The 72,089-nt window shown below is 35.0% G+C and overlaps 3 protein-coding genes and 1 pseudogene across 9 annotated transcripts; 1 reads left to right on the forward strand and 3 right to left on the reverse strand.

Moving 5' to 3' along the window:
* Positions 1 to 403: 403 nt before the first annotated feature.
* Positions 404 to 7,629, reverse strand: LOC100814838 (uncharacterized). The gene is made up of 3 exons (XM_003553279.3): positions 6,007 to 7,629; positions 4,149 to 5,914; positions 404 to 3,869 (listed from the first exon to the last, which is right to left on the reverse strand). The coding sequence occupies exons 1-3, from the start codon at positions 7,627 to 7,629 to the stop codon at positions 404 to 406; spliced, it is 6,855 nt and encodes a 2,284-aa protein (XP_003553327.2).
* A 351-nt stretch (positions 7,630 to 7,980) lies between these two features.
* LOC102665367 (uncharacterized) lies at positions 7,981 to 9,279 on the reverse strand. Its single transcript, XM_006605126.1, has one exon. It carries the CDS (start codon positions 9,277 to 9,279, stop codon positions 7,981 to 7,983), a length of 1,299 nt encoding a protein of 432 aa, XP_006605189.1.
* Positions 9,280 to 15,047: 5,768 nt separating this feature from the next.
* LOC113000428 (glucose-1-phosphate adenylyltransferase large subunit 1-like) lies at positions 15,048 to 21,691 on the reverse strand (annotated as a pseudogene).
* A 6,713-nt stretch (positions 21,692 to 28,404) lies between these two features.
* Positions 28,405 to 48,396, forward strand: LOC100785965 (general negative regulator of transcription subunit 3). Of its 7 annotated transcripts, none has more exons than XR_005889870.1 (18): positions 28,405 to 28,711; positions 28,823 to 28,954; positions 29,704 to 29,841; positions 29,975 to 30,025; positions 30,387 to 30,476; positions 30,558 to 30,704; positions 40,869 to 40,976; positions 41,435 to 41,509; positions 42,198 to 42,887; positions 43,405 to 43,593; positions 44,342 to 44,507; positions 45,110 to 45,255; positions 45,881 to 46,159; positions 46,254 to 46,388; positions 46,462 to 46,643; positions 46,786 to 46,865; positions 47,528 to 47,595; positions 48,382 to 48,396. XR_005889870.1 is itself a non-coding variant. In XM_006604155.4 (17 exons), the coding sequence occupies exons 1-16, from the start codon at positions 28,619 to 28,621 to the stop codon at positions 46,850 to 46,852; spliced, it is 2,688 nt and encodes an 895-aa protein (XP_006604218.1). In that variant the 5' UTR covers positions 28,405 to 28,618; the 3' UTR covers positions 46,853 to 46,865; positions 47,528 to 47,725. The 7 variants fall into 7 exon arrangements, 5 of the variants coding, with proteins under 5 accessions (XP_006604218.1, XP_006604220.1, XP_006604221.1 ...); XR_419928.4 differs by lacking the exon at positions 48,382 to 48,396 and adding an exon at positions 47,683 to 47,725; XM_006604155.4 differs by lacking the exon at positions 48,382 to 48,396 and having other exon boundaries at positions 47,528 to 47,725.
* Positions 48,397 to 72,089: the final 23,693 nt, after the last annotated feature.

Here is a 72,089-nt window from a genome sequence, read left to right on the forward strand (position 1 = left end):
TATTTGAAAGAGTGGTGACCTGCCAATGGCATGGCTCCACTGATCTTACAAAGTTTGGAAAATGGTAAATATAAATCGAAGGTTCATTGAACACAATAACCGTTGTTCCCTCTGACAACCTTGAATTCCACTGTTTGGATGCTTCAGATTCAGGGTCTCCTTGACATTCCATTGTGCCCCAAATGAACGAAGATCAGCTCGATGCAGTTACTTTGTCTTTTGATCCTTAATTTTTGCATAGACCGCCCTTTCGGGTTTTCGACCTATCAGGCTAATTATTTTTCTGTTCGATGTCTCTAATTTTTGCCTGGGCCGCCCTTTCGGGTTTTCGACCCACCGAGACGCTCATTTTTGCCTAAGCCGCCCTTTCGGGTTTTCGACTTACCGAGCTGTTCTTTTATTTTTAGACAAAGTATTTCTTGACTGCATCTGCATTCACGGGACGAGGGAGCTCATCCCCATCCATAGTCGTAAGAATCAGCGCACCACCAGAGAAAGTTCTCTTGACGACATATGGGCCTTCGTAATTAGGCGTCCACTTGCCCCTAGAATCGGGTTGGAAAGATAAAACCTTCTTGAGCACAAGATCTCCTTCTTGAAACACACGAGGACGAACCTTCTTGTCGAAAGCTTGCTTCATCCTCTGTTGATAAAGTTGTCCGTGGCACAAGGCCTTCATGCGTTTTTCTTCAATTAGATTCAACTGATCATATCTGCTTTGGCACCATTCAGCTTCTGATAACTGGGCCTCCATTATAACTCTCATTGATGGAATCTCAATCTCCACAGGGAGTACTGCTTCCATGCCATACACCAAAGAGAAGGGGGTTGCCCCTGTTGAGGTACGCACTGAAGTGCGATACCCATGCAAAGCATACGGTAACATCTCATGCCAGTCTTTGTATGTGACCACCATCTTCTGCACTATCTTCTTGATATTCTTGTTTGCAGCTTCAACTGCGCCATTCATCTGAGGTCTGTAAGGAGAAGAATTGTGATGCTCAATCTTGAACTCTTCACACAAATCTTTCATCATCTTGTTGTTCAAGTTCGTTCCATTATCTGTAATGATTCTGTTGGGCACACCATAACGGCAGATGATCTGATTCTTGATAAAGCGGACCACAACTTGCTTAGTCACATTTGCATAAGATGCTGCTTCAACCCACTTGGTGAAGTAATCAATAGCCACTAGAATGAAACGATGCCCGTTTGAAGCTTTCGGTTCGATTCTACCAATCATATCGATGCCCCACATAGAGAAAGGCCACGGAGAAGAAAGAACATTAAGTGTAGTTGGTGGTACATGAATTCTGTCAGCATAAATCTGGCATTTGTGGCACTTCCTAGCATGCTTGCAACAATCTGTCTCCATTGACATCCAGTAGTAACCTGCTCTCAACAACTTCCTTGCCATTGCATGTCCATTGGAGTGAGTTCCAAAGGAGCCTTCATGTACCTCATGCATCAAAAATTCTGCTTCTTGCTTATCTACACACCTGAGTAGTACCATGTCAAAGTTTCTTTTGTACAAAACATCCCCATTTAGGAAGAAATTACCAGACAATCTTCTCAAAGTTCTCCTGTCTTTGTTGGATGCTCCAGGCGGATATTCCTGACTTTGGAGGAAACACTTGATATCATGGAACCAGGGCTTATCATCAACAATCTCTTCGACTGCAAACACGTGAGCGGGCCTCTCGAGGCGCTGAATTCTGATTGTTGGCAAATTGTTCCGGTGACTCACTTCGTACATGGAGGATAAAGTTGCTAACGCATCTGCCATCTGGTTCTCATCACGAGGGATGTGGTGAAGCTCCACTTTGTTGAAGAAGGTTAGCAAACGCCTTGCATAATCTTTGTATGGAATCAAACCGGGGTGGCGAGTTTCCCATTCTCCTTTGATTTGGTTGATTACGAGAGCTGAATCCCCGTAAATGTCAAGGTTCTTGATTCTCAAGTCGATGGCTTTTTCAATGCCCAGGATACATGCTTCATACTCTGCCATATTGTTGGTGCAATCGAACTGTAACCTTGCGGCGAAAGGGAGATGATTACCTTCAGGAGTGATAATAACTGCCCCAATTCCATTGCCAAAGACATTCACTGCTCCATCAAAAATCAAACCCCATCTAGACTCGGGATCCGGACCTTCTCCAAGCAATGGGTCATCACAATCCTCCATCTTCAAGTACATAATCTCTTCATCAGGAAAGTCAAACTTGATGGGTTGATAGTCCTCAATTGGTTGATAAGCCAAATGATCCGCAAGAACACTCCCCTTAATTGCCTTCTGGGTGCGGTATTTGATATCATACTCGGATAACAACATCTGCCAACGAGCAATTCTTCCTGTCAAAGCGGGTTTCTCAAAGATATACTTGATCGGGTCCATCTTGGATATTAACCAGGTGGTGTGGTTAATCATGTAGTTACGAAGACGTTTGGCAGCCCAGGCTAGTGCACAACAAGTTTTCTCGAGTAGGGAGTACCTGGACTCACAATCTGTAAACTTCTTGCTCAAGTAGTAGATGGCATGCTCTTTCCTTCCGGTCTCATCCTGTTGTCCGAGCACACAGCCCATAGAATCTTCTAACACAGTCAAGTACATAATCAGAGGCCTTCCTTCAACTGGAGGTATAAGAATTGGAGGTTCTAGCAGATAATTCTTGATACTATCAAAAGCCTTTTGACAATCTTCGGTCCAAACAACCCCTTGATCTTTCCGAAGCAACTTGAATATAGGTCCGCACGTGGCTGTCATGTGCGAGATGAAACGAGAAATGTAATTTAGACGCCCAAGAAAACCTCTCACTTGTTTCTCTGTTTGTGGAACCGGCATTTCTCTAATGGCCTTGACCTTGTCAGGATCTACTTCAATACCTTTCTGACTGACAATGAAACCCAAGAGTTTTCCAGATCTAACACCAAAGGTACATTTGTTGGGATTCAGTCGAAGTTGGTACTTTCTCAGCCGTTGAAACATCTTCAGCAAGTACTCGACATGTTCTTCTTCAGTGCCTGACTTGACAATCATATCATCCACGTACACTTCTATCTCTTTGTGCATCATGTCATGAAAGAGAGTGGTCATGCCTCTTTGGTAAGTGGCACCTGCATTTATCAACCCAAAGGGCATTACCCTGTAACAAAAGGTGCCCCAAGGCGTGATGAAAGATGTCTTTTCTCTGTCTTCAACTGCCATCTTGATCTGATTGTACCCAGAGAAACCGTCCATGAAGGAGAAGACTCTGGACTTTGCAGCGCTGTCAACCAATACATCGACGTGAGGTAGAGGAAAATCATCTTTCGGACTAGCCTTGTTCAAATCCCGGTAGTCGACGCACATCCTGACCTTGCCGTCCCTTTTTGGAACAGGCACTATGTTGGCTAGCCATTGAGGATACTCTGATGTGACAAGAAAACCTGCATCGATCTGCTTCTGTACTTCCTCTTTGATCTTGAGAGCCATGTCAGGGCGAGTTCTTCTCAGTTTCTGCTTGACCGGTGAGCATTCGGGCTTCAAAGGCAAACGGTGCTCCACAATACAGGGATCCAAGCCGGGCATATCCTGGTACGACCATGCGAACACATCAGCATATTCTTTGAGTAATTCAATCACCCTTCGTTTGACAGTTGCCTCAAGCGATGCCCCAATCTTGACTTCCTTCTTATCTTCCTTGGTTCCCAAGTTAATCACCTCTACTACCTCCTCATGAGGCCGAATGGTTTTCTTTTCATATTCTAATAACCGAGCAAGTTCCTCTGGGATTTCATCATCCTCCTCCTCTTCAGCCTCGTAGACAGAAGATTCGAAGTTGGGAGAGAGTGCAGGGTTATTATGTTCAACGGGCTCATAAATGCCTAGTCTGCATATGATTGATGATTGACTTTAGAAAATGAATGAACAATGCAGACTTTTTATAATTAATTGAAATCAGAAAACAAAAATAAAATATTTTGGGTTTTTTGTGTTACCATTTTCCAGAAAGAGCAATAAGCATAGATATCGGGATAAACCACATTTTCCATTAATAAGAGTAGTGCTTGAAACAAAACAGCCCTACATGATTGCGCTTTCGTCCTGGGCAAGACGAAAGGATCTTTTTTTGAAAAACAAACAAACAGAAAAAACAAAGACACATTACTTTGATGCATGAACTACTGAAGGGATGTCAACCGCGTCCCAGTTGCGAACAAGTTTTCCAGGTGTGACAAATGCAAGTACTATCTCTTCAGGAACATCTTCCAAGACAGCATTGGCTTCTGGCGAGTCGTTGATGAACCCGGCGCTACAAAAGGTGCTAGTAATGGAGCTTGATCCAACACTGTTCTTTGCGGATCCTGCAAAAGAAGCAAATCCCAGTCCTTCACGGTTTTTACTCTCTAGTAACTGCACAACTTTTCCCCATCCTACACCTGTTCCTTCCTGCACCACTTTCTGTGCGCTCTTCCAAGTAGCAAAAGACACTTCACTCTTCTCTGGCTTTTTACCCTCTACAGTCAGGCCTTGGAAAGAGGTTCCTTCTGTTTCATCAGCACCAATAAAGGAAAAAGCTGACAAATGACTAACCAACAAGGCTTCCTCTCCACTCACAGTGATCAATCTCCCATTTCTGACAAACTTCAGCTTTTGATGCAAGGTGGATGTCACGGCCCCAGCTTCATGGATCCACGGCCTACCCAGAAGGCAACTGTATGCGGCTTGGATATCCATCACCTGGAATGTAATTTGGAAAACGGACGGCCCAATTGTAATGGGCAAATCAACCTCCCCGATAACAGCCTTTCTTGATCCATCAAACGCTTTGACAACCACCCCGCTTCTTCTCATGGGAGGCCCCTGGTAGAAGAGTTGATCTAATGTGGATTTGGCCATTACATTTAATGAGGAACCAGTGTCCACAAGTACATTCGACAGAGCATCAGACTTATAGTTCACCGATATATGTAACGCCAGATTGTGGTTCCTTCCCTCCTCAGGAAGCTCTTCATCACTAAAACTTAAATTATTGCAGGCAGTAATGTTTCCTACTATACTGTCCAATTGATTAACAGTCACGTCCTTCTCCACAAAAGCTTGGTCTAACACCTTCATTAGAGCCTCACGGTGTGCTTCCGAGTTCAATAGCAGAGACAAAATAGATATCTTAGAGGGAGTTTGCAGCAGCTGGTCTACTACTTTATACTCACTCTTCTGGATCAGTTTCAGAATTTCGTCATGATCAGAATTCTTGCTAGTCCCATTGGATTGGCCTACTTCCTTCCTTGTATCGGGGCCGTTCACTGTCACCTGTTTAACTGCCGGATCATTTACTTTCTTTGCAAACAATGTGGGGATAACACGTCCATTCCTCAGAACCCTGCTGTCACTAGCAATGTTGTCCACAGAAATCGCAGGAGTTAGAGAGGGCAAAGGCACCTCCTGCCCACCTTCCAACATCGTGGCACTATACTTGTAAGGGACCGCTTTTAGAGAAGCATACGGCATAGGTCCTGGCAAGCTAATCACCAGTGGAGTAGTAGTTGATTCCCCACTGTTATAGCTTATTTCCAACCGCTGAAACTCAGGGGTAATGACGCATACTTCTTTGTCCTTCCTCGTGATGATTAGTTCTCTGCTGTCTATCAGCCCTTGTATGTCCTCTTGTACTTTCGGGCATCCTTTTACACTCACAGGACATATTTCACACGCTGCATGATCATGGTCAAACAGAGCTGCCTCGCACATCTTGATATGTATTGGGACCAGGGGAGTTCGAACGTGCTGGACGTTCAAGATGACACGGTCTTCATCACAATCTTGTATCATGTTGACAGCAGGCCCATGGTTCGGCAGAGGGTTCGCCTGAACATTGGGATTCTGATCTTTGAAGGATAGCAAGTTGGCTCGGACTAGTTTTTGCACTTCATTCTTCAGGACATAGCAGTTTTCAACGTCATGACCTGGGGCCCCTTGGTGGAAAGCGCAGGTTAAATCATGACGAAACCAGGGGGTGTTCTGACCTGGACAAGGTTTTTGGCGAGCAGGGCGGGGAGTAAGTCAGCATATTTCATTGGGATTGGATCAAAGGTTGTTTTCTGGCGGTTTTGTGAGTGATATGGTTGTTGGGAGGTTTGCGGGCGATTTTGTTGTTTTTGAGGGTATTGTGGTTGATGGTATTGCTGTGGAGGATATTGTTGTGGATGATATTGTTGTGGAGGGTATTGTTGTGGAGGGTATTGTTGTGGAGGGTATTGGTAGGGGTAATGTGGCCTTTGTTGGTGATATGATGGGTTTGGGATAGCGGATGTGACATTCGCAACCTGACGATATGGGGTGAAATTCTGCTGAGGCTTACCATGAGCTACCATTCCCACCTCTTGATCTTTCTTCTTCGCAAAGTGGCCTCCAAACTTCTTGGCATTACTTGCGGCAGGGGTACTTTCCCCAGTCAAACGTCCCTCTCGGACACCTTCCTCTAATCGCACCCCCATGTTGACCATTTCGGTGAAGTCTGTTGGCGCACTTGCAACCATTTTCTCGTAATAAAACTGGCTCACGGTCTTCAGAAATATTTTGGTCATTTCCCTTTCTTCCAATGGCGGGATAATCTGGGCAGCCACTTCCCTCCAACGCTGGGCATACTCCTTGAACGTTTCCTTCTCTTTTTGTGTCATCGCACGGAGTTGATCACGATCCGGGGCCATGTCCAGATTGTACTTATACTGCCGGATGAACGCTTCACCTAGGTCATTGAAAGTACGAATGCTCGCACTATCCAAATTCATATACCACTTCAGAGCGGCCCCAGTCAGGCTGTCCTGAAAGAAATGAATAAGCAGCTTATGATTGTCAGTATACATGGACATTTTCCGCGCGTACATCACCAAGTGGCTGTGGGGACAAGAGTTCCCTTTATACTTCTCGAAGTCTGGCACCTTGAACTTGTGAGGGATAGTAACATTTGGGACCAAGCATAATTCACAGGCGTCCTTCCCGAACAGATCTCTTCCTCGGAGGGCTTCGACTTCTCTTTGCATACCATCAAATCTTTCTTGGAGTTCTTCCATCTTGTCGAAGGCTACAACATTTTCAGCTTGGAAAATTGGCTCAACCTCTTGTTGAATAGTGTGGATCAGTGGTGCTGAATAAGTCATTGCAGCTTGAGGGAAAGAGGTACCGGGTTGCGGAACCGGTGCTGACTGCTGAGCAAAAGGAAGTGGAACTTCAGATACAGCGGGCTGGGGGCTTCCACAGACTGGAGGTGGCATTCCCCATGTACAACCTGGAGGCAAAAAGAGGGGTGGAGAAGTCACTGTAGATAGCGGGGTTGTGCTCACCAAAGGCTGCTCTACAGCAGCGGCGGCAGCTTGAGAGTTCTGGGCTGACAGGAGTGCACTCATCATGGTCGTCAACCTATCCATTCCCTCTCGTAAAGTGGCAACCTCCTCCCTGAGACTCTGATTTTCTTGTTCAACTAAATCCATCCTCTTCCGATTGGCCCTGGTGTTGTAAATGCGAGTTGGTTTGTGGAGAATTCGCCGGGCCACTTTCCTTGGGCGGCGGCTAATTGACCCCCCTCCCCCTTGAAGTAGAGAACACAGTGTGAGACTCGATTTAGAAACTATGAATGCAACATGATGCATGCTTATGCTTATGCAAAAAGAAAGAGAACAAATTATTATCGAAGAACTTGTTAGAGAAATTGTAAACATCATAAACTGAAACACTTCACTTAAGCATTGGAATATTACAAAGAAGTTTTTTTTTTTTTTTTTTTTTTTTTTTTTTTTTTACAAGTCAAGAGATTTCGGGAGCTAAAATCTAAACATAAGGTCCTAAGAACTTCAGACTCAAACTCCCGGAGTAGATGGATCCTCGGAATCTGAATATGCACTGGAGAACAAATCCATAAACCTCCTCTTCCTTCTAGCATCTTGGTGGAGCAAAGCGTCTTTCCGACGAAGCAAGTCGTCCTTCTCAATCATCCTCTGGTTCTAGATAAAAAGCTCACGGCTCTGTTGGGCTATCTTCCCCTTCAAAGTCTCATTCTCTCGCTCGAGCTCCTGGCATCTCCTCTTCCAAGTTTCTTTTTCTTGCCTTTCTTTGGTTAATTGTTCATGAAACTCTTCCTTAGTGTCAAAAGGGATAGGCAAGGATGATGGTGGGATGGTGGACGATAGGTATCTAGGTAAGCGGTAGGGTAGGCCAAAGCTCTTGGTCCTATCAATAACCCACTGGGTGTAAGATTCATGCACATAATCTGATTTCTTTCCCAACTGACTTCTGCTGAGTCTGCGGATAGCGCTCCAAGCTTGTGCGAATCTTTCCCTTTTGTTCGAGTGATCTCCATGTTTAAGATAGAATTCATTAGTCAAGGCAAGGTTGTTTGGCTTTGTCTTTATCGGGTACCCAAATTGTCGTCGAGCGAGAAGTGGGTTGTAGCTAATTCCGCCATGCATACCCAAAAGAGGTACGTTGGGATATTCACCACAACTCACAATAATCTCTCCAACGTCACTAGCTGCTTGGTACCAAACAATGTCAGATGGGTCAAGAGTCATGATTCGGTGAGGCCAAGAAAGCTTGTCATCATTGGTCTTGAAGGCACGGGATTGAGGTAAGTGGAAGGTAAACCATTGATAGAGTAAAGGTGCACAACAAGAAATGGTTCCACGGCCAGCCTGGGTACGGTCATGGATAGAATGGTAGGTATTGGCGAGTAGAGTGGGTACGGGGTTCTTTGTAAGAAAGATTTTAATGGCATTGATATCGATGAAGTTGTCAATATTTGGGAAGAGTAAAAGGCCATATATAAGGAGGGCTAGGATAGAATGGAAGGCAAGTGTACTAGCTGCTTCAGCAAATATGGAGGCTTGTTGGTAGAGGAAGTGGGTGGGAAAACCTTGGAGGCCTCCTTTAGAGGTAAGGTTTGCTTGGATGATGGAGGTTTTAAGATGGAGAGCGGCTGCGATGTCGGAGGGTTTAGGGGTAGGCTCAAAACCATGGAAAGGTATCTTGTCTGGCACAGGTAAGCCAACTAGGTAGGAGTACTCTTCAAGTGTGGGGACAAGCTGGTAATCGGGAAATGTGAAGCAATGGTAGAGCGGGTCATAGAACTGAACCAGGGTCTCTAGGCATCCTTCCTCAACATCTACTCTAAGAATTCTGAGCAACTTCCCATGGTGAGCTTGAAAATCAACTGGATCACTTACTAAAGATGCTAGCTCCCTTAATCTTAACAAGTCTGTTTTTTTGAAAAGGTACTTCCTAGTGCTTCTCAGTGGGATGTCCATATCTACAAAGTTTACAAAAAGCTTGTCTAAGTCCTTCGATAATTTGGATGAAAAAAAGAGTTTATGCATGGATGCGTGTATGCATGATTATGCCAAAGTACGGAGAAAACATGGTGAAGTTAAGTCCAAAATGTTGGAGTTAAGGGTAAACACGCCATTTGGTAAGGACTATGGTTTCATATGTACCTGTATCACAGGTTCTACCAAGTTCCCAAAGTCATTGACCACTTCCGAATATTGTCGGATTACGGGACTACTCCCGGTCCAACAACGTCCATAGGAAAGCCTCGTTTGAGTGTAGTATCGCGTATCAGCCAATTCAAGACTACTCTTGATTAGTCACCGCACTACATCCTAAAAGGCCAAGATGGGTTAAAGGTAACTAAAGGTCCTCAACTTCATAGGTCGCTTGAAAATATCAATGCCGGACACGACTACTCATGCCAACATAGTAATACTCCCAAGATCCCTCCATTGAGCGGGGTTATCACATGTGCCACATCCGAAACTCACTCTCGGAAAGACACTATGATTATACCACCATCCTATCTTATGTTTCCCTCAAGTCCGGGTGTAGGACTTATCTCACCACTCACGTAAAAGATAAACACTTAAGCACGTATTTACAGTTTCAAATAATAACAAAGCATAAAGATGAAGAAAAACAAGATAGGTTTAACCCACTTAGGAGTGTGATCCCCAGTGGAGTCGCCATTTTTCTGTCGCGGTGATTTTTGGATATCAAGCTATTGATTAGCGTTGACTCGCAATTTTAAGATCACCACCGATCTTTTATTTTTCCGAAGAAAAGGGAGAAAGCTCGAAAAACCCTAGTTTTTAAGAGATCAAAGGTCCGGGGGTTGGTTACGCAAAGGGAAGGTACTAGCACCCTAAACGTCTATAGTACTCTATAGGAACCTCTTGCTTATTTTTATCTTTATGCTAAATTGATTATTTGTTTGGAAATAAATGCTCAAGTGTGAAAAGATTAAAGAGATAGGTTTAAAAGAAAGGAGAAAAAAAGTTTTTGTTTATTTTTATTGATTTGGAAAGACAAAGTCTTTTGCCTACATACCCGAATGGGATCAAAATCATGTAGTTCGGGGTAGAAAGTCGAGTGGTTGGTTTTGATTGATTTTAAAGTTCGAAAAAAAGAAGAGTTTAAGAAAGATAGGAGGCCGAAAAGGCATAGAAGAAATAAAAGAAGTGAGTTCGATTGATTTTAAATTGGAAAAAAAAAAAAAGTTTTGATTGATTAAAGATTGATTAAAGATTTGATTAAGAAAGAAAGGATAAAAATTGACCCCTTTTTTTTGAAATTTTGATTATGGAAAGTTTTTGGGTTTTGACTTTTTTTTGATTTTTTTTTATTTTTAGTTATGCAGAGATAAGTCTAAACGCGCCGGATCCCTTAAAATGACGTTGGATCAAGTGAGGGTCCTTTTCCTCGGATACAGTTCAAATTACATTATCATCCTTGGCAGAAAACATAAAAATAAATGTGAGTGTCGGTGCAGATTCTCATTTTTTTATTTACATTGGACCTAGATACATTCTAATTGGCAATAAAATAAATGACAAAAAATAATAAACTAAAAGTTGCAAATGCATTAAAGTAAATATGCTAAAAAGGAAATAAAAATGCATGAAATGCAAAACAATAAATAAATATGGCGCATAAAATAAATAAAGAAAATAAAAATGCAAGACATAAAATAATATGATGCTGAAAAAAATAAAACGAAAGTAAAAATGCAATACAGAAAATAAATATGATGCTAAAAAAAATGTAAGACATAAAAATAAAATAAAAATGCAAGGCAAAAATAAATAGAGTACATAAAATAAAAAGAAAATAAAAGTGCAAGACAAAAATAAATATGGAGCTGGAAAATAAAATGCAAGACAAACAGTTAAATATGGTGCTGGAAAATAAATAAAGAAAATAAAAAAATGCGAGGCATAAAATTAAATATGATGCATAAAATAAAAAAATGCAAGACATAAAATAAATATGGTGCGTAAAAAAAAAAAGAAAAAAGAATAGAGAAGAAGAAGGGGGTGCAGTAAGGAAGAGGGGGGGTGAGAGCAGAAATCAGAAAAGAAGAAGAAGAGAAAAAAAAAAAAAATGGGCCAGAGATGAGTCCAACGGGCTAGAGAGGGGAGAACCGGACCAGTTTGGTTCAAGGAAAAAAACCAAACCGGTCCAGCCTCTATATAAGGGCTAGGGGGCCGGTTTAATTCATTTTTTAAAAACTCTTTCTCTCTCTTCTTCTTTTTCTCTCTTCTCTTTCTTCCTTTCTGAAGTCCTCTGCGGCCAAGAACACCCCCCCGGCGCGGCGGCCACTGGCGGCGCCACCGTGCCGGAGTAGCTCAAGTCCCCCTTTTTTTTAAAAAAAAAAAAAACCTCTCGAACCCTCTTCACTCACTCGTTATGAATCTGAGGTCGGTTTTCAAAAATCTCAACGCGGCAAGCCTAGATCTAAACTAAAAAACGGACAGAATCCTACCCTTTTCTTTCGTGTTTGGCTGGGCTGAAATGGTTTTGGGCTGGTAGCTGGTGAGTTAGGACCGTGTAGTGTATGGTTATGGATTCGTATTACTTTGGTTTATGTCGATTCGGTTTCCGTGATCTGTGTGAGGATTGGGGTACAAATCGTGTGATTTGTGGTTATGGAATACGAATTTGTGGTGTTGAATGGGTTTTGGATTTTGTTTCTGTTGGTTTTTTTTGTGGTTGATTTGTACGGATTTGTGAAATGGTGGTAGGTGGTGGCCTGACGGAGGCTGTGTTGGTGGTTTGTGGTGGCTTGGCTATTCCGGCACTCTGACTGTCTGTATTCACCCCTGACACGCACAGTAATTAATGCAGTATTTAAAGGACAGAATTAGGGTAATAAAAACGAAACGCCCCTCTGGGCCTGGACCAAAAAAGACCGAAAAGAAGAAAAAGGGAAAAAAAAAAAAGGAAAGAAAAAAAACAAAATATAAAACAGCAAAATAAAATAAAATAAAATAAAATAAAAAGAAGATACTAATAATGATATTAATAAAAACACTTAATAAAAGGAAAAAAAAGAAGAAAATAATAAATAAGAATAATAATAATAATAATAATAAAATAAAATAAATAAATAAAAAAAAATAATAAAATAAATAAATAAATAAAAAAAAACGGTCGTCTTCGAAACAAAAATGAGGTATTTTAAAATACCTCCCTGCCGAAATTTCATCTGAAATGACGAAAACTTCTGGCTTAAAAGACGAGAAAAAAAAGAATTAAAAAACGGGTCAAAAATGGGGTATGACATATACGAATAACACAGATCACAGAGACACTCTATATGGTTTTTTCTATATACAAATAAAAACCTAAAAAAAAAAATATGCGACAACTAGCTATGTACAGATAATAATAAACATAGGCAGAGCAGCAGGCATGAATCAAACACATCTATTATCAAACTATTTGGAGACTTAATATATACAAAACCACAAAATATATAATAGCCCAGGGTTATTAATTATTTTTATAAGCTTAGATGTGTTTCCCTCACATTTAGGTTAGGGTTGTTTTTTGTCCCTTAAATTTAAATTTGTTTTCTAGTCCCTCAATTCAAAAAAAACTTTGTTTAGTCCCTCGTACTAAAAAACTGCCACAAATTATACCCTAATCGTGGAACATCAGTCCGAATGCACTGCAAAGAACATTTTTTAACTGTGGGATTAAGAAAAACATATTTAAAGTTAGAGGGAAAAAAATTACAATACCTAAATTTGAGGGACAACAAACATATCTAAGCATACTTTATATATTAATTTATTTTAGCATGGAGTATATGCATAATCAATACACTATGTGTGGATATGCTCAACAATAACTCATGGTTCTTCCTTTTCACTTACATCTTTTATAACTAGCCATGTTTTGTTACAAAGTCCAAATAGTAACAGTAGTAGTAATAAATATAAACAACAATAAATAAATTAAAAGATTATGGTTTGAAGTTGTGCAACTTAGCAAATCAAATAAGGTTCACAGCTTCAAAGATACTTGTTTTTTGCTCGTGACCCTAATTCTATAACTATGCAACAAGAAAATGACTTTATTTTGGGTTGATCTCACATAAAAGTTCCAAGATTACACGTGTTCATACCATATGAACATCCTTAAATAATGATGCTACAACTTAATATAATTTAACGAGTATATCTTGATTCTTACCCTCTAGTGTATTGACTATTATCTTAATTGAGATCTCTAACTTAGGAATGATTTTCCAAGATGTCAATGTGTGCTAGGACAAAAGTGAGAAAAATCACATGAGATCTACAAGCAATATTTTCTACCACTATATTATGCATGCACGCAACCCCAAACTACTATTTAAGCATGAAAATGTTAGTAATAAAATTGTATTTTCTAGATTTATTGTATAACAAAGAAAGATCAAAGAAAAAAAAGTCAAAACTCCCTAGTAACACAAAATGAAATCTCAATTTAACTTTGAAACTAGTAAGTTGGCAAAATATATATCACACCCTAATGGATTCAACTATAATGTATTATAAAGTGATTAGTTGGATAATTTTAAGTGTTTCATGTAATTATTTTATCTTTCAATTATTGCATTTTGTATGTAATCGTGATGTCTGACATAATGTAGAATACTTCATTTGCTGCTTATTGAACACCCTGATATCACTACATTTAAATCATTGTGTATAAGTCTAGATATTAAATGCTTCAATGTCATTTGAGAAGTTTCTAAATGGAAGATTTTGAGACAACACTGACACTGGAGGTTTGGATGACGCCACTTCCGGTGAAGGAAGATAAGTCAGGGTAGACGCCACAAGGATTACCTTGATAAGTCTGAGATTGGTTCAACAAGGAACTCAGAGAGAAACTCTCACCAAATTTTATCAAATGTCAAAAGTTTCTTTTATTGAAAACAAAAACAAATACTTATAGTGTATCTGAAGAAAAAGATAAAAATAGACATGGGCCTTCTAAACAGTTTGGGCCAAAATTACAATAAAAATAAATTATAACTAAAAACTTATTTAACTTGGGCCTTCAAGTTAGTTTGGGCCTTCAACAACAATTAGTAGTCTTGGTAGTGCCTCTGCCTCTGGGCCTTCATCTTTCTCCACTTGGGCCTTCAATCATCATCAATGGCAGCTATACAAATGACCAGCCTTGTCTCTATGACGTGTTGGGCTTGTTTAAGTCTGCCTCTGGTCATGGGACCTTCAAGTGCTTCATGGTCCTTGCCCTTGGTTATGTCCTCATCACTAAATAAATTGGTTTGCATGATTTAGATATTATAGAATCCAGATACAAGGGAATTCTTGATAAATCCAAAAGTTTGTTCATAGATTTTAGTATTTTCTCCAACGTCAATTGGAACATTCCCGTCTACCAGGAGAGATGTTATCTCATACTCGATTGATAGTAGTTAGCATGCATCATCGTCATATCCTCAATAGAAAAGTCCATAAGATGTAATCTTGATATAGAATGTTTGAGTTAAACAAGCACCTTTATCTCTTTTGTCCTACAAATCAGCCCAAGATATGTGATATGTTGATGTGCTCAAACTTCCTAAGGAAAACATGTGTGTAAGTGCAGCTTCCCCTTCTCTACCAATTTTGGTGGTACGATTTATTGTCATCATTAATGTAAAACACAAATTTTTCACAAGTCATCCCGTAATACCCCTCACACGACGACAATAGAATGTTTGTTAAACGTTATATTCCCTTTAGAAGAAGCAACCATGAGATATAATTGCATCCACAATCTATGAGACTAACCCATCATGCGTACAATAACATTAACCATAGAAATCAATCAACACTCATGTGAAACACAAATTCTAATTGAATAAAGCAACTTACTAAAAGTTTATTGTCATATGTACCTTGCATTTTTCTACTTTGGTGGGTGGTAGGAATCTTGGGGGAGTGAAGAAAGGCATCTTTGAATCATAAAATTCAAATTTAGGAAGTTGCACGTAATATTGTATGACATATTGGATATATTACTATGTTTTCCTTATGAATGAACACTTATTCCACAATAAAATAACTTTTTCTCAATCCTGTTATCAAGTACTATGTTATTATTAACAAAGGCTCTAATGAATAAACAATTAAGGCTTCTAAATTATGAAGGAATGCCAAATTCTCCAACAATATGTGAAACCTTTTCTAATCAAAATGCAAATGCATAACTATCCAAATGGGTTGAGGGCAAAACTAGTTACCTAGGTTGACTGCTAGAAATATGACAATAGGGACTTAGGTATTAGGAGTGCCTACATCCCACCTCGAGTAGTATGGGATGCTAGGTGAAGTACTTAAGAGTTAAGAGAGTTAGTTATCCCTCCTTGATTGCTAGATTTTCAGAGAAATTATAGGATAACTAAACAAACTTGTTATGTCAGGACAAGAGTTGCATCAAAGAAGGACTTTATAATTCTAATATCTTTCAGTAGTTATTGAACAAATACTTGAGAATGCAACTAGAAGGAGAAACATACATGGGGTTAGTTACTGCGTAACAAAAAGGGAGTTATTTTTATTAGCATTCAAAAGTTAAGAAAAAAAACACAACTAAGAAATATTCCCTTTCACCTAGACATTGTGCTCATTCATAGCATTTGGGATAATTTCAAATCTAAAGTCATAACATCAAGAACATTTCCATCTTAATAGTTGCAACAAGGTTTTAGTTCTAAACACGTAGACACCTCTAAATGCAATATGAGGATATTTTTTTGCTTCTTGTGGTGATAACCCAAGAAGAGTGTTATCAACATCCTGTGGTCATTGACAATGCAATAGCTAGAAAAAATTTAGATTAAACATCCAATTTTTAAGGCCCTGTTTGGGGTGATTTTTAGTTTTGAGTTTAGATATTTTCAAAAATAAAAATTAGTTTTTAGTTTTAGTTTCGAAGACATTTTAAACTAGCTTTTATAATATGACTAATTTCAAATAAATTCATTTGAAAAGTTCCATGATGTATTAAAATTAGTTTAAAAGTGTTTTTGTGTGGTGGTGATGACAATGGCGATGGTGGTGATGCTAGTACCAGCAACAGCAGTAGAGATACCAGTGGTAGTTGAGATGGTAGTGGCGATGCCGATGGTGGTAGCTAGTGGTGGCAGCAGTGATAGTGATAGTAATGTCGATGGTGATGGCAGTAGCAATGCTGGTGGTGGCAGCAACAAGTGGTGGCGGTGTGGTGTTGTTGGTGGTGGTGGTTGCGACGACACTGGTGGTGGTTATGGTTGAAGTGATTAAAACATCACAAGAATGAGGGGTTATTGTGACTTTGTTAACCTTTCTTGAAACTTTACCTTTTTTGAACTTTTACTCAAGATTATTTTGGTATGCAAAAAGTCTTAACATAGAGGTTCAAACACTTAGATAACTAAACTCTCTACTTGGTTAGTCACAAAACTCATTATGAAATGTTTGATATGATTATGAGAACCTAATGTCAATGCACATTTTCTTATGTTTTGATGTTCATTATTTAAATAAAAAAATTTATCAGAATATTGTTATTATGAAAATCTCAGTTTATGTTATGCAAATGCAATACTAAGAATGTTTTTTGTCATAATGTTGTACTCAGAATGTTATTTCCAGCTTTTCATCCACAAAACCATTTTTTTGTTTTATGAAAGTTTTTATACTTTGATGCATATGATTGAACTGGTTTAAGACAAATCTTGTTATCACAAAAATGATTTAGTTTAGATATGTCATTTAACAAAACAGTTAAGCTTGCTATGAAAATCTTCTTATGTATGCATTTTGATATTTGTCATTCTCATTCTCATAAAATTTTGATGTAAATGCAGTATTTATGACAACAAAAAACATAATGTAAGGAGGAAGGGAAGAAAGGATTTAACACAGATTTTTTATATTGGTTTACCCCGACCTTAGGTTATGTCCAGTTCTCACCCAAATTCATGAGATTTTCACTAACACAACCAACATGTTGGATTTTTACAACGGTCAACCCCTTGATGGACTTCACAACATCTCCATAACCACAACACAACACCACACCTGATCTTGGCATAGAGATAACCTGTCTCAACCACAACGCCATGGGAGAGACAATCCAAGTATTTTTCACCTCTTCATATGGGCTTAACCCACAGAATGATTCTCCTAACTTTTAGGAAGTAAAACCCACCCAACCACGACACCTACTTGGTCATGGGAGAGACAATACAAATATTTCTTTCACCTCTCCAGGCTATCCAAGTATTATTTCACTTTAGCCTCTTCAAGCTACCATCTCAGAGAATCTCTCTAAGCTACCCACCTTCCATGGGTTCTCCCTATCACTTCTCTCACATCCAAACATAGCCCACATGGTTAATTTGGGATACTTACAGATTACATACAAGGAGACAGTGTTTAAGAGGTTTTTACAACACTCATTGGGGTGAATCTTTTTTGAAGCTATAAGCTATATGGACTCTTACTGCAACCATTATGAGCTTCATAATGCATCTGGAGTAGGGAGAGGAGATGAATCTGGTTTTTGCATAGTGTACATTGTCTTCTACCTTATTTCTCATGTTTTGCAATTGTCTTCTATCCTTTTATAGGCCCCACATGTCAAACTAGTCATTATCTAGTTGTTATGACATTTGGGTAACTTCTTCTTGAAGTAGACAAACTACTTTTAACTTTACAACTAACAACTCCTTTATGATAGTATTATTCTAATGTTCTCATTCTTAGACTTCTCAAGTACACCATTCTGATGTTGATTCTGAAACAACTTTATTCTAACGTAATCTGTTTAATGTAGTCTTTGATAGATCTTCTAAGTAAGACCTTCTTGATGTCTTTGCAACATGATAAGATTGAGATCTTCAGAGGAAAGCACTAACTTCATCAAAAGATGAGCTTTTTTCAAATCTTTTGAAGCTTTTCACTTGAAAGCATAGTTGAGACATCCATTTTGAGCTTGCTATGAACTCATCATAACATTTGTTATGTTCTGCTCTCTATATATGTATCATTTACAGATATGTTGGCTTGTATAGCTTTCCTGCATATGATGTTATGCTTTAAGATAGTTCTCTGATGTGGAAAGCCACTAAATGTTCTCTTAAAGGAATACTTTGATGAGATGGCATGACAAACTTGTATTCCAAACATTCTAGTGTGAGCTTGTTGTATGCTTAGTACTGTTTTTTATTTCTTTGACCTTTTGAACGGCCAAACTAGTTTTTGATGCCTTCATGAAAGTTGTATAGAATTTTATCCTTGACATTCAGGCGCTAGTCTCATGTTATTTGGATCACTACAGTATAAGAAATCTTCAAAGCATTGCAGTTGTGATATATAGTGAGGACAAAATGACATATTTATCTTCATGATCAGTTTCTTCCAAGATCTAAGCCTTGTTAGCCCATGACTTCTGCATGAAAGATGTAGATCTTTCTCTTAGCTTTCCACAACCACTAAGATCATCTCAAATGCATTTTTGTAGCTCAAGTCTTCAAATTAATGCTCATATATCAAGTTTTCCAAGCAAACTAGCATTTGCAACTTCAGGCTCAATTTTATGCACGATCCAGGTTGTATCAGACCACAAGTTGTTTATGAAGTTTGAATAAATTTCTTCAAGATTTCCATAGCCACTAATAACAACTCAATTTCATTTCTAGAACTCCAAATACAATGTCTAGAATGAACTCATTCTAGTGATGAAATTCCATTTTGAGTGTGTTGCACCAATGTTATTCTTCATGCCATGTTCATTGTGCAGGTATATATGTCTGCAATACTTTTCTTGTCCTTTAGTTGTTGATTACTTCTCATGTCTTGAAGTTTTTCTCTTTATCAAGTGAGCACGTTGACTTCTTCATTATAGTACACAATCAAGGACACTTTGAGTCTTCTTTTAACCTTTCAAGCTTACCATCCTTTTTGAGTGACTCGTGATAGCCTTGAGTTTACTTCAATTTTTGTTGTTTACAAAACTTTTTTTCCCCTAATACACTTAAGCAAACTCATCGGTATAAATAAACTCAAAACACTTATGATTTATGCCAGAAAATTCCTCATAATTAAAACACCATGGGTGTTGAACTCAATAATAGTGACGTCGATGGAGGTGGTATTGTTGTTGTTGGTGGTGGTAGCAATGTCAATGGCGGCGGTGATGTTGATGGAAATGATGGTGGCAGCGACAATGGTGGTTTTTGTAGTGGCGATTATGAAGGTAGTGGTGTTGGTGGTGAAAATGATGGCGGTAGTGGCATTGGCATTGGTGGTAACAATGTTGATGGTGATCTTGTTAGCGATGGTGGTGGTGGTAGAAGTGGTGGTGGTGATAATGACGATAACATTGATGGTTGTGATGGCAATCTTGTTGGCGATGGTGGTGGTGGTAACAGTACTGGTGGTGAACGATAACATTGATGGTGGAGGTGGTGATGATGGTAGCAATGTTGGTGGCGATGGTGGTGGTGGTAGAAACAACTAATTATGATGGTGGCAACAACAATGGTGATGGTGATGGTGCTGTAGTGGTGACGATGACGGAGGTGGTGGTGGTGGTGGTAGCAAAAAGTGTCATTATCAAATATGGAAAATGTGTTTTTTTAACTAAAAACCAAATTCACAAAACATTTTTTCTTGGTTTTGAAAACGAGTGTAAAATTGTTTCAAAAATGATTTAAAATCATTTCAGCTCCAATTTTTCTAAACATGTTTGTTTTGAAAATTGCACTTGAAAACCAAAAACTTGTAACAACCTTAAATGGGACCTAAGGTAAAAGGGATGTAATTCAAATTTTAGATACTATCAATATATCATTGTCTTTATATATGATCCTCTAGGTTTTTTTGCAAATTGTATAATTCATCCCGTTTTATTAATTTTCATGAGTCTATAGTTTGATGCTGACTACAAGAATTTTGACATTGGCCAAATCCAAATACAATTAAAGATAAAACAAAAGAAATATATCATTGTTAATGAAAGTGCTAACTTTTGCAAACGAGGTGTATTGCCTTTATTGTACGAAATCAAACCATGCAGATTTTTCATGTAAACATACCTGTCATCCATGAGTCAACATGAAACTGTGATATCAATGTTTGTGTCAACACAACTCTACAATTATGGGCCCTATCAAAATCAAAATTAGTTTTAGAAAACTAAAAATTCTATTAGTAGTAATGTAAGGTGAAAATGATATCATTTGTACCTCTATAAAGTTCATATAGTCCTTTTGTTAAAGATGATCATAATAAAATATCATTATATGCTCAACATTCTTGTTCTTAGCCGTCTGCAAGATGATACATACCCACATTCACCACTCCATATATCAAACTAGTATTTTCAACAAATAGACAACACCATAAGTTTTTACCACCAAAACCTATATATATTGTCTTACAACATCAACTATCCCTTGGAACCACTTCTTCCCTGCCTCTTCAGGTGCTTGAGTAACCGCCAAGACCTATTAACATATAAATTAGAATTCAATTATTGATAAAAACTTGTTAGCAAAAAACACTTTTCAGAATATAATAAGAGTATGTTTGATTTCTTTCTTGCTTATGAATTTTGGTTTTAAAAACTATTTTCTAACATAATTTCAAACTGTCTTTGTTGAAATTGTATTCCCCTACTCACCTCACCTCACAAACAATTTTTTTTTGCCCATAAATATCATGCCACAAATCCTTTATCAAGTCCAATAGAATCAGTGCCCCATTCACCCTTATTAACTTCCACAAAACCACCTCATATAATCCCTACAATTCAAACTTCAATTCACGCCCCAACCAATGTAACTATCAACACCAAAACACCTTATCACACTTCCTTAATTCAAAATCAAAATCTCACACCCTTTAATATCTCCAATCCCACCGCACTATTGTAGCTAAGTTTTTTCTTTCTTTTTCGAACATGCAATTCAAAGATATAAAATTAATTTCAGAACATGCAATCCAAAAATATAAATTTATTCTAGAATAATTGCCCCACAATTATGTGATTACCATTCTAGAATCATAAATTTGTAACATCATTTTTTCATGTGTTGTGATCCATATTTGGTTTTTCGAGATTGTGCATTCATTGTCCTAGATTCATGATTCTGAAAGCTTATAAAACTCCTTTGGATTATGGTTTTTGGAATTGAATGATATTGATGTAAAAACTAGCAAGGCATCACTTAGCATCGAAGAAGTCAAGGTAGTTTTTATGCACTCCTCACTTGCTACTCCCTTGTTGCTTTCTCAACCTATGCCTACACTCTTTTTCCAACAAATTTCTTAAGTATACACAAACTCAATTCTCATGAATGCAACATTATTTACTCATCACCTTAACTTGCATTGTCTCACTATTAATTCCTTCAAAGTTCCAAACCTTATCTTCTCGCAACACACATGAGGCAAAGAGGTGCTAAGGTTGCCATTTATGGGGTGTGTGTTGAATTAAAAAGACACTTGGTAATAATGTCCACTTTTGTGTTTTTACTTTTTTATGGGGTGCAATAAGCAAATATATAGATCTAGGAAGCAGAAACCTTGGAAACGACTGTTGAGGTATTTGGGCTAGGTGTATATCAAGTCAACATTCAAAACCCTGACACAATCCCTAATACATTGGATATCAATTAAGTATGAGATCTGGGATAGGTAGATATGTGTCAAGTATGGTGATGGAACATTTACGCCTATTAAGGTCAATTTTAAGGATGTTTTTGATCGAATTGAGTTGATTGTTTATGACACTTATCTTCTTCTGCCTTGATGAAGTATCTTCCCTTTTTTTTTTATTGAAATTGGTTATATGTAAAAACTTTTATAAAATTTGTATATGTTTTATGCTACATGTTGCTTTTGATTCTCAAAGTAATTTTGTCATGTTTCATTGCTTTGTACACACTTTTTCTTGTAGGGTTAAACTTGAACGATATAAACTTTATTTCATAAGTGATGAGTGTTGTATAGGTAATCATTGTTGTGATCAACTCATAGAGTAACTTGAATATACTTTTTGTAAAGTTATTTATTTAGAAACTTATTGTACATTATTCACACAAAGTTTTTAGCTATAAATAACTTAAATGCCAATTATGTAGAGATTTTTAATTTAAAACAACTTATATAATCTTCATTGTCTTAATCACTACTTATATTCACCTGTAATTTTTTATACTTGTGGTTATCAACAAATATTTCCTAGCAAATAAAAATTAAGGGAGCATTTGTTTCGTGAAATGTTTTTGGATTCACAGGAATGTATACATGGGGATGTAAGGGGACATTTGTTTCATAGAATCTTTTAGGATTCGAAGAAGAAAATGTATATTCCCACATTTGTTTGAAGGTAATCAAAACATATTCTTAGTATCTTTTATTCCCTGGAAAGTGAAATGTCCATGCTTATGTTGATTTTGTATTGAGTTGATTTCCATAAAAAAGAGTAGGAATATGGATTCCTATATAATGAGAATCATATTAATTATGTGAAAATTCTACCATACCCTCAATATCAATACCTATTATCTCATTATTTGTCTATGATTTTTTTAAGATAGAAGACAAGTATGTTTCAGTTATTTTTGAAAGACAGAAGACAAGTATGTTGCAGTTGTTTTTGAAATTTAATTATTGATATCAAGGCAGTTTACTTATTTTGTTTTTTGTTTACTTGGGGTGTGGTTAAAGTTTTGTTGTACATGTCATTTTGTGTTTCTTGCTCTTTATAAGGCTAAAGGGAATATTATGGTGTTGGATTTATTTAATAGTAAGATGTGGTTAAGGAATTTATTGAAATTTTTTAAGATTTTTCACTACTATTTGCAAACTGTAGTGTCTAGCCTCATGTCTTGTTATGTAGGTGCATATAATAAGTTCTTTAATATAAAAAATGACACTTTTTAATAATATAACATACATTTCTAAGAAAAAATAACATGAACCAAACACATTTTTTAAATTTTCTTGGGAATATAAAAAAGATTCTCAAACAATTTTAATAGTTAAACAAATGTATTTTTCTTGAAATACTCAGGAATGTCATTCTCATTTAATACTCTTGGGAATAACATTCCCGAGAATGAAAGAGATTATGTGAAACAAGAATTCCCTAATATTTATGTTTGTTACGAGGTTTTAAAAAGTATTTTTGTGTGTTATTGATGCCTTGGAATGATAGAATTTCCTTTTTTTTTACTATATTTGCTTACATTTCTATTCCAATGAAGAGGGAGTGGAAAACTGATATTCCTACGAGAATGTGAGAATTCATTATCTAATACACATGTAAGTTCCATTTTTATTTTTTTAAAATTATTTTAAAATTTCAAAACTATTCCCATGAATATTAAAATATAATCAAAGATATTTTTAAGAAAAATACTTGGGAATAATATTCCCATGTTATATTCATGGGAATAAAATTTTGAGGAATAACAATCCTGGGAATAAAATTCCTAGGAATAACATTCATGAGAATGTAAAAAGATTCCATGAAACAAATATATCCTTAGATTTAGATTCTTTGAACTTGTGCTTTAGACTGAAGGATTATGTACCCTTTAGGTCATATGTCGACCAACCTCGTCAAGGTAACAAGGATCGATGCTTTGGCTTTACCAAAATCCACGTCAATGTTATGATGTAATTGCCTAGGGTGCACGTTGAGGATTTCGAGACAACAATTATGTTAATTACGGAGAACCATCCCTAAAATATTGTGACCCAATTGAATGCCATCGAAGGTATATAATCGTACACTTGACGTACATGCCAAACAAATTACACTTTACACTTGAATGCTCTTGGACTAGGTCTCCTTACCCTGAGGCACGATCTAGCACAAGAACATTTTGGCGCGCATAGTGGGGCATGGTGAAATGTGTTTTGTCGCCCTTTCTTTTGTTTTGTTCTTCTTCCACCGATGACGACGAGGCATAACTCAAACAACTAGTCCATATTGAGGAACCCAAACAGTGACCTTTCGACACTAGAAGGTATAATGGTAGAAATAGCGGAGGCCATGAGGGAGAGTGTAGAGGCCAAGAGGGTGGTGGATAAGGCTTTAGAGGCCCAAGATGCCTTGCGCCAATAGAATGAGGAGATCAAGAAGAAGGTTGATGATACTTATGTCATGTTGTAGAATCAGGTCGCGAATTTGAGGCGATTAGAAAGGGAGACCACAAACAAACTGCCACACGATTTCCAACCATCCTCGAAGGCCATAGAGGTTGAGCCTTTTCAACCATACTTTTTGGTGCCTAAGATAGAGGATTTCCATGGCTCCAAAGATCAACGCCGACGTCTAACCAACTTCCAAGCTTAGATACTTATAAGCAGGGGGAGCAATGCTCTATGTTGCAAAATGTCTCTAGGAACCTTATTAGAGGCTTCTTTGATGTGGTTTGCTAGTTTCTCATATCAATCTATAATCAACTTCCATGACTTCTCAAAGAAATTCATGTGCTACTTTGTGGCAAACAAAAGCCGACTGACTATACTAGCCGACCTCTTTGACATTTAACAACAACCTGGTGTGACTTTGAAGGAGTACCTGACCCTTTCAACAATGCCATAATACAAGTTGAGGATCTGAACAACTACATGTTTGTAGCAACCTTCACAAAAGGTCTACGTCCAGGGGAGTTCAACGAGTCATTGATATACAAGAAAATTACCAACATGGACAAAATCCAATCATGAACATCATGCCACATGGAGGCTAAGGAAGTTATATTGATGAAGTGGTACTGAGAAGGAAAAGAAACTTACGACCTAGGAAGAAAATCGAGGCTCCCAAATCAGGTTAGCTGAGGAGGGAAACAAGTTGAATCATCAACAAGATAAAAGAGAGAAGTTGGCCAACCTCAAACCTTTACTCCTCTAAACACTAGCAGGAGTAAGACTTTGAAAGATATTTATCACTCAAAGCTACTATGTCTCCCTCTAAACAGTCCACTGAAAAAAAGAAGTGATGTGGTGAAATAGTGTGAATGTCACCAATCTATTGGGCATGACACAAAGAGTTGCTTGATGTTGATGACACAAATTGAACTGTAGGTTAAGGATGACTATTTAGGAAAATATGTCAACTGGCGTTAGACTTATAAAGCTCACTACGGTCGATCAGTCTCAAGGAATAAAGTAAGTCTAAAACACCATTTATAGGTTATTTTTATTTCAATTAATTTATTCTATTTTCACTAGTCAAATTTTGTTTTGTTCAATATTATGAAAAAAATCTCTTATTTATAAATATTAAAGTTTAGTTAAAGGTTGAATCCACTAGGCACATTAAAACCTAGGCATGGTCCTCACTCCAATATGAGGTCAACCAGTTAAGACCTGGGCAATTAGCCAAGCATATTAAGACCTAGGCATGGTCGTTACTCCAATATGAGGTCAGCCACTTAAGACCTAGGCAATTAGCCGAGCACATTAAAACCTAGGCATGGTTCTCACTCCAATATGAGGTTAACCGGTTAAGACTTGGACAATTAACTGAGCATATTAAAACCTAGGTGTGGTTCTTACTCCAGTATGAGGTTGGCCACTTAAGACCCAAGCATGGTCCTCACTCCAATATGAGGTTAACTAGTTAAGACCTAGGCAATTAACCAAGCATATTAAAACTTAGGCATGGTCCTCACTCCAATATGAGGTTGACCACTTAAGACCTAGTCAATTAGCCAAGCATATTAAGACCCAGACATGGTCTTCACTCCAATATGAGGTTGACTAGTTAAGACCTAGGCAATTAGCCGAGCATATTATAAGCTAGATGTGGTCCTCACTATTAAGGGGTCAACCAGCTAAGACCTGGGCAATCTATCGAGCATAAGCAAGTACAAAGAGGATCAATTTTTAGTCAAGATGTCAAGTCGAGTACATATTAATATGATCTACAAATGGACTATATATTATTCTTATTTGAAAATGAGTTATATTATGAATTATCATATTACGATTTCCTAAGATATTCTAATACAGGCTATATGCTTGGTCGATATACAAGTATGACACATTTCCTATTGCTATGATCTACAAATGGATAACCATTGTCTTCATTTTTAACAAGTATTATAACACTTTACTTTTGGACAAGCATTTTACATTTCGTTATGATCTACAAATGGATGACCATTGTCTTCATTTTCAAACAAGTTTTTATAACACTTTACTTTTGGACGAGCATGTTAAACATTGTTACATTTTGTTATGATCTACGATTGAATGACCATTATGTTCATTTCCAAACAAGTTTTATGTCATTCTACTATTGGATGAGCATGTTAGACATCATTATGATCTACAAATGGACGACTATTGTCTTCATTTTCAAACAAGTTTTATAACGCTCTACTTTTGGACGAGCATGATAAACATTGTTACATTTTGTTATGATCTACAATTAAACAACCACTATCTTTATTTTCAAACAAGTTTTATGATGTTCTACTTTTGGCGAGCATGTTACACTTCGTTGCAATTCCTTATGATTTACAAGTAGACAACCACTATCATCATTTTCAACAAGTATCATAATGCTCAACTTTTGGATGAACATATTACTATCTAATTATGGAAGATAATAAACTAGCCTAGTTCTATCTACTTTTATATGAGTGTAACATGCTTAGAGCCCAAGTTATTTCCTTTGTCATAATATGCAATGTTTGAAGTGTTGTGTTCAACTTACAAAGTTATCTACAAAGGGATGAACATATGTAGCTAAACTAAGAAACTTTTAATCTTATGAAGTGATCTACGAATTAATGAGCATGTGGTGTACCCTCCAACCTCTATTGCATACTTTCCTAGGTTTGAGGCCAACCTTACCAAGGCCGACCAAGTTAGTCTAGTACTCTCCTGGGCACGTATGTCAACCAAGTGATGATTCTCTTCTAGCCTCTTTGCGCTATTGCTCTTGAGGCTGAGGGGTTGTGTACCTTGCATGTTATATGCGATCGAGTGATGATATTCTTTTATAGCCTCTTTGAGCTATTGCGCTTGAGGCTGATGGGCTGTGTACCTTCTAGGTCATATGTCGATCATGTAATGATTCTCTTCTAGCTTATTCGCACTATCACGTTTGAGGCTGAGGGTTTGTGTACCCTCCAGGTCATATGTCGATTTATCCCCTTTTCCATATGTTGTGTACCCTTTAGGTCGTATGCCGACTGACCCCTTTTCTATATGTCAATCGACCCCGTTGAGGTAGGAAGGGTCGACGCTTTGGCTTTACCCCAAATCCACATCAACATTACAATGTAACTGCTTAGGGTGCACACCAAGGATCTCGGTATAACAGTTACATTAATTATAGAGAACCATCCCTGAAATACCGCAATCCAATTGAATGTCATCAAAGGTATATAACCTTACACTTGACTTAGACACCAAATAGATTACACTTTACACTTAAATGCTCTTGGATTAGGTCTCGTTACCTTAAGGCACAATCTAGCACAAGAACAAAACCCAAGCACCCAAATAATACCCAAAACAAGACAAACTTGACAATTCAAATAATAGAATGTTGATATCATGGAATCAAGTCATGATAAAACCATACAATAAACAACTAAAATGTAAAATGCTTAAATAACAATAAAAAACTTATAAGAATTAAGGATTTTCATGAGAACAACAATAAACTACTTCAATCCTCATAAAATATAAATGAAATGAGACCGAGATCAAAAAATTATTAAGAAACTCTATTCTTAGTGGGTAACGAGTATCCCATAGCACTAATAGTGGGACATGCATCCTATTTCCGCTAACGGGTATCCAATATAATAAGTAAAAATCTCATGTAGTTAATTATTTTTTATTTATGATTTTATAATTTTTAATAAATTTAAAACATTATAAATTTTGTTTCTAACATTCTTCTTTGTCTAAAATCAAATTCTAAAAGTTTGAGTCCTGGACCAATAGACTAGTAGGGATCATTAAATACATACTTTTAGTGGTAGAACAATATTTATAAACTAAATAAAATATATAAAAATTAAAAAATAAACATATGAATCGTGTGATGGTCTAATCTACTAAACTTTTCTTACCGAAACAGTATCCTTTACTACCGATCCAAAAAAAAAAAAAGAGGATAAAACGACAAAGAGAGTTGTCGTGGTAGAATCTCCGCGTCCTCTGAGCAAGCAAGCGAGTGCATAAACAAACCCTAAAACCCGAATCAAAGAGCAATTGATTGCTTACAATTGGATCACCACTAGTCTGGCATTGGGCACTGAAGTGAGAATCGTAATCAATGGGTGCGAGTCGAAAACTCCAGGGGGAGATAGATCGCGTTCTCAAGAAGGTCCAGGAAGGCGTTGAAGTCTTCGATAGCATCTGGAACAAGGTACCTCATTTGTTTCTCTCAGTTTTTTTTTTATTTTGTTTTCAGTGTTGTTTTATTGTTTTTCGATTTCCATTGTTTCGGAACAAAATGACGGGTTTGGTTTGGTGGTAGGTTTACGACACTGACAATGCTAACCAGAAGGAGAAATTTGAAGCGGACCTCAAGAAGGAGATTAAGAAGCTGCAGAGGTACAGAGACCAAATTAAGACTTGGATTCAGTCCAGTGAGATCAAGGACAAGAAGGTATTGCTTAACTCCATGCTTGTTCCAGAAAGCAACCAAAGTGCCAATTTTCTAGTTTGATCTCAGCAATGTGATTGTGTGTGTATATTTGAATTGTTTTATAGATATATTTTAGTTAGGAGATGATAATGTTAATGCATATGTGGTTTTCTTTGATTTTTAGGAAAAATCACTGAAAGAAGCTCTCTGATTATCATGTTTGGGACTGCCGAAATTTCACAATTTTGGCTGTTTTTGTAGAAAATAAGCTGTTTGATAGTAAATGTGATTCTAGGAAAGTTACAATCTTGTGTGTATGTTTTGCTGGCAAAGATCAATGTTGTTAAATGGCCGTTATAGTGCCGCCATAACTGTTATAGCACTACTGTAACTGTTATAGAGCTGCCATAACGCTATAATGTGGCGTTTTTCAATCCCTCCACCATAGGCAATTTGTGAAGGGAGGCCCACAATGGTGGTGCCTTAGGCTGTAGGCCGCAATGGCGTGTTTATATGGTGGAGTTGTGGCCTTACGCCATCTGGCATTGATAACCTTAGCAAGGATTCAGTAATCACATTGCATCATGTTAGTATGAAATTTGAATATGAGCTGAGTGGATTGTGTTAACCAATTCATTGCTGGTTAGATGGTAGTGCTCCTTGGGTTGACTTGTGTGGTGGTGTGTATAATGTTTTAAATATTGAATGATGAAATTTAACTCCTTGGCTTTGAGTTTGACAATGCTTTCTCTTGTGACATCTTGACATAGGTTAGTGCCTCATATGAGCAGGCTTTGGTGGATGCACGCAAGATAATTGAGCGAGAAATGGAAAGATTTAAGATATGTGAGAAGGAAACTAAGACCAAAGCATTCTCCAAAGAAGGCTTGGGTCAACAGCCTAAGACTGTGAGTCTTTGACCAGGGGAATAAAACCTTTTTGTTTGTAGTAGTTTTACCACTTTTTTGGGCTTTTTTTGGTTCTATGATCGTGTTTATGTCAATTTTGGGCTGAGGAATTTGTTATCTCACTTTCTAATAGGATCCAAAAGAGAAGGCTAAATCAGAGACAAGGGATTGGTTAAACAATGTGGTATGAAATCAAATTCCTTTGAATTACTGTCAACTTTGCTTTATTGTGTTCAATATGGCTAATACATATGTTTGTAGCTCATGTGCAAAGTGATTTCTCAGGCAAATGGCTAGCCTCATTTGCTTTGTATCTAATGTTTGTTTTTATTGGCAAGATAATATGCACAGTGCTGGTTGACTGTTGAGATCTTTCCACCATTGGCAATATCTAAGTTTGTGTTTGTTCTTCAGATTTTCTTCTCTTAGAATGCTGTTTATACTAGTCTAGTGCCTGCCTTCCTGGTGATTCTCATTGGAATATCTCTTTGATCTTATATTATTTAGATGAGTTCATATTAATTTGACTTACATAATTTGAGTAGGTTGGAGAGTTAGAATCCCAAATTGATAACTTTGAAGCGGAGCTTGAAGGGCTTTCCGTTAAGAAAGGAAAGAGCAGGCCACCCAGATTGGTATGAATTATAGGATCTATATTTTGTGGAAATGATGGCTTACCTTTCTCATGGTCATTGACATGTTTCTTTTGTTTCCAGACACATTTAGAGACATCAATTACTCGGCACAAGGCTCATATAAAAAAATGTGAATTCATTTTGAGGCTACTAGATAATGATGAATTAAGTCCTGAGGAGGTTAATGATGTCAAAGATTTCTTAGATGACTATGTTGAGCGTAATCAGGTTTGTCTTTTAGAAATCGTTATGCTTTAAAAATTGGACACCTGAGTAAATGTTGATGTTTCAGACCTATGTATAGCATGGAAGAATGAGAAACACAAATTTTATGAATATGCTTAACTGTATTTTCCACCGAGCCGAATGGTCTATTTATATTCAAGAATAAAATCAATTTACAAGTGTAATACATGTATGGCACTTATGTATTGTCTCCAGCAGTACCTCTGGTGCTGCTGTAGCTCTGATTAATAATATTCTATATTTTCTGCCTTCCAAAAAAAAAAATTAAAGCAATTAAGATACTACTTCCCAAGATGCATTGAACCTAGGCTATACCTAGTATCTAGGCTACTTGAAAAAACAACCATTAAAGAAGCTCTTTTTTCCTAGAATATTCCTATTTTTAACACTCTCCCTCAAGCTGGAGAATAGATGTTTTCCATTCCCAACTTCATACAATTCTTTCAAAATCTGAACTGCATAATACTTTGGTAAGAGTATCTGCAAGTTGACTTTGTGAAGGCACATATGGAGTAAAGATCAAGTCGCATTTGAGCTTTTTCTTGATAAAATGCCTATCCACTTCAACATGCTTTGTTTGATCATGCTGAACAGGATTATGAGCAAAATGCTGATAGCTGATTTATTATCACGGTTGAGTTTATAGGTCCATCCCATTAATCTTCAAGTCTTATAAAATATTTTCCAGCCAAAGTAGTTTACAAATACCTTTTGCCATAGCTCGAAACTCAGCTTCAGCACTATATCATGCCACAGCTTCAGTTACTAAGTTTCCTCCCATAAAAGGTGCAATATCCAGTGGCAGACCTCCAGTCAGTCACTGATCCTGCATAGTCAGCATCAATGTAAGGCTCAAGAATTGCATTCCCATTCCTTTTATATAAAATTCCTCATCCTAGGGTTCTTTTAAGGTACTGCATAATTCTATGAGGGGCCTATAAGTGGACTTCTCTCAAGCAGTGCATAAATTGACTAACCAAACTTACAATTTGAAAGCAATATCTGGCCTTGTGTGAGACAGACAGATTAATTTTCCAACCAAACGCTGATATATCTCCTTATCCATTGCTACACTATCATCTGCATTGCCCAATTTAAGATTTGAATCTATGGGGTTACTTAAAGGTTTACAAGCTGTCTTACCTGTCTCTTGGAGCAAATATGTGACATATTTATGTTGAGATATGAAAATAAGTTTCTTGGAGTGAGACACTTTCAATTCCTAGAAAATACTTTAGCCTCCTAAGAGTTTTGATCTCATATCCTTTGCTAGAGTTTGTCTCAAGACTTGTTCCTTCCAATTATCATTGACTATACTAGAGTATTGTAATAGAGTTGCAGTTATTCAACTGCACTCTTGGGTAGTTTACTCTAGTTAATACAAGTATGTTAGTTGGCTGAGTTAGGAGTTAGTTAATGACAGCTGCTGACAGTTGTCATAACTAACTGTTTATAGTTTATATAATCTAAACTGTAACATTCAGTTCAGTGGTCAATAATATTTTCATCTTCTCGTTTCTAACAAAGCTTTTCCTTTCTCTCAAATATTCTCTCTTTAGAATTCTGTTATGGTATCTAGAGCTCGGTAAGATCAACGATGGCTGCTCAAAACAACTCGTTTCTCACTTCTTCATTTCCTAGTTCGATTTCTCATAAACTAGATGATTTGACCCTTCTACTATGGCGCCAACAGGTTGAACCTGTTATCAAATCTTATCAATTGCAACGATTTGTTGCAAATCCTTTAATTCTAGTGTGTTTTCTCTCTGAAGCTGATTGAGCAGCTGGAATTGAGAATCCATCATACGAAGTTTGGGAGCAACAAGATCAGGTGCTCCTCACATGGCTTCAATCGACACTTTCAATGTCGATTTTGTCGAGTTATAGGATGTGTTCACTCTTATGAAGTTTGGGAGAGAATTCATGATTACTTTCACAAGCAAACACGAGCTCCAGCGCGACAATTGCTCAGTGAATTGCGAGCGACGACGCTCGGAGGAAGATCGATGCGAGAGTTTTTGATGCAAATCAAAACAATTTTTGACTCTCGCCTCGATTGGAAGTCCAATCATGCTTCAAGAGCATGTTGACTCAATTTTCAAAGGTCTTCCATCGAATTCTCACTCGGTTATTTCAATCATTGAAAGTTAGTTCGAAACCCTACCAATTGCGGAGGTTGAAGCCTTCTTTTGGCTCATGAAGCTTGCCTGAACAAGTTCAACAAGCAATCACTCTCTTATTCTCCTTCGATTAACTATATGCAAGCGCACAACAAATCCTTCTCATCGCATGGATCTGATGGTTATATGGTGCCAAACAAGTCCTTTTTGCATTCAGATCCTGAGAGTTTTTCTAATTCTCGTGGTGGTGGTTTTAACAACCGCGGTGGTGGCTGGTGCGACGGCACCGGCGGAGGAGGCCGGGGTCGTGGTTGGTTTGCTAACTTTCAGTGCCAAGTCTGCCTGAAGTATGGTCACACTACCTCAGTCTGTCATTATCGACACGAGCAACATTATCAACCAAATTCAACTTTGGTGCTTCAGGATCCTACTACTATGCGAGTCCGTCTCAGAATTCTGGTTATCGGCAAATTAATTCTAATTCTGGGTAGCAGAATGGTGATAATCGTCTTGCTAATGTTCGAGTAAACAATAACTAAGAATATGCAAGCACTAGCAATCAGTCTACTCCTAGTGCTATTTTAACTAATGCTTCTTTTCAACCAAACTCAAATTCTGCTTATTGGATTCCTGATTCAAGGGCTTCTTTTCATGTTACTGGAGAATCTCAGAACATTCAGCAGATAGAACCTTTTGAAGGTCTTGATCAGATCTTCATTGGCAATGGTCAAGGTCTGAAGATTACTTCCTCAAATTCTTCTTCCTTCATTTCCCCTTACACAAGTCCAAAGTGTCTGTCTCTTAATCGTCTTTTACATATGCCTTGCACCACTAAAATTCTCATTAATGTTAGTCAATTTTCTAGGGACAATGCAGTTTTCTTTGAGTTTTACTCTAATTATTGTGTTGTGAAATCTCAGTTTACCAATGAGGTCTTACTACAAGGCACTGTTGGTCCTGATGGTCTCTACAGTTTCTCCAACATTCAGTTTTAGCATATCCTTCATCTGTTTTTGCTTCTTGTTGTTTTTCTAGTTCTGCAAACTCCATTGTAAATCCATGTAATAAGACTGAAAAAGTCCATTGTAAATCCATGTAATAGGATCAGTTCTCTTTGGCATGATCATCCAAATTATCATGTTTTACAAATTGTTTTACAGCATCGTAAAATACCCATTTCTAATAAAACCATGGTTGATTTTTGCTCTGCTTGTGCTGTAGGAAAGTCTCACGGACTTTCTTCATCTCCATCTGAATTTGTTTATTCTTTTCCCTTAAGAGTTAGTCTATAGTGATCTTTGGGGAGCAGCTCATGTTACTTCCACTAATGGTTTTCTCTATTATATCACTTTTGTTGATGCCTTTTCCAGGTTTACTTGGATTTATCTACTTAAAAGTAAAGCTGAAACTTTTACTGTCTTTCAAAAGTTTAAAGCAATGGCAGAGTTTCAATTCAATTCTAAAATCAAAAACCTTCAAATTGATCGGGGAGGGGAATTTAGACCCTTAGCACCTTTTTTGGCCGGCTGTGGCATTAAACACAGACTTATTTGTCCTCACACCCATCATCAAAATGGTGTTGTTGAGAGAAAACATAGACATATTGTGGAACTTGGTCTCATCTTGTTACATCATGCTTCCTTACCACTAAAATTTTGGGTTTTTGCATTCACTACTGTTTATTTAATAAACAAACTTCCTACATCATCCTTAAGTTTTTCAGTTCCCTACCATATGCTTTTCAAACAATTTCCTGACGATACCTTTCTCAAAACTTTTGGCTGTGCTTGTTTTCCTTTACTTAGACCTTACAACAATCATGAATTGGATTTTAGATCTCATCAGTGTCTTTTCCTGGGATATTCTACCTCTCATAAGGGATATAAATGTTTGTCTCCTTCTGGCAGAATTTATATTTCTAAAGGTGTTCTTTTTAATGAGTCTTAAGTTTCCATGTGCTGACTTATTTGAGTCATCTCCTTCTCTTAGTCAGTCTTCTTCATCCCCTACTAATTTTAATTTCTCCTCAATTCCTATCATTGCTACTAATCAGCCCCCTGTGTCTCCTTTGCACACAAAAACATCTATTGGCAGTTCTTCCTCCTCATTTCAATCTGCTACCCTTGTTCAGTCTCCTATTCCTCCGATTCAGTCTCCTATTCCTTCTGTTCAGTCAGATTCTGACCTACCTCAATCTGATCCTGTTCAGCTCTCAAATTCTGTTCAGTCAGACTTACCTCAGTCTGTTTCTGTTCCGTCCTCTAATTCTGAACAGACAAATCAACCTATTGTCTCAAATACAGAATCCTCATCCTCAACCACTAACTCCTCTCCTCCTCCTAGATCATATCCAATATTTACCCTATGCAAACCAGATCTAAATCTGGTATTCACTTACCCAGGATTAATCCTTCACTTCTGCTGGCAGCTGTCATAACTAACTGTCTAGTCTATATATCTAAACTGTAACCTTCAGTTCTAAAAGAGTTCTCACAGATCATAATAGAAGATATTTTGAGAGGGAAAAACTCTAGAAAGAAGTGAAAATGATTATTAGCCACTGAACTTTGAGTTACAACTTAGTATTTATAGGCATCAATCTCCATGTGCTTGGTCCAAGCATGAAGAACAGGATTATGAGCTATAGCAACTGCACTTTGATTGTCACAGAAGACAATGGGAGTGCTGAAAGGAACTTTTAACTCAGTTAAAAGTGTCTGAATCCAAGATATTTCAGCAGTAGTCTGAGCCAAACTTCGATATTGTCTCTGTACTAGACCTTGCAAGAACTTGCTGCTTTCAGGACCACCAAGAAATGAGATTAGGACCAAAGTAGATAGCTGAACCAGAAGTGGATCTTCTGTCTTCAATATCAGAAGCCTAATCTGCATCACAGAGGGCACGAAAAGGATATAGTTTCCACAAAACAGCAGGTTGAAGATGAAGACCATGCGGCACTATACCTTTCAAGTATCTTAGGATTCTTTTCACTGCAGTCCAATGAGAATCTAAAGGATTGGCCATAAACTGACAAACTTTGTTCACTGAGTAGCTGATCTCAGGTCTAGTGATTGTCAGGTATTGTAAGGCACCCACTACAGACCGTTATAAAGTAGGATCAGAAAAGAGTTCTGAGCCTGTTTTAGTAAGTTTGCAGCTGGAAGCCATAGGAGAGGAAATAGGTTGAGCCTCTGCCATATTAGTTTTCTGCAACAAATCTCTGATATATTTACTCTGAGTGAGGAGTAATGATTTGTCAGGAAGAGTCTTAACTTCAATTCTCAGAAAGTAGTCTAGCAGACCAAGTTATTTAAGGGAAAACTTGGAATTAAGTTGAGAAGTCAGGCGTTGAATCAACTAAGTGGAACTGCCAGTTAGGATTATATCATCCACATAAACTAAAGGATACAGTGTGAGATGAAGTCTAGTAAACAGAGAGAGGGATCACACTTGCTAGCCACAAATCCAAACTGAATTAGAGCAGACTGCAGCCTCTCAAACCACTGTCTTGGGGCTTGTTTGAGCCCATACAAGGCTTTATTTAGTTTACAGACCAGAGAAGGATTGGATTGTTGGAAACTAGGGGGTTGAGACATGTAGACAGTCTCATTAAGCAAGCCATTAAGAAAAGCATTATTTACATCTAGCTGAGCAAGCATCCATTGATTTGTGATTGCTAGAGTTAAAATAAGCCTAATAGTAACAGGCTTCACAAATGGAGAAAAGGTTTTTGAAAAATCAAAGCCTTGAACTTGATTAAAACCTTTGGCAACCAGTCCAACCTTAAATTTATTGATAGAGCCATCTGCATTTTCCTTGATCCTAAAAACCCATTTACAACCAATAGCTTTTCTGTCTGATGGAAGAGGCACTAAATCCCAAGTGTGGTTCTTCATCAAAGCTTCATATTCTAGTTGCATGGCTGAAAGCCAATTTGGATCAGTCAAGGCCCGTTTCACACTTTGATTCACAGTAAGTTAAAAGAAGGGAAGGATTGATGCTGGGTAAGTGAATACCAGATTTAGATCTAGCCTGCATAGGGTGAGTGAAGAAGGAGGGGTGCTTGGAGATGAAGATTCTGTTGTATTAGTATTTAGTGCTGAAGAAATGGAAGGAGAAAGTATGGCAGCATTATCAGCTACTGGTGAAGCTGTTTGTTCAGTATTAGAAGACTGAAGAGGAACATTAGCAGTTTCTGATTGACAGAAATAGCACTAGGTACAGACTGAAGAGGAACATTAGCAGGTTCTGAATGTTCAGACTGAGTAGGCTGAGTGGAAGAAGAAGGCTGAGAAGAAGATATAGGGGAATTCAGATTAGGAACAATGATAGGTATGGAAGGAAACTGAAAACTAGTAGAAGAGGACTTACTAGAAGAAGCTGTGGACTCAAATAAGGCAACATTAGGATATTTGGATTCATTAAACAAGACATCTTTAGAATTAAAGATTTTGCCAGAAGGAGAAAGGCATTTGTATCCTTTATGGGAAGTAGAATAACCCAAGAAAAGACACTCATGCGACCTATAGTCCAATATGTGATTGTTGTAAGGTCTAAGTAAAGGGAAACAAGAACAACCAAAGGTTTTTACAAAGTTGTAATCTGGCAATTTGTTGAAAAGCACATGATAAGGCACTGAAAAATTCAGTGAGGCTGTGGGAAGTCTGTTTATAAGATAAACAGCAGTTGTGAAAGCAAAGTCCCAAAACTTAAGAGGTAAAGAAGCATGGTGCAACTAGGTAAGACCAAGTTCTACCACATGCCCATGTTTTCTTTCAACAACCCCATTTTGATGAAGGGTGTGAGGACAAATGAATCTATTATTGATACTGCACTCTGACACTCACCTAAAAAGGGTGCCAATGGGCAAAATACCCCATTTTGGTATTGAATTGCAATTCTGCCATGGCTTTAAATTTCTTAAAAACAGTGAAAGTTTCAGCTTTGCTTTTAAGTAGATAAATCCAAGTAAATCTAAAGAAAGCATCAAGAAAGGTAATATAGTATAGAAAGCCATTAGTGGAATTAACATGAGATGGACCCCAAAGATCACTATAAACCAATTCCAAAGAGTAGAATAAACAGAGGTAGTGGGACAAGAGGGAAGTCTGTGAGATTTTCCAGCAGCACAAGGAGAGCAAAAACTAATCAAGTTTTTATTAACAGTGGGTATATTAAAGTGTTGTAACACAAGCTGTAAAACATGATGATTTGGATGGCCAAGTCTGTCATGCCAAAGACTACTATACCTATTACATGGATTAACGACGAAATCTGCATTCTTATTACATGAATTTACAGAGGAATTGACAGAACTGGACAAACAATAGGAAGCAACGCCTATTGAAGGTTGAAACTGAATGTGAGGAAAACTGTAAAGACCATCAGAACCAACAATGCCTTGAAGTAAAGACTTCATTGATAACCTGAGATTTCACCGCACAATAATTAGAGTGGAATTCAAAATAAATGTCATTGTCTTTGGCAAATTTGCTGTCTGAAATAAGGTTATAGTGATTTTAGGCACATGTAATAGATGATTAAGAGATAAAGAGACAGAGGAATTATATGGAGAAGTGAAATAGGAAGAACCAGAGGAGTGAGTTTGCGGACCTTGACCATTGCCTATGAAGATCTGATCAGGACCTTCAAAAGGCTCTAGTTGCTGGATGTTTTGAGATTCTCCAGTAACAAGAACTGAAGCACCAGAATCTGGAATCCAATTAGTGGAATTGGAATGAGGTTGAGCATTTGTGAGCTTAGCACTAGGATTGGACTGAGGATTGTTACTCGCAGATTTGTACTTGTTATTAGTCCAAACATTAGAAGGTCGATTTGGTCAGAATTTTGGTCAGGATTGTTGCTATTCTGTGAATAGTTGTAATTATTCTGAGATTGAGTGGAAGTAGCCTGGGAATAACTTGGACTCAGAGGATCATGAAGACCAAAGGTCGATTTGGTTGATAATACTGATCATAGCGATAGTGACAAACAGAAGAAGAGTGACCAAATTTTAGACACGCTTGACACTCGAAGTTAGCAAAACGGCCACCACTGCAGCTTGTACCACTGCCACCACCACGGCAGCCAGCAGCACCACCGCCACAGTGAGAACTACCACCATCATGGCCAGATCCACCATGGAAAGTCGAGGAACTCTTTGGATTTGTCTTTTGGATTTGTCTTGTTTGGCACAGAATAGCCATCGGAGCTAGTCGTTGAAGACTTGTGATGTGCTTGTGAATAGTTGATGGAAGGTGAATCAGACAGAGTTTGTTTGGTGAATTTATTTAGACGCACTTCATGAGCAAGAAAAAGAGCTTCGACTTGCTCGAGCAGAAGAGGTTCAAACTTGCTCTCAATAATCACAATGATGGAGTGATGTCTGATGGATGGCCTTCAAAAATGGAGTCAATGTGTTCCTGAAGCATAATCAGACTTCCGATGGAGGCAAGAGCATCAGAAAGAGCTTTGATCTGCGACAAAAACTCGCCCATCGATTTTCCGACAAGATTCGTAGCTCGTAGCTGAGTTTGCAGTTGACATGCTTGGAGCCAAGTAAGCAGCACTTGATCTAGCTGTTCCCATGCTTTATATGCAGGGTTCTCTATTCCAGCTTCACGATCTTCTTTAGAAAGGAAATGGAGAGGAATTTGAGGATTGACAACGAAACGTTGAAGGCGATGTGATTTGGTAACTGGCTCAGCTTGTTGACACCATAAAAGGAAAGTCAAATCATCAAGCTTATGAGCAATTGAATGAGGAAAAGGAGTAAGAGACGCGTTGCTTTGTGCCACCATGGACGACCTTAACAAGGTCTTGATACCATAAAAGAGTTCTAACAGATCATAATAGAAGATATTTGGAGAGGGAAAAACTCTAGAAAGAAGTGAAAATGATTATTAGCCACTGAACTAACTCCTAACTAACTAACTTAACTGAGAGTGCAGTTGAATACTACAACTCTGTACAATACTCTAATAAGTTCAGTGGTTAATAATATTTTCATTGTCTCTTTTCTAAAGCTTTTCTTTTCTCTCAAATATTCTCTTTAGAATTCTGTTAGACTACAATATGCTTTAGTGTGTTTTCCACCCAGCATAATAGTCTACTTATATTCAAGAGCAGTATAAAGATAAGTAATGCTATATCAATTTTACAAGAGAGCAAACTATTTCCTAAGACGCATTGAACTTAGCTATACCAAGTTTGGAAAAACAAACCTTCAAGAAGCTCTTATTTCCTAACATACTCCTATTTCTGACGTATAGTCTTCTTGGGAACTTGGGAAGCTGTTCAGCCTTTGTTTGGTTGTGAAAAGAAATTGGGAAGAATGAGGTAGGATAGAAAGAAGTGGATGAGAAAAGAAAATGAACAGAAAATGAGTAGGTTTTTAGGTTGTTTGGATTAAGAGAAATAAGGAAACAAAATGCAGAAAGAAAAGCTGAGTTCTCTCTTCACTTTTTTGGTTGGATAAAAAATGAAAGAAGAAAGGAAATATAATTATGCTGAATGAACTTTTTAAAAAATAAAACTAAAGTAAGCATATTTTGGTTATTATAACAAAATACCTTCTCTCCCATTTTCTTGTCAAAATGGAGAGAAACCAAATTAGAGGTCTGCCCCATGCAAGTTTTTTTCTCTCTCCATCTCTACAGTTCCAAACAAGGGACATTTTCTAAGGAAGTGTGTTTTCTGTCTCACCCAGTTCTTTCCTTTCAAAACTATTGGTTTCAAACAAGTATATGGGTGTGTTTGGTGGGGGTGGTATATATATATATATATATATATATACCCCTTATTTGAAAAATCAAAATGAGAGATTGTCACATAACCTTCCATTAGTTCCATATTCATTTAATATATATTCAATATAAACATTTTATAATTTTCACAATTTTGAAATGAAAAATTCCCTACGTTCCTCTCCATTCAAACATTCCCTAATGCTTGATTCTCTACAAAATTCATGATTTCTTTCTAGTTTTCTGTTTTTTCCCCTTCTAATTTTGATTTTCTTCTGCAGGATGATTTTGATGAATTTGATGATGTTGACGAACTATACAGTTCATTACCTTTAGATAAGGTGGAGACTCTAGAAGATCTTGTTACAATTCCCCCTGGTCTTTCTAAGGTATCTGTTTATCATTATTGCCTTGTTGCAAACATCATAGCTCACACACATATAATTGGATGTGTATGTTTTAGATTTGTGTTATGGGATTAACATATCTCAATTAATTTTGGCCTGTTAGCATTCCCCCCCCTAAATTATATATTGAATTGTCTATTTTTTGATGCTACTATATTGTCTGTGTGAAATTAATTTTATGCATGTTGTGGGTTCTACACATGGAAATAACTCCTACAGGGGTAAGACACATCATACCTTCCTGAAACCCAACATTATTGGGAGCCTCAGGCACTAATGACCATTCTTTTATTTTATATATTTATTTATTGTTGTTATGTTGGGCATTTTGGCTCTAGGCTCCCCATATTTGAAATTCATTTTTTATAAGAACATTTCCTTCATGCTAACATATTAGAATTATTCTCTGTGGATTACTAATTTATGATATATTTTTTCAGGTGGCACCTAGTCTTAGCTTGAAGAATACTTTGACAGTATCAGCATCACAATCAGCATCTGCATCGCAAACATCTGTATGTATTTTTTGTTTCTATGACCTGAAAATATTTCTTAAGACTTAGGAGTCTATTGAAAATTGAAATGATAGGATGTTGTTTCAGAATTCTTCTGTGGGGTTCTTGCTTTTATTTAGTTTATTTTATTCTGCTTGGATGCTCCTGTTAGATATTTCTTTGTGTAAATGAGGTTGATTTTACCCCCCTCCAATTGTATTTGGATGGTTTGCAGTGATGATAAATAGTGAATTCAGCTGTGCTGATATGAAAATTCATTTTTTGTTACAATTAGTTGGTAATTAAGATTAAATTCACAGGCTTATTGGGAGTGGTACTGGATTGTAATATAGTGTAGCAAAAGGATAAATAACTTAAGGAACATGATATAAAGGATTTATATACTTACAACATGAAGAAAGCACTCAAAGTTATTTTAATCCAATTTTACGATATCAACCTTACATTTAGCACTTGATAACCCAAATTAAGCAATTTTTGATGATGCATCTAATAGCACTTCGTTAAGAATAACTATTGTTAGCAATGGGATCATGAGACTGGATTTTCAGCAAGTACATGTGGCTGATTACCATTTTACCTGATTAGTAGTTTAAGGGAAGAAAAGATGCATTCTTATTGGATGTCATTTAAATAGATAAACATTGTTGTTAATTCCCAATCCTGGAAACTGATTTCTAATCATCAGGATACTTCTGTCCAGGAGCAAGCTGATGACACAACGTCCCAGGATAGCAATTCTGACATTGTTGCCAAAACTCCACCTTGTAAAAGTGGGGGAATTAGTTCTGCTACCTCAACTCCTGTTGACCATGCTACTCCTGTTTCTGTGAATGTTTCTGGTCATAACTTGTCTAGTGCACCTGTTGCAGTCCTACCTGGTTCAAATTCTGTGCGGAATGTCTTAGAGAATACTAATGTTATCAATTCATCATCTGTAAATCAGTCTACCTCTACAAATGAAGAAGAGATTAATAGCTTCCCTAGCCGGAGACCATCTCCATCGCTTTCTGATGCAACACTTTTGAAGGGCAGAAGCAGCCTGTCAAATCAAGCAACAGCCAGCATTCCTCTTGGTTCTGGAAACATGGTTTCTAGCAATGGTGCCCTTGGATCAGTCTCTTCAGCCTCTGAAATAGCTAAAAGGAACATATTGGGAGCTGATGATAGGCTTGGAAGTAGTGGGATGGTGCAGCCTCTTGTATCCCCGCTAAGTAATAGATTGATCTTGCCTCAGGCTGCAAAGGCTAATGATGGAACTGTTTTAGTTGACTCTAGTACTGTTAATGAAGCAGCATCTGGGAGAGTTTTCTCCCCTTCTGGGGTTCCTGGCATGCAATGGAGACCTGGAAGTCCCTTTCAGAATCAGAATGATGCAGTAAGTTTTCTGTCCTAAGTTTTCTTTTGCTTTGCTATTACTTTTCCGCTATGTTCATTTTGGTGATTTTTGGAACCTGAAGTGTGAACTGTTAGTTAGTTACACCCTCCAAAAATTATGCATTATCAGTTACTATTTTTAGTTGTATTTTATTTGAAGAAATCTGTACTGGTTGCAAGTTGTTTGGTTTCAAAGTGTATGGAGTTTGTTTATGTTTATCAGAAGAGAAATGCTAGCGGTACTCTCTCTAACACTCTCTTTCTAAGACTCTCTCTATGATTGGTTAGAATTTATTGGAAATCACCATTTTTGGGTAGGTTTTGCTTCTCATTTAATGATTTTCTCTCCTGATTTATACTAAATGAGAAGTTAAACCTACCAAAATTGATGATTTCCACTAAAACCTAACCAATATTGTTATTGCTAGGTTGAATGAAAGTATCATCCTTATCCTGTGTATTTTGTTGTATGTAAAATTATTATAATTGAAGGGACTTGTTTATTACCAATACTTTAGGGCCAGCTTCGTGGAAGAACTGAAATAGCACCTGATCAAAGGGAAAAGTTTTTGCAGAAGTATCAGCAAGTGCAACAAGGGAATAGTACCCTCCTTAATATGAATAGTACCCTCCTTAATATGCCTTCTCTAGTTGGGGGAAACCATAAGCAGTTTTCTGCCCAGCAGCAAAATCCCCTTTTGCAGCAGGTACTTCTTGTATATCAAATTTGTCTTCTCTTTGCTTATTGGTTCTTTATTGGAAGATTCATTATGGTCTAACAAAATTGAGTTGTCTAGCCTAAACATGCATTTCATGCATGTTCTTCTAATATTAAGCTTTGGCCCTCTTGATAATATTCCAAGCTAAATTTGAATTCAATTTTTAGTTTTCTTTGTTCTCTACCTTAAATGATGGAGAAAGTTGAAGGGGGGGAAGGAAGAAAATTCATATTTTTCCTTTTCTGTTGGTTTTAGTTTACTGCCTGGTAACTTGTCTGATTATAAGTGTTACTGAATTATGAATCCTACTTATAGAAATGGAAAAGTTAAGACCTTTTCTTTGGCAAAAATAGAAATCAAAGGAAAGAATTTTGTGTGCTCAGGGTAGAATATGAATTCATGGATCATCCCAAATCACCTGACATTTCATCTTGTAGTGTCAAGTACAATTTAAATTTTTCATAGTGGTGTGTGATTGAGTTGCAGACAGTATCAGTAAATATGGCATTACTGTTAATTCACCTATTTTAAATTTTTTTAATGGTATTTTTCTTGAAGCTTTTGTTTTCATTTTCAGTTTTCCTTTCATATGTACTCTTCTCTGCGAATTAACTTAATCTGATTAATTGCTTATTTTTGTGTTGAATGATAATATACAAGTTATAACTCCTTGTATGATCTCATTTCTTCTGCATCAGAAAAATCTATTTTGTATGACATAGTGCAATCTGTGCAGTTTAACTCTCATGGCTCATCTGTTTCTTCTCAGTCTGGTATTGGACTTGGGGTCCAGTCCACAAGTCTCGTTGGTATTTCTTCTGCTTCACTACAGCAGCCACCCAATCCTGTCCATTCCCCCTCTAGTCAACAGCCATTGATGCCAGGTGTTTCTATAGATGCAGGTATGTTTTGTGTCTCATATACTAGTTGTGTTTTGCTGAATAACTTCTCCCCTTTTCAAATTGGACTACTTTCTTCCTTTTCTTTGGCTCAATATTGGAGTGATTAGATAGTATGATTTTATCTAGGGGGTTCCCAATTTCCTACACATATTATTCAGCTACAGTTATTGTGCAATCAATACTGAAAACATTTTAATGTTTTCTGAATTTCCCGTAATCTAAAATAGCAAAGAATTGAAAAAGTAATGCTTGATAAAAAGTTTTTATCATGAATGATGAAGGTTAAAAAGGTGATGATTCTCCTGTAAAAAATGTGGTTATTTTTTCCTTTGTGGTAAATATTGTTTTAGGAAACTATTTTGTCAGTCCCCTACCCCCCACTAAATAAATATCGAAGAGGTGTTAGTTTTAAGGTCTAGCAAGTCAACCGGGAATAACAATTATAACATATCTGTATAGTTGGGTTGTGGATTAAAATATTACTAGAATGACTGAATCAATATCTAGTTCAATATATCGACACGTCTATTATGAGAATATAATTATTTAAGATAAAAAGAATTCAAAATACTAATGTTGGTGTTATTATGGTTCATCAACAGATGTTGGCAATTCTAAGATTGAAGAACAGCAGCAGCATCAGAATTTCCCTGATGATTCAACAACAGAATCTACTGCTAGCACTGGGATTGGCAAGAATCTCATAAATGAAGATGATTCAAAATCAGCATTTGCTTTAGATTCTCCTGTATGCTAACTAATTCCTTTTTTTTTAATTCTTGAATATATATCTTTCTCCCGTATAACTTGCAGAGGCATATATCCATGTTTTTTTTAATATGGCCTACTTTTGCTGTGCTTGTAATACATTGTATATTGCATAAATAAATCCTGGGATCATAAGCTGGGGAAAACCAGTGGGTTGACCTTCCTAGTCTTTCAATTACGTAGGCCAATGAAATGGACTACAATAAATTGCACTTGTAGTCATGATCAATTTCTTTCTTAGACAGTAGTAAAATATAAAATCTGTGAATATATTTGAAGGGAACAGAGAGAGCAAATGCATATATGGAGATTTTTTATTCTTTTCCCATTTAGTTGTTAGACGTGAACAAATTTATTACTTAGATAGCATCTGATTTGATAACCAGTTGACCAGCTCTATTGTTGTCCTTTAATGAGTTATTCTGATTAGAGGTATTAGCTGAGTTGAAATGACTATAACTTCCATGATTTGCAGATAGCAAAATATGCATTTTGATTGACATTACACACACACACACACACTGACACACGCATGCATGCATGCACACACTCTCACATGTAATTTAAGGATGATCTGGGTTGACTATTTGTTGTTAATGCTGCAGGCAGGAGTGTCTGCCTCTCTTCCAGAATCTGCTCAAACTTCCAGGGATATCGATTTGTCTCCTGGCCAACCATTACAACCTAATCAACCTACTGGCAACCTTGGTGTCATTGGAAGAAGAAATGGTGCTGAACATGGAGCCATTGGTGATAATTTTAGTGGATCAAGTGTTAGTTCTGGTGGAGTGCGTGATCAATTATATAATTTGCAAATGCTTGAGGCAGCCCACTTCAAAATTCCACTACCCAAAGACTCAGAACGACCCAGGACTTATACTCCTGTATGCATTGCTAGTTATAATCACCCTCATGCTCATTGAAAAATCTATTACATGCTTTGATGGATTTTTTCTCCTCTTTTCTTTGGTTATGCAGAAGCATCCGACAATTACACCTCCTAGTTATCCTCAAGTACAGGCACCTATTGTTAATAATCCTGCTTTTTGGGAGAGAGTCGGTCTTGAACCATTTGGCACTGATACTCTGTTCTTTGCATTTTATTATCAACAGGTACCTGAACTTTCTGTGATTAATATTATTGTGTTTTTCTGTCATGTGGGCTTATATCCATTTTTTTCTGCAGAATACTTACCAACAATATTTGGCTGCAAAGGAGTTAAAGAAGCAGTCTTGGAGATACCACCGAAAGTATAACACTTGGTTTCAGCGGCATGAAGAGCCCAAAATTGCAACCGATGAATATGAGCAGGGAACTTATGTGTACTTTGATTTCCATATTGCAAATGATGACATGCAACATGGATGGTATGCTGAATAAACTTATAATTCCTGATATTTGCTGTCATAATTTATTAATTTTAGCATATGTGGACAATAATACCATACATTGTTTGATTTTGCACTTCTGTTTCTGCTGACTTGTGTGTATCTTGATGTGGTTATTCAGGTGTCAAAGAATCAAGACTGAATTCACTTTTGAGTATAATTATCTTGAAGATGATCTTCTTGTATAGAAGATGCCATCTGGTAACTACGTGTCTTCTTGGTTCTTATATTTCTTTGTGCTTCTTAATTTATTGGAACATTTTCCTATTAGACTGATAAGCTAGTTTTACCTTTGAAGTCTTGTCTAATCAAATCAAATACAAACCTAATGGAAGAAAAATGTGATTAAATTTAGTAAACTTTTTTATGATTAGTTAATTAGAATAAATTTCAAATACTAACAATGTTGTTTTTCCAGAATTCACATGATTCGGTCAAGTTTATAATCTTTATTGTCCTGGGGCAGCTATTCTGCCTATACTTTTAAAAATCTTTATAATCTTCATTATCCTTCAATTTTTAAAATGGCACTTACCGCTAAAAAAGAGAAATATTGAAGAAAGAAAAATCAATGCTATTATTTGTGCAGTTGAAGGCCTGACCATTCAGCTTGATGTGTTAAGTTGAAGCATATTTAACTTTTTTTTTGCTGTTTGCTATCTACATTTGTATTATTTGGATATTGACCAATGCTTGCTACAGTCTAGTTCTTATTTAAAGATATGTACAGTTTGATTCGTGCTGTGGTTTTGAGAGCATTAGTGATTCTTTGGATCTGAATGTCTTCTATTATTGACCCTTCCAAATTTCTTTGTTAGTGTGTCGCATCTCATTTTGGCTAATAGGCCCAATGTCCTTTGCAGGTATTGCAAATTATGTTTGGAATTGTTGACAGAGAAGTTATTTATTCAATGCACATCGTGACTAGCAGGTTATTAGGCTGCCTTTCTTTGTCACAGCAGTGCCTCTGTATTTAGTTTTTTTATGCTAATTGTCCTTGGTTGATACTTTCTTGTAGGATTTTGTTTGCAAGGATTAAAATATAACATTTTTCCTTTTAATCTTCTCTGTATTTGAGCTCTGATTTCTCATTCAGCTTGTTTAGGGACAAATTCAAGGAAAAAAAATATGATTAAAGTGTTGAAGATAAAATAAGGGAAGATTGATGAGGTATCTATGAACTTATTTTTTAAATGTGACTGTCAAATAGAGAAAAAGCTTGGACATACAATCAAATTACAATTGAAGATAAGATTGCACAAGCCGAATTCATGAGGGTTGATGTTTTTTTTTTGGTTAAGAATTGAACTTTGATCTATTAAGTTTATAACGACTTGCACATTGCCCAACCGAGTTAGACATCTTTGATGGGTAATGACCACCAACGAAAATTGTTTCTTCATAACAAATTTCTCAGTTTAATATGATCTTGTCGTTTTGCTTTCTTTTGTTAAGAAACGAATCAGGGCCTCTACTGAAATTGCATTGACGGGTTACCAAATTATAAATTGAGCTTAGCTTTATTTTAATTCAAAAACTTGAGTTGATTGCATAATAATCAAAATCTTAATCAGGTCCGAGTTGAATTTTGCCTTACCATCTAAAACATTCCAAACAACGAAAACATGAGTAGAATGTTTCTTTTTAATATTTTAATAAAAAAAGATTGATTACATGCCAGTGTGAACATTTATTCTATAATTTTTCTTGTGCGTAGCTTTGGACCCGTTTTCGAGGAAAATATATTCTTGCTCGTGTTTGCTGTTCATATTGGAGTTGTTCGTCCTTTGTTTGACCAACTGGTAGCGGGTTGTTGGCATGTTAAGACTTCAAAATTCAGGGGATGGACCGAAATCCCACACCCCCACTAAAATAAAAAGTAGCCTCTACATTATCCTTTGAATATTTATGTTATATAAATTAATACTTTTATATTATTTTGAGGCATATTAATTATTTATTTCCTTTTTGGGCTACCACAGATTGTTCCCTAGTTCTTTACTCCTTCCGCTTGCTCGAGTATTAAAATAAGATCATAATCACAAAGTACCAAACCCATAATCATTTCATGCAGTTGGTAATAGTTGGTCTCAAGTTGTTTCTGTTGATCTGTAAAAGTGAAACGTTATTATTTCTAGGTGTAGGAGTGGTAGTTGAATGCTGCTGTTTATTGTTGTCTGGGAATGTCTAATATGGGGAAGTTAATAACTTCCCTAACAACGGGCAAACTACTCAAGTTTTCTTTCTACTAAATTAACTTCCCTCTCATGATCAAAAATTAACTTCCCTCTCATGATCAAAAATTAACTTCCCTCTCTTAAAACAACTTTTATTTCTCCATTCATACACTAACATTTATCATGCTTGGTTGGTTAAAAATCTCACAGTTCAACGGTTGGAAAAGCCTATGCAATGATTAGGATTCATACTTGTGGTAACTTTTGTGATTGTGAGAGGAACACACTCAACTTCTCAAGTCAAAATTAGTTTTACACCTAAAGGGTGTGAAAAAATATCTTGTATGAGGGAAAAAAGCGTCTAACAAAAAGACCTAAGTTTTTGAAGGTTAGAGTGTAAATAATGATAATCATTTTATGATAAGAAAGTGTTCAATAAAGTAATCTACTGCACTAATAATAGCATAAATCATTTTGACGAGTTATTGAATCACAAGTGATTACTAAACTTTCTAGGTTCCTATCATTTACCTGTGTCAAACTAATTCCATGAAATTACATTGTCCACAAGTGTCACTTTTTTCAAAATTGTCGGTTGATTGTTGGACACTTGTACCACCCGCATCAATTGATTTCTTGTTTTTCTCTTTTAACACCTCTAGGTTGCTTTTCAAAGGGACGCTCCTTCCTTTTCAAAATCTTTGAAAATTCAATCTACATGTCTTGAACATTTTATTATCTACTGAACTTGAAACTAAATCCTCACTAGGCTAGTTCATTAATTTTGAATTACTATTCCTCATTAGATTGTTGATTCATACAATAAAAATAAAAGATTGGAACGATAATCTGGCTATATTGAAATTGAGATATTAATTAATACTAGCTTTCTTCTAGTTTAACCCTTTTGACTCCATGTGGGTAAACGCGTTTTGGTTATCGCAATGAAGAAATGTCGTAAACCCGTAAAGCTATAACATAATACTTATTAGAATATGCAATTTTCGTATTCGATATATGTGAATGTGATACAGCAGCCAGCAAGGCGACTATCCATGGATGTTGTTAGATATTGGAATTGAACTTATCCATTTGTCAAGTTATGTTATGTGCCCCATGCCCTAAGCTAATCTTATCCTCCCATTCTCTCTCTCTCTCTCTTTTTCCTCAATTTTTTACAATTTTTTCTAATATTTGTTTATACTTTCAATTTTGTTATAAGGCTCTCATTTAAAGAACAGAGGCTAGTAATTGGTAGGGATCCGATTCTTCCCACTTGGTATTTTAAGTGTAAAAAAGAATTTGTGATTCTCAATGAAATAAGCCAATTGTTGTAAGAGATTTTTTTTCTCTGAAAAAAATAAATCTCAACAGGCTCATAAAATTGGTCTTCTCATAATTGCAATAACCTAGAACTATTAATTTTCATGACACATGATTATCTTTAAATACATGTAATCTACTACTATAATAACATAATCTGGAGTGGCTATTACCTATCACAAACTTATATTTATATATTTATATATCTAATACATTTCAAAGATACTATTTCCTCCATAATTCACATTACCAGATAAAATAAAAAGAAAGTATGTTAATGGTTATCTATATGACGACTATTTGATTGTGCTGTACCTTCGTCACTTGCATCTCAAAGCCCTTCCCATAACACACTCCAAGGGGAGATTTGTTTTATGGAATGTTGATGGATTTCCGTAAATATAAAATTTTATTGTCTAATATACATGCAATTTTTTTTATTTAAATTATTTTAAATTTTAAAAATTATTTTCAGAAATATTAAAATGTAACCAAACATTTTTTTAAAAATACTCAAAAATAATATTCCCATGTTATATTCCTAGAAATGTAAGAATATTCCGTAAAACAAACGACCCCTAATATTTTAGATGAAAATAATATACATGCATCAAATGATTTCTCTCAACTGATAGTTGGTTGAAAATTATTTCCTTTTGAAGTAAAGAGTTTATTTGAGTGTGTACAATATCTTTTTAACAAAATCTTTTATAGATATGATAAAAAAAATTGAATCACTGTAAATATGTTTAATAATAGAGAAACAAATCATGCATTGTACAATATTATTAAATTATAAATTATTATATATGATAAATTTGTTAATATTTTAAATAATTTATTATAAATCATACTAACAATAAAAATTATTGAAAGTATAAAACTATTTTACACTATCACTATATAATCTTTAAACTCTTAATAATATGTAATAACTGTTATATTTTATTAATATTAATTATCTTTTGATATTTTAGAGTTGAAAGAGAATAAATTTAAGCATGCATAGAGATGACCTTCTTTTAGTGTGACAGCATGACCTTTTAGAGTAGTAACTTATAAGTTGGTAAAGTTCAAGTAGAGGCATCCATGACTTGGATTTCATCCCATGCCCACTCTTGATAATAGTAGTTTAAGTAAAAGGAAGCAGTTTTAATCGAATTTACTTGTTTTGGAATAGGTGGGTGAGTCTTGCGTATCAGCATATCTATATTCCATAAAGAAGATAAGGATGAATTAAATCGATAAGCCAACTAAAGCATATTCTCATAACAACATATATAAACATAAATTCAGATTGCAAAAATATACAACTTTATACACAAATGGGTGTGTTGCTTTAAGAGATTAAAATAAATTTAGGTTTCAAATTTTTCTTTTTTTAGACTGTATTATATATTTTTTTACATAAATGTTTGGTTTTGAATCCAACACAAATTTTTGAATTGCAATTGTGTTTATTCTAGGTAATTACTTGACTAAGTTGGCCTCTGTTAATTGATTATTTGACGGAAGTTACCGACTACTTGAAAAGTAATCAAATACACCTATCAAGTAGTCAATTATATTTCAAATCATGGCATGAAAAGTTGCACCCTTTTGTTGTATTTGGCTACATAATCAACTCTTCACACTCCATTTTAGAACTTCTTTGTTTTCCATCTACTAAATTCTTGTTCTATACACAAAAGCACCAAAATGTGGTAAGATCTTATCCTTTGTGGGAATCAATTCTTTAATCCTTCCATTCACAAGTTACTTCTACTTTCTTGTGCTTCTACCTAGCATTCGATTCTCTTCTACCAATATATCCATCAAACATCTTTGTACTTGTGGTGGGGGCTCAACCTGCTTGTCTTTCATGCTAGAAAAATGGCTGACTTATAACTTATTGCATCTTTTTAATCTTGTTAGGGGAGCAAGTAAAATTTTTTAAGTATAAAAATTAGAAAGTTTATTGACGTTGAAGTTGAATAGAGTTAAAGAACATGATACTGATGTTATGTTGGATTACTGATCGAAAAGAGCTTAATTTATTAATGTTTGACGATATCATCAAGATAGGAAAGCTTGAAAGATAAAGACAAATTTTGAAGACAAGTTGTTAAAGTTGCATGCTCCTCGAAGAAGGTAAATGAAAAATCATCAAAGACACATAATTTCGATCAAGTGTACAAAGATAGTTATCAATGGTTTTCCTACAAGAAGCGTGAAGATATTGGTGTTAACATCTTAAATAATTGTTTCAAATAAGTTGTACACTTATACAAATCTTGTAAATCGACCATTGAGTCAAATTAGGATATAAATAGATACAAAAGTAGTCATTTTCCTTTGTTACAAAGATAACACAAACACCTTCACACTAACACGTCACACACGAAAAATGATTACCGATTATGAGAAAAAAGTGTATATTCCAACCCATACTTTAATGCAGTTTACAATTTTTGCACTTTCATTTACTTGATCAAATTACGTTCATGCAAATCTTTTTTTTCCACATTTCTTCTTCAAACTCTTAACTCCTTCCAATCATTATTTCTTCTCTAAACTCTAAAACTTATATACTTATTGTTCTTTACTTTCCTACAACTTTTACATTATTTTGCATTTAATTTCAATTTGATTTACATTCAAAGTAGTTTACTTTGCAATTCATTTACTTTCTTTACATTGTAACCTTGTTTACCAATCAAATTTATATAATTTTTACTTATTCTGAAAACTATTACAAAAAAACTATAAACTCATTCAAAAATTACTTTTATAATTATACTCGAAATAAGTATATTTCTGACTTATGATATAAGTATTTATTAATTATTAAAAGACAACTTTAGTTACAAAGACTAATCATCAAAATAACTATTTTTAAACAAGATCATAATGTATGATTATGTTAAAATCTCATACATATTTGAATGATCTCATAATTCCTTTAATTGATACTTATAATAATTGCTAATTTGAATAAAAAAATTTTACAATTATGATTCTGTTACACTAAATAAAATAAGTTATTTATGATTTTGTTACACTAAATAAAATAAGTTATTTATAATTGATAAGAATCAAGTATAGAAACAATTATAAATTACATTTCAATTACTTAAACAAATTTTCATAATAAACAAACTCATGGCTTAAGAGAGAAGAACGAAGAGAAGAGAGGATCCCATACACATTGAGAAAACTCCTAAACCTTTATATGCTAAAATTTGTGGAGTTTTCGTAGAATGACTCTCAGTATACTAAGAGAGAGCTTTGGATATCTCTCATTGCTTCTACACAAAACATGAGTTTTTTTTTTTTTTTTTTATCTTCATGGAGGAATACTATGGAATGAATTGGAGTGGATTAGAGAGTCACAAGAAGGTGAAATTAAATTATTTCCCTTCATTATTTTTTGTTCAACTTGAAATAATTTAGATCTTTAATAAATTAAAACTTGGCTATCAAGATGAAGATTTCACTAATGAAATAATAAATATTTGTGCAGAACACTACCAAAAAAAAGAAGTAAAAGTTAGGCTTATTTGTAATTTTGGTCACTAGATATCATAATATTTTGAAATTTAAGTTCTTTAAGTTTTGGTTGTGTCATATAGATCCTCCCTGTATCTCAAATGTGTGGTTTTAATTAGCTCCCTAGGTTTCAATTGCACCAATTAGATCCCTCAAATATCACAATTGCGTAATTTGAATTTATTTTCTAAATATTGCAATTGTACAATTTGAGCCCCAAAAATTTCATAATTGTATTATTGAAACCAATTTTTTTTTTTGGACAAAAATCACACAATTGCAATGCCTAGGAGACTAAAATTGCTAAAAATTGCTATACTTGGGAGCCCAATTAGTGAAATCGAAACTTTGAGGACTAACATAACATCGGGCATTTGCGTGATCTTAGGGCCCCATTTGGTACAATTAGAACTTAAAGGGGACTAAAGTCGCACAATTATAATACCTTAGAGGACAAAAAAAATGTAATTTAACCTAAAATGTAATTATTCAGGATTGCTTTTTACGAATTTCATTGTCAGATAAAAAAAAGTACTTATATAATTATATGGTATATAATTATTATTATTAATATAAAAACGTTATGAAACGGTACGTTTATTATGTTGTGGAGGAATGCGCGTGAAAGTTGATCTGCAGGGTGCAGGTTGCAGGTTGCATCAACAATGCAATCAAATCTTATGAGTTCCTCTTTAGTCTTTTGTGGTCGTGGGAACCATGCTGTTTTTAATTTCGGTGAAAGTACTTCCAAACTAGATCTATACGCTTAAAACATCACTTTCAAAACAGGTTCGGTTGGACCGCAACATATTATGGTGACGTTAATTTTTGTTTAACACAATCTTTTCTTATTAAAAATCATAAATTTATGTGGGTTTTATGACTCTTATTTCCTAGTATAGTATTTAATGAACCTTTACTTCAATTTTATAATTTTTTAATAAGTTTTAATTAATAATAAAAAACAGTATATTGCTAATATTCTTCTTAAATCTACTTGTATTTTTCTTATGAATGACAATTTTTATTTTAATCTAAACATTTAAAATAGTCTTATACTTAAAATTTAATCTCAAAGTTATTATTTAAACTGAAAAAACCTTACATTAATTTTGATCCACGCATTTTATTTGATTTATAAATTATATTTTTTAATCAATTACATTTTATTTGAAATATACAAATAAGGTTTCTTGACTTTATATAAGATGAGAAATTTCTATTAATTATCTTATTAAAAAATATTAAAAATTATAAAATTGTATGAATTTCAATCCTTATTCATATTTTGTAATTTTTAATAAGTTTTAAATAATAAAAAATAATATATTAAAAAATTTGTTGTGATTACTCTTACGAAATATAAATTCTTTTCTTAAATTAAAATATGAAAATGAATCTATTTTAGTGTGGATAAATGTTTTATAAATCTTTTTGTTGTGAGTCTTGAGTTTTATATACTTATTGTTAATTAATTATTAACTTTTATGACGTTAAAAATAAATATTTCTTTGATAAAATTTCAAAATTAATAATAGAATCATTTAAAACTTCATTATATTCTTTAAAGTACTAAAATTGATATTTAAAGGTTTATAAATAGTTGTTAGTAATACTAAAGATGTATAAAATATCAAATATTATTTTTTATTATAAAATACAAAATATTATTGAAAAGACATATTTATAATTATTCATAATTTTTCAGAAATTCGTTTATATTGGAATTAAAACATAACTTATATTGATGTCTGTGAGTGTATACTTTTATTTAGAATAAAAGGAGAGAATTTTAAGTTAAGCATCTTTCAACAAAAATATTATATTTTTGTATTACTGTTTATCCTGGCTAACAAAATTATTGGGCTGTTTTCCATTTGTCAGGATTCAAACTCTTTTTGGCATTAGCTTGTATTTGAGGGACTCTCATATGGTAATTTTATTATTTCTTTATTTTTATATTTAGGTTACGAGGAAATTATTATGAATCTAATTATTTTTGCTGCTTTTGTTATTGCTGCTGGATTGACCGTAGGACTTGCTTCTATTGGACCTGGGGTTGGTCAAGGCACTGTTGCAGGATAAGCTGTAGAAGGGATTGCACGACAACCAAAGACAAAGGGAAAAATACGAGGTACTTTATTGCTTAGTTTGGTTTTTATGGAAGCTTTAACAATTTATGGACTGGTTGTAGCATTAACACTTTTATTTGCTAATCCTTTTGTTTAATCCTAAAAAAATAGAAATACATATCCTTTTTTCCGTGGACTTGCTTTACCGGTCTTGTTTTTTCAAATTTTATTTATATTAATATTTTACTCCTATAATTCTTTATCCGTTTGGACAAGAACACAGGGGAAGAACTAATTGAAAAGTGAAGAATTCACATACTGATTCGCCATCTTTCTTCTCTTTTTTAGTCCAATGACCCCCCCCCCCCCTTTTTAAGATAATTTTTCTCAAGTGTTAAAACTTGAGAGATTTTGCAATGGATAAAGGATAAATAGTTATTTTTGTCCTTAAATGTGTAGAGCGCTGATAAATTCATCTTTGAAAGATAAAAAATCAAATTTTAGTCTCCGAAAGTGAAAAAAGTACGACAAATTTATCCATCCGTTAACTTCTGTTGGTTACCGTTAATGAAAGAGTCTACGTGACACATTCAAGAACGAATTTGTCAGCACTCTACATATTCAGGGACGAAAATGATTATTTATCCAAAATATAATTTAATATTCTTCTTCCCCTCTTTTTTAATTATTGCAAACATAACATTGCAATAGACACTTAAAAAAATTAAAAAAATAGGAAAGTAAGCATAAGATAGAACAAACATAATAATAAGCATAATATTGATTAATAAGCATAATCTATCTAGTAGTCTACAATTTAAAATTGAGATATTTAAAACTTTCATTAAAGTAGTAAAAAAATAATTTTCATTAAAGTAATAAATTTAAAACTTTTATAATCTTACGGTAAAGGTCATCACACAGGTAACTCAAATAATTCAAACTCAAATAAATACTCTAATGGTCAGTCAATAAAATATATTGGCTCACATTTGACCTTACAAGTCCTTAAACATAATCAACCTTAAGAAATAAAATTACTAATTTAGTTTCAAAAAACATACATTAAACAATAAAAAATAATTCTTGATGTCATAACCCATAAGAACTTTACAATCTCGAAATAAAACTAAGATAAAAGAAATAAATAGAGGCCTTAAGCCCCTCCTTTCCTCCAACATCATTATCATGACCATGTAGAATCTCACCTGCAAGGGTGACAGTCTGTCCAAACACAAACAAATAGGGAGTAAGATACATCTCACAATACATTTAAAGTTCAAAGAAGACAAAAAGAGATAAGATACACTATAAATAATTGTATCACACAAACACAACATCTACTTCAAACGTCTCATGCACATAGACATACACGCAGGATGATGCACATTTAACCTATGAATTTGTATGCATGTGATACCATTTCAAAAACACTTCGTGAATGTAGCCCAAGAGTCTATGACAGTTGATGAATTTTCACACTATGGACAATCCGACACTATCACTCTAACTAAGATGACACTGCTGATAGTGCATTAGGGTGTTCTGACCTTGCAAGGATATTCAAACCCATGTGATCAACATGAACTTAAAAGAGATTTCAAACTATTGCACCCCCAATGTCAGAGTCATCTGCCAACTCATTCATGACCTCCCTGGTTAGGTTTACAAATTTCCTTCACTTCAAAAATACATATGTACAACATGATACATGGTTCACAAACAATATGCACATGGTTTATTTTCAAAGTCCCTTGGAAATTCCTATCATGTGGAGACTAGATTATCCTAAGATGTGCATATCATGTCATATTTCATCCACACATGTGCATTGGCATCATGCATTCAAAGCGTAACATCAAGCATAGGCACATTCAATTGCATCAAGCTTCGTATGTTATAACATTAATAGAAATGTTCACAGAGCACAAACATACACATATGCATCAAGATCAAACCATGACACTCAGTTCCAACGTAATGATAATTTTTTGGATCATGCCATAATAATATTATAACATTATAGATATTAGTTATCAATATAAAATATGACATATACGCACACGCATGTTAACAAAAACATGTATCCATATGTATGTATGTATATAATCATATTTTATGTATACCAATATAAGAATATAACTAATTCATAAATATATAAATAAATACTATACGCAACATGGTGGAAGCATAATTACTAAGTGAATTCATTATGAAGGTACATGTACGTAGCTACGCATATATAATACATAAATTTGAAATGTCAAAAATGAATATCTAAGTAGTATATATGTAACCACGAGTGAGAGATGCAAACCAGGAAGTCGCAAAACTAAAAAAAACCCAAGTATATAATAGCTCATGTGAATCATGACCACAACTTCATAAAAGATAGAAAAAAAAAAGGTTTTGTAGGCTCAAATGTCAAAATAAATCCAATTGAGAAAAAAAAAACTATTCAGTTATAAGAAACTACCACTGCCATCTACACCAAAAGTTCAAATAGCATCCACTGGAAATTTAAATAGCATATGCACTTGATCGTATATGCGAAATGCATATATAAAAAAATAAAAAGCTTTATAATCAGGCAAATTAACTATCACTATCGATTACTTCCTTTACTTACTTTATGAGAACTAGCACACAGGCGCTGTTGCAACATTCATGAACATCTAAACGTAGAGGGAGTTGTCTAAACATATCCACAAAAGGATTGCATTGATGAAGTATTTGTTGTAACTTGCAAACTATGGTTTCATGAAGTTCAGGGTTTTCAAGCATTCTATTTTATAACTCGTGTTCTGTGTCATAGATGTATAGTAGCAAGTAACGTGATTTGTGTTAACTCATTGGCAAGCGCACCAATTTGTTCAAGTGGTATTTTAAAGCGGTAAGACCGAGTATCACTTTCATAGAGATTTTGTCTGTACTCAAGATGATATATATCCAATTTTTATACAATTAATGAATAAATTTAAGAAATGCAATTTGAATCATTTTTGTAAATTGAATAATTATACGATTCTAAGCTATGATTGAGCAAGAAAAATTAACACTGGGAATGGCGAAGGATTGTGAACGTAGGAGTTGAATATGTTGGGGGCTTCCTACCGAAACTCATCTTGGTGCTATATAATTAATTTTTCTCTATTTAATATTATTCTAGTTATCACCTACATCTATTAATGTACTTTAATCGCGATTCCTCACATGAGAAAGCCTAATTCTCTTAATTTCTTTCTTAATCCCTCAAGAATTAAATTAGTTGAACCGCATGACTAATGTAGATGCATAAACAGGCTAAACAACCTCACACTATCCCTAGTAATGAGGCATTTAGATGCTCTTTCCAGTTCTAAGGATTAAAAATATTTCCCAATGCCTAAATCCTAAACATAGCATATATATGGGTGATAAAACCAAATGCATGTGAATAAGCACAAAAAGAGACAATGAAAACTAATACAATAATAACATTAAATAGATAGTAAGAGTCATTACATCAAGAAAGTTTGGTGGAAAGCTCCGCAATAATGAGTGGTTTAGCCTCTCATTGTCATGAGAGGCTTAACTATACAAAAGGGATAAAATGAGGGAGAATGAAAGGAAGATAAGTGTAGAGATAATCAGTGTCAAAATTTCAATGATTCACACAAAAAGAAGCAATAAAAGAGGAAAATATTAATAATTTCTATATGTCTTAATTACAAAATATGTTTATACACATCAGTTATCAACCCTTATTTGGATAGAATCCTTCTATGTTGTGATATATTGAACCTTGACAACAAAACTATATATACCATGTCCAGTTATGACTATTTTGATTTAGATGAACATCGAGTGAAGTAAATGAAAGTATGTGGTTGTAACTTCTAATATGATGCCTAAAATGTCTTCCTTTATACGCGGAGTCTGAAAATATTTCAAACAACTCTTGAGGAGCATTAATTTGTGGCAATGAAACCTTCCCACGATGCAACACATATCATTTGATTCATGATAAAACAAACGTGCATGACAACGTCTACATGTAGTTGGAGAAGGAAACGGAAAATTGATCATTGTTGCAATATTTTGAAAATTACGAGCACAATTATGTGTTTGTGAGAATTGGTGTGACAATTTTGTGTTAATAAAAAATGTTAGAATTCAAATAATTGTGGCTACTCTTAATTGAGTTTGGTATTATTTTATAAGTGACTAAAAATATTTTCACTCACTCTTGTAGCAGTATGCACTAATATATTTATTTACCAACTTTGACTTAATTAGTAAAAAAAATACCGAAAAAAATTGAGAAAATAAGGACGTGTGAAATTTAATGAAATGAACCAAAAAAAAAGGTAACTAATATAGGGGAGGCTGAAAGTTAATAAGTTTAACTTCATTGTTTGTGTCTTGGGTATGCACATTGGACATTTATGCTTCCATAAAAGTTGTATAGTTTTGAGTATCGATTTTTGATTGAAAAATGATTCGCAATTATAATATGACAATATATAATGTAATTATAATTTTATGATAGATTGTCACAAAAATTGTACAAACCATGAACAGGGTCATTAATATGCCTATTACTTGATCTTGCTTCATTGTCATTCGTTCCTTGAAACCTTGTTGAAGCCAAATTACGATCTGCATTATTAATTAAACAAATGAAATAATAAAGTGTGTTTTATGTAGAGATAATAATAAATATTAATAAATAGGAAAAGATAATCAATAAACTAAAAAATAAAGTGTTTATTGAATATAAAAGTTAAATACATATTTCATGAATTTTCCAGCAATTAAAATTTATAATCATAGAAAACACATAAAAGTAACAAACATATATAATTTTTTTTACCTGAATTAAATTGTTGATAATTTGTTCATTGAGCTAATTGTTGTAATGATGTCAATCTCATAGTATTTGGCAAATATGCATTACTTGGTCCTGCTTCATTTTGAGACCATGTGGAAGATTAAAATGGTAAAATTAGTATAGTATTTGACATCGGAGTACTACATGATGGATCCACTTATTTTCCTCTATCTCTCATTTGTTGGTAATTTGCTCGCCCTCTAGATAATTCATGTTGTCCTTGCTCCATGCTCATTCTATTCCTTCCATTTCTATAGTTTTGTCTTCATCTTTCTCGTTGTTGTTATGTTGATTGTTCACTTGAATTTTTCATATTGTTAAATAAACTGCTAAAGTAACAAATGTTAAAAGGAAGAAAAAAGATACATTAAAATTATATTCAATCTTTTTAATTCGTCCTTAACGATGCTCTGCTAGGGTTTGGTACCATGGGCAAAAGGGGTGTTGGCCGGCCGAGAATTCAGGCAGAAACACGCCAGAAAGTGGTGGAAAGGACGATCATAACACAAGCCACTGTTGAAATAGAGGAACTTGTTGAGGAAATTGAAGGAATTTCGACATTGCCGGAGGAAAATTGCATCAATGTGGATGAATTGGAGATTCCGATGATGAAGAGTGGTGAAGAACTGAAGCCTACGGTGAGAAAAGATGAACCAAAACCTAAACCTTGGGTGGAGGTAATTCAGGGAAATAGAAGCTTGAATCGTGGAATGGCGGTGGATTTCATAGCTCCCACGTTCGTGAACGGTAAAGCTGAAATTACGATAGATGAATCTGATGTTTCTGAGGAATTGGAATTCTGGGAGAATTCGATCATTCTCTTTGCACTAGGACAGTCTCTGTCTATGAATGCGGTTAAGAAGTTCATGGAGAAGACCTAGAATTTCATTTCACTCCCAGAATTATTTTACAACGATGAAGGTTACTTCATTGTGAAATGTAAGAACAGGGAAGACATGGAGCTGGTTATGGAACAAGGTCCCTATTTCATTTATGGTAAACCGGTATTTCTTCGCAAATGGACCACTGAATTTGAGATGAAGGAAGATCTATTGCGTGTTCTTCCAATTTGGATAACGTTACCTCAATTGCCACTGCACCTATGGGGGGAAAGGAGTATTTCGAAAATAACTAGTGTGATTGGTAAACCTATAACAACAGATGAATGTACTGCGAAGAAATTACGAATCTCTTATGCTAGGGTCCTGGTTGAAGTGGATATTACTCAAAATCCTATAGAAACTGTTGACATCAAGGATCACAAAGGAAAACTCATGGAGCAAAAAATTGAATATGAATGGAGACCAAGCTACTGTCAGTCATGCTTGAAGATTGGACATGATTGTGCCATTAAGAAAGTTCCTGGGAAAAAACTAGTACAGGTGTGGAAACCTACCAAGCAAACTGAGGAGACACTGAATAGAAATAAGCCAACTGAAACTAAGGCTGCCAAGAAGATTGAAGAAAAGCAAGAAGAACCACAAAAGGAGCAAGAAGAGCCACAAAAGGACCAAGAAGAGCCAAATCAAGAACCGAATCCTGCAGAGTGGACTGTTATTACATCAAGAAGAATGGAAAGAGGTAAAAGAGAAATGATTCATACTCCTAAAAGTTCATTTGTGCCTTACCAGAACACAAACACCTTCACACCCCTTAGGATTGGAGATTGTCCTAAGGGGAACACACCATTTGATTAATGATGGTGAGTTGGAATGTTAGGGGCATTAACAAGTTAGCTAGGAATAAAGAGGTTAGCTCCTACCTCCATACATTTCATGTTCCTATAGTGGCTTTACTAGAGACTAGAGTTAAAATGAAGAATGCTAATAGAATAAGGAATAAAATAGGTGGCAGATGGAATTATATGGACAACTATGACAAACATGAGAATGGGAGAATCTGGTTGTTATGGGACCACAGGGAAGTGAACCTGAAACTTATTCAAACTGGTGAACAATTCATTCATGTGGAAGTCTACTCCTTGGATCAATCCCTTATGTATGTGGCTTTGGTGATTTATGCTTTTAATCAATTGGATAGAAGAAAGGAGTTGTGGAATAAAATTGAAGACATAGGGATAAACCTGAATGGGCCTTGGATTGTGATTGGTGATTTTAATAATGTTCTGGCTTATCAGGACATAATTGGTGGTAATCATGTGGTTGAGGCTGAATTTAGGGATCTTAAGAACATGATGTCTAATATGGGTTTGTTTGAAGCTGATATGAAAGGGAACCATTACACTTGGTCGAATAAGCATATTGCTAATGTGATTTACTCTAGGATTGACAGAGTTATAGGTAATGTTGACTGGTTTCAGAAGTACCAAGATGCCTATTATGAAGTTCTTGCTCCTAATATATCAGACCACTCCCCTATCAAAATTGGCCTGCAGATTCAAAAGCCTAGGAAAGGATACTTATTTAGATTCATCAACGGTATCACTAAGGATCCATATTTTATGCAGCTGGTTACTAGCAGTTGGCAGACGGAAACTAGAGGGACTGCTATGGAAAAACTTTGGTGCAAGCTCATAAGGCTTCAAAATGTTTTAAGACCCCTATCCAGAAAATTCACTGATATGCAAAACCAAATCCAGAAAGCTAGACAGGAGTTACATCAGGGCCAGATGTTACTACAACAGAATCCATTTGATAATGTGATGTTGGAGGATGTGAGGCAGAAGAATGAGAAATTCATTCAACTGATCCAAATGGAAGAAGACATTTTGATGCAAAAATCTAAAGTCAATTGGCTTAAACTTGGTGACAGCAACAATGCCTATTTCCATGCAACTATGAAGGAAAAAAACAAGAATAAAGGCATCTATACTTTGACAGCTTTAGATGGGACGTTGCTTTGCACTCAAGAGAGGATAGAAGAAGAAATTATGACTTTTTACAAAAATCTGATAGGCACTAAAGTTAATGGTTTGAAAGGTATTGATGTCCCTATATTGAGAGATGGAAAATCCTTATCTAGGGATCTTACTCAACACCTCATTAGGCCTATTGATACAAAAGAGATTTGGAATGCTCTAGTGAATATTGGTGAAACCAAAGCTCCTGGTATAGATGGTTTTACTTCTCATTTTTTCAAAGCCGCCTGGCCTATTGTAAAAAATGATGTGCAGAATGCTATCCTGGAATTTTTTAATTCTAGTAAGTTGTACAAAGTTGTCAACTGCTCTATTGTCTCACTTATCCCTAAGTCCCCGGAGGCAAAAACCATCAAAGACATGAGACCAATATCATGTTGTAGCATAATTTATAAGGTGATATCGAAGATTTTGACTAGCAGACTGAGTGATGTGATAAATAGTGTGGTGGAAGACACTCAATCAGCTTTTATTCCTGGTAGGAATATCCAGGATAACATATTACTTGCTCAGGAGCTGGTGAGAGGGTATGGTAGGAAAAATGTGTCTCCTAGATGCTTGGTGCAAATGGATATTCAGAAGGCATACGGCACGGTGGATTGGCAAGCTTTGCAGCATATTATGGTGGAGATGGGGTTCCCTCAGAAATTTATAGGTTGGGTGATGGCTTGTGTTACTTTAGTTTCCTACAGATTCTCCCTAAATGGTACTCCATCGGGTATTTTAAAAGCCCAAAGAGGGTTGAGGCAAGGAGATCCAATCTCCCCTCTTCTCTTTGTTTTTGTTATGGAATACCTTCATAGGGTGCTTCATGGTCTTGGATCAAACTATAACTTCAATTACCACCCCAAGTGTGAGAAGCTGAAAATCATTCATTTGTGTTTTGCGGATGATATTCTTATATTTTTAAGAGGAGATCTTGGATCAATGAATTTACTGATGAGTAAAATGAAGGAGTTTTCTGCTGCTACAGGCCTTCAGATTAGTCATTCTAAGAGTAAAGTCTACTTTGGAGGGGTGGATGCAGAAATTCAGAAACAAATGCAGCAAGAATCTGGGTTCGTTGTTGGTACAATGCCTTTTAAGTACCTTGGTGTTCCTCTTGACAGTAAAAAGCTTACTATTAGTAACTGTCAACCCCTTATAAATAAGATGCTGAGAAGAGTTCAACACTGGAGTTCTAAGCTGCTGTCATATGCTGGCAGAGTGCAATTAATTAACAGTGTGTTGTTTTCCATAGCTAACTATTGGCTTCAAATTTTTCCTTTACCTAAGAAAGTGGTTAAACATATTGAGGGGATCTGTAGGAGTTTTCTCTGGACAGGTAAGAGCAGCAATAGTAGAAAAGCTCCTATTTCTTGGGATCACATGTGTGATCCTAAATATGCTGGTGGACTAAATTTGATAGGCCTTGAGGACTGGAATAAAGCTTCAATTGGTAAACTTCTGTGGAATATTTGGGAGAAAAAAGACAAGTTGTGGATTCATTGGATTCACATTTACTATATGAAAAATATAGAAGCCAGTAACTTCCAACCGGGACGGAGCTGCTCTTGGACTACGAAAGCTATTTTTAAGCATAAAAACCTTCTGACTCAGTCTGCGGCTTGGGGGGAAATGTATGATGTTGGAATGTATAGTATGAGGAAAATGTATCAAGTGATTAGAGGTGCTAAACCGCAGGTAGAGTGGAGAAAACTTTTGATCGGGAACCATGCTAGACCTCGTGCAATCTTCACCTTGTGGATGGCTTGTAATAAGCGCCTGTTAACTAAAGATAGAATGAATAGATTTGGTATGGCAACTGATGGGCTATGTGTTTTCTGCAAAATGTCGGAAACTTGTCAACACTTGTTGTTTAACTGCAGTGATATTAAACCAGTTTGGGAGAAAATATTGAATTGGATTGGTTTTAGCCATACTCCTGCTATGTGGGATGAGGAGCTGAAGTGGATTGTGCAAAACACGAAAGGTAAAGGCTGTAAAAGAAGTTTGTTGAAGATGGCAGTGGCTGAAATGATGTATATGATTTGGTGTGTGAGAAACCGGATCATATTTCAAGATGGTAGGAAAGAGGAGCTTCAATATGACACCATAAAAAATGTGATTCTTAGAAGAGTAGAAATCAATAGAAAACTCATGATGTACTGTAGTATGAATATTTAGTCTTGTTTGCCTTGACTTGTTAGTTTGGACCTGGATCTTGGATCGGCTTGTTTTGTAATGTTCTTTTTTTGGCAATATATATTCCTTATTCCAAAAAAAAAAATGTTAAAAGGAAGACCATGTTAATCCTCTAGATTTGATGTTATCAGAAGTCTTGTGTATTTTTTGTGCTATACAAACAAATTAAATTTTTAAAATTAAATTTTTCTTGTGAATAAAAACCTAGTTATATATTTATGCCTTAGGTATTTGAAAATATTTTTTTATAGGAAATTTCCAAATCTCACTGAAATCTTGATATTATAGAATTAAAAAAAAACCACAAACAAAATAATTTAACAATGTTTTGAATACATTGGGTTTTTAGTTTTTTTCCTTGTATTTGTTAACAAATTAAAGTTATTAAAAATATTGTTTTATTTGGTATTTTTAATCATAAAATGATTATTAATAAAAATTACGTAGAACATCATTATTTAAAGCAAGTATAGTATTTTAAAGAAATGAATGGGTATATAAAAAGAGCTTAAAATTTAAACTAATTTTGACTCAAATTAATTTTGTAAATATTTTTAGCCTTAAATTTTTATTTTTTTAAAGTAATTGAAAATCATATTTTCATTATTACTTTGTACAGATAAATCTATGCTACGAAGATGAGGCTTAAGTGTAATTTATGTACAACCAACATTTTAAATTATCGATATCTATTATTTAATTTCGTGAGATCACATTATATTTAATCTTGTGAGATCATCGTTAAAAAAGAGATTTGATTAAATTGAAGAAGTATGTGTAGAAAAAAAAAGATAATTCATTTGCATCGACTGCGATTTTTATTTTTTTTCTGTGCATCATATGTTGTTAAGTAATATATGTCTTTTTTTAGGAAAGTATATGTTATGATGTTTCTAATAGTTGTTTTAATTGTTTTTTTTTTTGTATGATAATAGTAATTCTAATAATTTTACACAGGATAAAGATGGTCTACAAAAATAATCACAAATGAATTATCTAAAAAAGGGGAGGAATGAACATTAGAATCATACTAAAGACAATCAACATTTAATCTGTATAGCATAAAGTTTAGACAAAAATTTTAAAAAAAAGAAAGATTAATGTGATATACAATTGAAAAAAAGTTTTGTAGGCTTAAATGTCAAAATAAATTCAATTGAAAAAAAAAATCAGTTATAAGAAACTATCACTGCCATCTACACCAAAAATTCAAATAGCATCTACTGGAAATTCAAATAGCATGCAGTCGATCATATATGCGAAATGCATATATAAAAAAAATAAAAAGCTTTATAATCAGGCAAATTAACTACCGCCACTGGTTACTTCCTTTACTTACTTTATGCGTATGCAATTTAGGTGCAGAGCACAATTATCATATTAGAACAATTCTTAGCATTCCAGAAAGGAAAAAAAATCATCAAGTGCATACACGACATAAACCAAACATATATATCAATATCAATTAAGTATAATTCATCAAAATCCTTAATTGAGACACAAAGGGAAAAAAAATCCTAAATCACTTATAAATACTCATGTAATTAATCGTACCCACAAGATAACCTCACTCTCCCCCTTACCTCGATTATGTGTTCCTCAAAGCAAAGCGATCCTTTATGTTTTCTCTCCCTCCTTCGTTCGTGATTCTGATGACACAATCCTCAAAGAGAACAAAATGAGATGGTGTAAGGAACAAACTAGATTTTTAGAGAACCTATCAGCATATAGAGTTGAATTGGGCTTCCCAAGACTAAAGACCCAAAAACATATAATTCAACATATTTTTTTATTATTTTAAAAAAACAAAATATTTAATAAAAACTAATATATTTTTATAATTATATATAAAAATGGGATGCTACAAGTAGTCTAATTATAGATACAAAAGGTACATGAAGAGTTACAAAAGATAAATACAAATGAAGATAAATAACAAATATAAAGGAAGATATGGACATCCACAAAAGATTATTCATAACACTCTCCCTTGGATGTCCATTATCTGAGATGTGTCTCGTTGAAACCTTACTAGGAAAATCTTGTGTGATAAAAATCTAGTGAAGGAAAAAGAGTGTATCATTCTTTAATGCGTTATCACCTATCTCATTAAAAACTTTATCAGGAAAACCCAATAAGGAAAAAAGAGTGCAAAACATATTATTTCTCCCCCCCTCCCCCAATGTAGATAATTATCTTTAAGAAGTCAAAGTCCAATCTTATTAACTAGTTGCTCAAAAGTCTTCTTGGGCAATGACTTTGTAAAGAGATTTGTTAGATTCTCACAAGAACGAACTTGTTGAACATTTATATCATAATTCTTTTGAAGATCATGAGTAAAAAAGAATTTTGGTAGAATATGTTTTCTATCTCCTTTAATGTATCATTCTTTCAACTAAACGATACATTTAACATTATCTTCATATATGATTGTCAGTGTTATTTTTCCTGAAGATAAACCACACGTTTCTCACACATGTTGAATTACAGATCTCAACCAAACACATTCGTGACATGCCTTATGTAAAGCTAAAATTCCTACATGATTAGATGATGTTGTGGTTATGGTTGGTTTCATAAACTGCCATGAAATGGCTGTGCCACCACATGTAAAAAAAAACATCTTGTCTATGATCTACCATGATGAGAATCTAACAAATAACCTGCATCTACATAACCAATTACATCTAACTTTGAAACATTTGAATAAAACAAGTACATGTCCATTGTGCCCCTAATTCCAATGTCTTCGTATAGGTGAAGAACTATATCTTGCTAATAAATCAACAATAAATGATATATCAGGTTATGTATAATTAGCAAGATACATTAATACTCCTATAGCACTAAGATATAAATTTTAGGACCAAGTAGTTCTTCATCTTTTTCTTGGGTATGTAAGGATCATTATTCACATCTAAAGACCTTACAACTATTGGAGTGCACAATGAGTGAGATTTGTCCATGTGGAACCTTTTAAGCACCTTAGTTATGTAAGCTTTTTGATGCACAAAAATTCTTCCTTTTAAATATTCTATTTGTAATCCCAAACAGAGTTTTGTCCTTCCTAGGTCTTTCATCTCAAACTCTTTCTTTAAAAAATCTATGGCGTTTTCAAATTCTTCAGGAGTTTCAATAATATTTATGTCATCTACATAAACAACAATTATGACAAATCTATTTTTGTATCTTTTCATAAAAATACATGGACAAATGGGATCATTCTTATATCCTTCCTTTAACAAATACTCACTAAGATGATTGTACCACATGCATCTTGATTGCTTTAGTACATAAAGAAACTTATTCAATTTGATTGAGTATTCTTTCTAGAAAATGATTTATTGGGCAAATTGATTCCTTTTGGGAGTTTCATATAAATGTCATTATCAAGAGACTCATACAAGTTGGCTGCAACAACATCCATTAGATGTAAATTGAGTCCTTCTTATGCAACCAGACTTATTAAGTATCGAAAAATACTTGCATTTACTACAGGTGAATATGTTTCTTCAAAATCAATGTTAGGTCTTGTGAAAATCTTTGAGCAACAAGTTGTGCTATGTATCTCACAATTTTACCATTCTCATTTAGTTTTTGCACAAAAACCCATTTATATCCAACTAGTTTTACACCTTCAGGTGTACAGACTACAAGTCCAAAAACTTTTTGCTTAGAAAGCGAGTCTAATTCTACCTCAATTGCATCTTTCCATTTTGGCCAATCATTTCTTTGTTGACAATTCTTGATTGACTTTGATTCTTGATCTCTGTATCATTTAATACATTTAGTGCTATGTTATATGAAAATAGATCATCAATGTTGACTTCATTTGAGTTCCACCATACTCCATTCATGACATAATTTATTGAGATCTTTTCATTTTCAATAATTTCAGGTACCTAAGTTTCTTTTGGATCTGAAAAAATTAATTATGTCTAAGGAATATTTTGGAGTTTCCGTATCCTCAATCTAACCATCTTGCTTTTTAGCTCCTTTTTTTGTTCTAGAATTTTAATCTTTAGAATGTTAAATTGTCCAACTAGGATGTCAATTCTTATTGGAGCACTACCAACTGGAACATGTGACTTAGTCACCTTTTTTTGGTTAAGGAACGCATTTGGTAATTGGTTGGCTAAGTTTTGTGAATGAATTATGTTTTGAACTTCTAGTTCACATTCTTTTGTGCAAGAATCAAGATGTGATAATTATAATTCTTTCCAACTAATATCCTTTTCCAACTGCTTAGTCTCCCCCCTAATGTTGGAAAAACTTATTCATCAAAATGGCAATTAACAAATCGAGCCATAAATAAATCTCTTATTGATGGTTCAAGATATTTTAGCCTGATGTGAATCAATAAAGTTGCATGCAAGATTTTGTGTCCCCAAATAAAAATTGGAAGTTTTGATCTTATGAGCAATAGTCTTGCAATTAGTTTTATATGTTTAATGAGTGATTCAGCAAGTCTGTTTTATGCATGAACATGTGCTACAAGATGTCAACATCAATTCCAAAAGACATACAATACTCATTAAAAGCATGAGATGTAAACTCTCCAGCATTATCAAGACAGATTTTCTTAATTGTATTATCAGGGAAATGAGCTCTTAGTCAAATTAATTAGGCTAACAATCTCGCAAATGTTTGGTTGCAAGTTGACCATAAACAATCAGTGACCATCTAGTTGGTGCATCAATGAAAATCATAAAATATCTAAATGGTCCACATGGTGGGTATATTTTTCCACAAATATCACCCCATATTCATTCTAAAAATGTGAAAGATTTGTTTCCAATTTTTGCCAATGATGGTCGAATTATTAACTTCCTTTAGGAACAAGTAGTACATATGAAGTTATTTGATTGAAGAATCTCTTGGTTCTTCAATGGGTGTCCACATTAATTTTCAATTATTAACTTCTGAGATGGCCTAACCAGTCATGCCAAACAATAAGTTTATCTTGATTTTAAACTTTTGCTTTACATTTTGTGTTTTTATTGTACTAATATACATGAAGTACAAACCATAGGAAAAGACACGTAACTTTCCAATAAATATTTTTTATCTAAGTTAAGTCCCGTGATATAAAGATATTTCATATTTCCTTCATTGTTTGTTTCAGTATGGTATCCATTCAAACAGATGTCTTTGAAACTTAACAAGTTTCTAGGATACTTTGAATAATATAGTGCATTATCAATGCATAACTTAGTTCCTCTAGGTAACAACAATATATTGGCTCTTTCAGAGCCTTCAATAATATTTGCAATACCAAATATAGTACCAACATTGACTTATTGCATTACAAGATGGGAGAGAAATTTATTATTCTTGATAATCGTATGAGTTATTGCATTATCAGCAAGGCACATATCTTCATTATTGATGCTATTGCCAATATTCAATTCTTCACAAAATAAGGAGTATAAATAAATAAATAAAATGAAAGATAACCAAACTTATAAGTTAATTATTTATTGCTTTGAAAAGAAAGATAATCAATCATATAAAGTCCAATAAAATAGTTCAACAAAGTTCAATAACATCAAAGTATAAAAATTTCAAAACATAAAAAAAAATTAAACCACTATGCTAAAACATAAAGTTCAATGACATAAAATGATAAAATTATTTCTTGACACTCCCATCACCAATAAAGTGATCAATTTTCACATTTGGATCAATAAAGAAATAAACAACATCAAGGTGAGTAGTCTCCATATGACCATAATCACCATTTTCATAAGCAAAATGGATCTGTATCATTTTCTCCTTATTTTTCAATGACTCTCAGTAAAGGTCAATGCTTTGGTGTACCACGGGTATGTGACCAATGGTTTTTGCCACCATAATGATAATAGTATTCTCCACGTGTTTGCTACTTGGTCCACCTTTTTCCTTCTCATTCTTCACATTATTTTTCCACTTCTGGTGATAAGAAGTTTTCTGGAAAGTTCCTTCGTGACCATGTTCTCTATGAAAACCACAACTAGAACCACGGCCACGATCATGAGTTTGCCCATAATTGTAATGATCATTAGTTGTCACATTCACTTCAAGAAATGAAGCATAACCAGTTGGGCGAGACTTGTGATTTTTCATCAAAAGCTCATTATTTTGTTCATCCACAAGGAGACAAGAGATTAATTGAAAATATTTCTTGAACCCTTTTCTCTATATTGTTGTTGCAGAAGCACATTGGATGCATGAGAAATGGAGTGTTTTTTCTAACATGTCTTCATCAATAATTTTTTCTCCTCCACATAAGGCCAATTTATAGGTAATTCTAAATATTGCAGAATTACATACTCACTAACTGATTTAAAATCCTGTAAGCATAAATGCATCCATTCATAAGGAGCTTTTGGAAGTATCATAGTTTTCTAG

This window comes from Glycine max, chromosome 19, assembly GCF_000004515.6.
Source record: "Glycine max cultivar Williams 82 chromosome 19, Glycine_max_v4.0, whole genome shotgun sequence".
NCBI classification, from domain to species: Eukaryota; Viridiplantae; Streptophyta; class Magnoliopsida; order Fabales; family Fabaceae; genus Glycine; species Glycine max.

Bases quoted from the DNA above. Each gene is read 5' to 3' on its own strand.
- LOC100814838 (XM_003553279.3), bottom strand. From the start codon at position 7,629: ATGCATCATGTTGCATTCATAGTTTCTAAATCGAGTCTCACACTGTGT. The intron at 5,915-6,006 runs GTCAGAACACCC...TATGTCCTGAAG, and splicing joins TCGCCAAAAACCTTGTCCAG to AATGAAGTGCAAAAACTAGT. The intron at 3,870-4,148 runs GTAATGTGTCTT...AATCATATGCAG, and splicing joins TCAGTAGTTCATGCATCAAA to ACTAGGCATTTATGAGCCCG.
- LOC102665367 (XM_006605126.1), bottom strand. From the start codon at position 9,279: ATGGACATCCCACTGAGAAGCACTAGGAAGTACCTTTTCAAAAAAACA.
- LOC100785965 (XM_006604155.4), top strand. From the start codon at position 28,619: ATGGGTGCGAGTCGAAAACTCCAGGGGGAGATAGATCGCGTTCTCAAG. The intron at 28,955-29,703 runs GTATTGCTTAAC...ATCTTGACATAG, and splicing joins GTGAGATCAAGGACAAGAAG to GTTAGTGCCTCATATGAGCA. The intron at 45,256-45,880 runs GTATGCTAACTA...TTAATGCTGCAG, and splicing joins CATTTGCTTTAGATTCTCCT to GCAGGAGTGTCTGCCTCTCT.